The following is a 70,307-nucleotide window of genomic DNA, read 5'->3' on the forward strand; positions in this document are numbered from 1 at the left end:
TGCTTGTTAGTTGAAACTGGAATGAGAAAACAAAGAAAAAAGAAAATAAAGATTACACATAGATTAGAAAAAAAATTGGTTGTAGGTATACGTTTGTAAATAGAAACAGATAAAAGTAGGCTTTGGATAGTTTATGAGTATGAAGCCAATGAATGATTGAATACTTTGTACTCCAAATTAGGTAGATATTCATTAATAATTAATAATATGTCTATATAGAGGCTTTGGATATGCCAAGGCTACAAACAACAGTATATTGAACCTCAAACTTCTTATGGACTTCATTTAGAAATAAGTACACTTTAGGCAGCATTTAAAGGCATAGTAAGGTTCCTTGTGTGGTAAAAAAAATTACCTTATTGGCACAAGAACTGTGGTTTATGTAGAGGAAGTAGAATGAAGATTCAATCAGGGGCCAGAGATTATTGCAACCATCTTTGTAGGAATGGCAACTTGGGCAACTGATTCCAGGCTACAAAACCAACTTATTCAATGCAACATCATCTACAATTTTGTGGGTCTGTAGACAATGAAATTAGCACATTCCTTGCAAAGTGAATTGTCAAGAACTGACAATGAAATCCTGACCTAATCAAAGCCCCTTCCTCAGCTCACAAAGCTAGGTACCTTAAAGCACAAATTGGTTGGATGCAACACAAGATAATTGACTTGAAAAATTCCTTGCAAAGTGAAAAATTTACTAACACTCAATACAACGATTTTGATTGTAAACAACAACTAGTTATTGAATATATGCAAATTGTAACCATCAAATCCTCAATGTTATGCTCCTGGCAATGGAATTTAATAACAAGTACAAAGTACAAACACTCAATTTGTGATCTTTGTTAGTTAAACATTCTGCATCTGAAAAAGAAATTGCCTTAGCCCAACTGCACATTAGAATCCCACCATCCCTAAAACAAAAAAAAAAACAAATTAATAAACCTAGAACCCAGACTGTTACACCTAACATGGGCAAACTAAAGTACCTTATTAGAGGTCTCATGTAGTTCTATAAGATATTGTCAAAGCAATACAACACAATGTACAATTTTCATCCTATCAATGATAGTCTGACAGGAAAATTGAATTAGGCTCTAGCAAAGATTTTTAAAAAATTGTTGAACTATATGTTAAACAGGATGGAGGAGAGCGACTAAGTGCATGCAGATGGAGGAGTTGGCCGAATATAGGAACCGGGTGTTAATGGATGCCGTGTCGGCCAAAAAAGATAATGATAAGCCCAACTCTAACAAATCTTGCAATGACGGGATGAGGGAACGACCACCCCGAGAACAACGATATGCTCATTACACTCTTTTTACCACCAGTAGATCTCATATCATGGATCAGTCCTTTTACCGCCAAAAAGAGCCAACACACCGCCAAAAGTTGACTACTCAAAACATTGACAGTATCACTGCAATCGCGATCACTCGACGAAGGAATGATTGGCCATCTAAAGGAGTTCGTCCACAAGCCACAGTCATACAGGCCTAACAATTTGTACAAACTAGAATCAAGCCGAGGGAAGGGCTAAGAACATATAGGACGTTCATAAAGGCGGAGGAGCCACAGTAGCGAGGGAAAGAAAGGAAAGACCCCTCGACCAATCGAGGCGGGTCATAAACACCATTGTTAGAGGTTTTGTTGGAGGAAGGGCCACCCATCACAAAAAATGCAACTACTGCAAGTTCGATCTGTCAATAGTGTCTCCCGGCACCGAGTACCTAACATGTCTCCCATAACCTTCACATCAGATCACTTCAAGGTGATTGACCTAGTGCAGGATGACCCCTATGGTTATAGTGTAGAGATAGCCAACTGCATAATCAAGAAGACCCTTGCAGACCAAGGAAGCTCAATTTACATCTTACTTTGGAACACTTTCAATCAGATGGATATACATGAATTTGAAATCCTTCCACATGATGACCCATTGTTCGATTTTTTTGGAGAACAGGTAGGGACGAAGGGGTGTATTTGGCTTTACACTGTGTTCGAGCATGAGGGGTCACTACAAAAAAGGCTAAAAATATGATACGTGATAGTGCTTGCTCACACGTCGCACAATATACTCCCTGGTTGTCCCTTACTCAATGCCCTGGGCGAAATTGTTTCAACCCTTCACCTCACGATGAAATTTTCTTCGGACATCGAGACTATCGTGCACGCCGACCAGAGGACGGCCAGAGAATGCTATATGGTCAGCCTTAGGTTATGTCCTCATACAAAGGAGGAAGCCCCAAAAGTCGTCCACCACGTCGAGGCCAAGGCGGAGACCAAAGAGTTGGAGGAACTAGAACTCAATCTGAGAACTAACAATGAAAAGCAGTGAAGATGATAGAGGAGACATTCATTTTTCATCTCAGACGTAAGGAGGGACAAGTCACTTAAATGTGAAAACAACTTTCCAATGACGACCGAAACCGAATACAATAGGTTATCCAGGGGCACGCTGACTTATTTGCATGGTCCGCGGCAAACATGCCCAAGATCGATCCAAACTTTCATTATCATAAGCTAGCTATATATAAAGTAGCAAAGCTCATTGCCCAAATTAAAAGAAAGATGGGGGAAGAGAGGTGTCGAGCAATACGGCAGGAAGTGGCCAAGATGATGGTCGCCCAGTTCATGAGACAGATTGACTATTCCACTTAGCTTCCCTACTTGGTCATGGTCAAGAAGTCAAACAGAAAGTGGAGGATGTGTACAGACTACATGAATTTGAATTAAGCATGCTCGAAATATGCTTACCTACTCCCAAACATCGACAGCCTGGTCAATGGAACAGCCAGACATAGATTGTTGAGTTTTTTGGATGCATATCCTGGTTGCAATCTGATAAAGATGGACCCAATGAATGAGAGGATGACATTTATCACCGAGTTCGTAAACTTCTACTACAAAGTTATGTCGTTCAGACTCAAAAATGTTAGAGCAACGTATCAGCGTTTGATGGACAAGGAGTTCAAACTTGGAAAAAACCTAGAAGTTTACGTAGATGACATAGTGGTCAAGTATGATGATTTAGCAACCCACATTGCATATTTAGAAGAAGTCTTCGACCAACTCAAAATGTATAACATGAGGCTAAACCCCGAAAAGTGCATCATTTGGGGTACTGTTAGTCGTCATTTATGACTAACTTTTGTATAGAAAAGTTTTATAAAATGTTTATATTATACCCAATTTATGGTTCTTTTTGTAGGTTTGTACATATTTTTAGGTTTAGTTTAATTTTGTTCAGTAGAAATGCCCAACATTGTGAATTTAATGTGTTTCAACTTCAATTTCAAGTAAAAAGGATGAAGATTGTGAAGGCTAGCAACTGGTGTCTTGCTAAGCGAGGCTTGTGCGCTTAGCGAGAATCATGCGCTAAGCGAGGCACTCAGCCCACTTAGCGAGTTGGGAGAATCTGGAGGAGAATCTGGGAAGCATTTGCGTGCTCAGCGTGTCATCATCTCGCTCAGTGAGGCGTTTGTCTCTTCTCGCGCTAAGCACACCCAGCTCGCTCAATGGATTTTCACTAACTCATGCTAAGCGCGAAAATGGCACTAAGTGAGCCTTTGAGGACAGAAAGCCCTTTTTAAGGCTGAAGTTGGAAAAATCAAGCGATCGTCTAGGATTAGGCTAATTCAGAGTGTAGAGAGCATAACAGAGGCACAAAACAGAGCAAGGAAACCAAAAACCTCAGCTTTCAAGAGGATCTTAGGTTTAGGAGTAATTTCTAGGTTCCTAGAGGTGGAGGAGACATCCCCACCACTGTGTAATCTGTTATTTTCTTCTTAAACCCTCATCTTGTAGTTGAAAGGTGCTGCCTTGCGATGGAAGGCTAAGTATCTCTATTGGGAAATTCTGCTGAAACTTGATGAAAATTCATAACTATTTATTTAAAGTTGTTTTATGTGTTCATTGCTTCTATCTGCACTTAATTATTGCATGCTTTTGGTCTGATCACCCATTGGTGTGTAAAGTTAGGATTTTTAGCATTGGAAAATGTATTAATCCTTAGAATTGGATAGAGCAGGGCAAGATAACTGCATTGCTAGACATAGAGTGCAGGGTTTTAGTTTTTGATATGTTGTGATTGTAATGTTGTTCGGTTAGGCTAAGTTCAACGAGACATCCAAGAATGAGGTTTAATTTGAATTAGCCCATTCACGCGAGGAATCGGTGTTTGGTATTTTAGTCCTCAGCATAGAACACAGAAATAACATTAAATAGAGAAAAATCTTTTAATTACATCAAGAGTTCAGTAGAAGGACCCAACGTTTTAATCATCTGTTTTCTCTCCCGTTTTGATAAGTGTATTTGTAATTATTTTAGATTTACAGCATATACATCTTTGGTTTAATTCTGTTTACATGGCTTTATCTCAATGTCGGCTTGCTGAATGAAACTTCACCGAATGAAACAATTTCCCTGAGTTCGATACTCGATTTCTTACCGTTTTATTATTACCTTAACGAATCGGTACACTTTCCGATAAAGTTCGGGACTGTCCTAGAGTTCAAACAGGTACAAGGAGGGAAGTTTTTGGGTTTCATGTTAACTCATCAAGGAATATGTGCTAACTCGGACAAGTGCCAAGACATTTTGGAGATTAAAAGTCCCCAAAATGTGAAAAAAGCTCAAAGGCTAGCCGGCTGGATAGCCTCTTAGTCAAGATTTTTGCCAAGAATTGCTAACAGGGTCATACCAATCATGAACCTCCTTAAGAAAACCAATAACTTTGTTTGGGACGATGAGTGTGAAAAAAATTTTCGGCACCTGAAAGTAACATTGGCAACACCGCCCGTCTTGTCGAAGCCTAACACCAACAAAAAAAATGATTATCTACCTTTCAATCTAGGGTGAGGACACTAGCACAATACCAGTATAGGAAGAAAGGAGTGAGTTGACGCCAATATATTTTGTGAGCCGAGTGCTACAATATCCAGAAACAAGGTACTAGATGATAGAAAAGGTAACCCTCGTACTTGTAAATGTTGCTCATCGTCTCCTGAGCTAACAGGTCATATGATGACATGGTCTATTGAACTCTCAGAATATGAGATTGTTTACAAGCCAAGAGGGACTATCCGGGCCTAGGTACTGGCCGACTTCGTCAACAAACTTCACCTTCCATAATCACATTTGGAACAAGAATGGTGGACGGTGCACGTGGACAGTTCCTCCAACCGGCATAGAACTGGAGCTGGGGTGATCTTATAAGGACTCAATGGCATAGCCCTAGCCCAATCTTTATGTTTCAACTTCAAGGCCACGTCCAATCAGATCGAATATGAGTCCTTCTTGCTAGGACTAAAACTTGCCAAAGAGGTTGATGCTCAAAGAGTTTGATGTTGAAGCAATTCCAAAGTTGCCGCCGAACAGATAAAAAGGTGTTTCAAATTCGAAACCCCAACTCCTGAAGTACTACCACATGTTTGAAAGACTCAAGGAAGAGTTTCAGGTAGTTCAAGTGATTCTTGTAAGTTAAAAAGTAAATGACAAGGCTAATGAGTTTGCCCGACTGGAAACTTCACCTAAACATGGACAATTGAAAACTTTCACACTCCATTCAATTCCCAAACCCATCATCTCGAGAAAAAAGTGTCTGCAAGTGGAAGAAGGCCCTTTGGGATGGAAAAATGAGATAGTCATGTACTTGAAACATGAGACACTCGCAACAGATAAGGGAAAAGCCAGAAAATTAAGAATGCAAGTTGTCAAGTATACCTTAGTGGCCAACGAATTATATAGGAGAGGATTCTCCTCACCTCTGCTCAAATATCTTGACCAAGACCAAACTAACTACGTGCTTCGAGAACTACATGAAGGAGTTTGCAATATGCATTCTAGAAAGAGAATAATGGCCACAAGAGTTATGAGGATTGGGCACTATTGGCCAACGTTGAGGACAGATTGTTCAAGCTTTGTGAAGAAATGCCTCCAATGCAAAAAACATGGGAATTTGATACATCGGTCAATCGAAGAACTACATCTTATTGTTTTCCCTTAGTCATTCCCTATTTTTGGAATGGATATCCTCGGACCCTTCCCCATGGCTCCAAGGCAAAGGAAATTTCTACTAGTGATGATTGATTATTTCACAAAATGGTTTGAGATCGAACCACTAGCAAACATCATAACTCAGTCTATCCAAAAATTCTTTTGGAATAATTTCATCACATATTTCAGAATTCTGAATACACTGGTCACAAACAATGGCCAACAATTCACAGATTGAAAGCTTAATAAGTTCTTGAGCGGTCTTGGTATTAGGAATAGGGTGAAATCAATGGAACACCCCCAGACCAATGGGCAAGCCAAAACAACTAACAAGATAATCCCGGGTGAGCTAAGGAAGCAGTTGGATGAAGCAAGAGAAAGATGGGTTGAAGAGCTTGCGGAGGTCCTATGGGTATATATATGCACCCCACATTCTACAACCCAAGAGACTCCTTTTTGGCTAACCTATAGGACAGACGTCATGTTGTTGGTCGAGGTAGAAGAAGTCTCTCTCTGATGGCACTACTTCGCTGAGGTTGAAAACAACGAAGACTACTAATAGAGTTGGACCTCATAGAAAAAACACGAGAAGATGTGGTTATCATGAATGAAGCATACAAGCAGCGCATGACCCAACACTTCAACTCTAAGTTATCCCTTTTGCAGTTCGAACAAGGGGACCTAGTATGGAGAGCATGCGGAGAAGCCCGAAAGGTCCTGACAGATGGAAATTTGGCAACCATATGGGAAGGGGCCTTCAGAGTTTAGCATAATTTGAAGAATGAAGCTTACAAGTTAGAAGAGCTATCTGGAAAAGTCATCCCAAGGACTTGGAACTCCACACATTTAAAATTCTACTATAGTTAAGTGCTTTATTGTAATAGCAGTCATACTCTTTTTTTTACCTCAGTTTTTTATTCTTATAAAAAATATGAAAAGGTTTTTACCTAGGAGGTTTTAACGAGACACACTTCGGCGACCAACTATTAATCAAAATCTTTTAATCATTATCTTTGATTGTAGGTTAGTGTATCCAGACTTACTAATAGTTCCCTCCCAAGTACCCTCCTCGACTAAGGTTGAACTTGAAAACTTACTAATCTTTCTCTCTTGAGTACCCTCCTTGGCTAAGGTTGAACTTGAAGACTTATTGATTGTTCCCTCCTGAGTACCCTCCTCGGCTAAGGTTGAACTTGAAGACTTACTAACAGTTGCTTCCCAAATACCCTCTTTGGCTAAGGTTGAACTTCGACGATTTGTTAACATTTCTCTCCAGCTTCATTAACAAATTATAAGGCTTATGTTAAAATTTCTTATGTCTCAATTAAAAAGTAAACTTACACTTGCACAATTTAGTTTTATCATTTTGCCACCGAATACCGTGTCGATCGAATACAAAAACAAATAAGTCACTCGACTAAATAAAAAAACATAACAAGCAAACCAATTCTTTGGGAGGAAACTTCATTAACATTAAGCGAAAGACCAACAACAGTGTCATACAAAAAACAAAAAGAAAGCTAACACAAAAAGTTGTACATATAAATCTAAAAACTTAGTCCATGGGTCCTACATTGTCTTCATCCTCGGCCCCAACATTGTCAGCATGAAAGTCCTCCACCGGGGTCATCGCCCTCACAGGATTAGGGGCTGCATCCTCTAGAATGTCTTCTATCAACATCAGCCCCCATGATATACGTCTTTATTAATATCAAAGACACCTGGGTCGGAGACTTCGCACAGGTGCAACACATGTCAAAGGCAGTGGTTGAAGCCCGCCTCATGTGCACTATACACATCATCAAAAGCCTTCTGCTGGATCTTCTCTTTACCAGTAGTAGCCTCCTCCTTCTCCTTCTTGGCAATGGTTAAGGCTGACCGAAGCCTGGAAATCTCGCCATCCGGAGACTTAACCAAGGCTTCATCATTAATGGTCGCGTTGTAACATCCCATTTTTCGTAAGCCAATTTAAAAAGAATTTTTATTTTTTTAAATAAATAGAGTTTTAGAAAAATGATCAGGTTTTTATAAATAAATAAATAATGAAAAATAATGATTTGAAGGAAAAAAAAAAGACATTTGATTTATTCATTTGATAGGGAATAAAATAGAGTTTCTTTTTTTATAAAATAATAAAAATAAATAAATAGAGTAAATAATAGTTCGTGAATACCCTAGCTATAAATAGCAACATGCTAGGTCAGTTTTCAGACTGACTCCTCAGCCTCATCTGCCTCTCAATTTCGTTTTTTCTCTCTTCTTTTCCCAAAACTCTTTCTTTTTCCCGCAGCCCATCAAATCTCTCAGAACAATGACGATCTCGGACTCATTCACCGTTGGATCATCGTGAAATTTGAGCACCAGGTTCGCAACCCAATTCCTAGCATTCTCACCATTGGGAATTTTGATATAATGTTTGAGCTGAGAGAAGTACCTTTCGCATTGTAGCCTTTTTCTTTCCCATAGAAACCCAGAGCTGTCTTGATAAAACTACGATCCTGGTTTCGTTAACCGTTGGATTGTAGTGAAAATTGGATGTGTTGTTTGAAATTTCGCACGCTTTCACCGTTGGGATTTGCGAGATAATGTTCGTGGAGGGAGAAAAAGGAATTGTATGAAGATAATACAAATGGAGGCTTCAATCCCTTCTCCGTCTCTCTGATGTTTGGGAACTCTATCGAAGCAGTCGAATGAAAAAACCGGATGAATCTCAAGGAACCGCTAGAGATGCTACTATCGCTGGCTGAAGACACGTGAGCCCGCTTAGAGGTAAGGGATGAGTTATTCACAATTTGGGGTTAGTAAGAACATGTGTAGGGATCCTTAGAGATATCAATTGAAATGGGTTTTGGGGTGTTTTTGCAATTTTCATTTTATCCTTATAATTATTATAGTGAATTATATTTGTTTGATGAATCAATTGATGTCCCAATGAGAAATGGTTGTGAGATTGATGTGTTCTTGTGTTGAGTGTGAACCCCTTAGAAAAATTAAGTTATTTTTATTAACGTAAATTATATTTTAAATAATATTATTTAATGACTTATTTTATACAAATTATTATCTTGTTCTAATTTTTCTACGATGATGATCAACATGTTATGTGTATATAATTATTGTAATACTAGAATAATAAATTAAAGAAAATTGTAAGGTTAATGCCTAGTGGTAATTTCTTTTGATGTAATATTAAATTGTTATAGAAATCCTTTGATTAAAAACAATGTAGTTTAATTCACTATATACATATACATATATATGTTTTGTATCATGCAAATATTATTATTGTGTGATGTGTATATGAGTTATAAGGTGTAATAAGTTATTATAATGGTATTATAATATTATTGTGAAGATTGAGTAGTACAAAGTTGAATGTGTCAATTTGCGAGATACATGTAAAAATGAGATGGTTGATGTGATATTATGAGATGTTAAATTGTGGGCATGATATTTGATTGTGAATAAGTGTGTGTGTTTGACACTTGATGTAACAATAATTATATTGTGAGCTATGAATTATATAATAATCCGACCAGTGTTATCTTGAGAAAAGCGTTGATGCACAATGTTTAAGAGAAAATGTAGGTTTCATATTCAGGAACCAGTGTTAAATTGTAGCGCAATGTGTTAAACGTGTTTGAAACACGAGTGTGAGGTAGTGGATATTGTATAATTCATGAGTAATGCTTATAAATGAAATATGTGATGAATTGTGTAATAATATGTTGCCTTGAGATTATAATATTGTTATTGAGATTGAGTAAAAGTATAAAGTAGAACAAGTGTTGAATTGTGAGATACATGAAAACATGTGATGGTGGATTGTGACATTATGAGATGTGAAATTGTGAATGAGTTTTGGTTGTGAATAAGTGTGTGATTAACTCTTGATGTGACATTATTTGTGTTGTAAGCTGTGAATTGTACAATAACCCGACTAGTGTTATCTTGAAAAAAGTTTAAATGTGCAGCGTTAAAAATAAAGTGTAGGTTTCCTATTTAGGAACCAGTGTTAAAGAGAAAGTGTAGGTTTCCTATTTAGGAACCAATGTTAAATTGTAGCGCAATATGTTGTACGTGTTTAAAACACGAGTGTGAGGTCGTGGGTATTGTATAATTCACGAGCAGTTTCTGTGTGCTAAAATGATTTTAGGGGTTGGACCTAAATCAGGAGGGAGAGACCCTGACAGACTCTTCAGAGTGTAGGCCTTGGGGGTCACCGGGTTTGAGTGCTCCTTTAAGCCTATGCTGATCCCATATGGTTGGAGCATTCTCGCAAAACATCGTGACCCTGACTGGTCTCCCTATGATCTTACTTAGTGAGAGTGACCTGACAAACCCATTGTGTGGTGTGTCTTGTTATGTACTCCTAAGCGCCCCAGGGTGGTTTTTCACTGACATGGTACCACATTGCATATAGGCTTGAGTCTTAGCATATCTGTCTCATGCGCTTGCTAATTGTTTATTATGAAATTGATGTGTTATTATGTCTTGATCAGAGCATATGATTCTTGTGTAATGTGATTGATGATTGAAAAGTGTGATTGATGGATGAAAAATGAACTTTGAATGACAAAGTGGTGGAATTACGGGAATTACGTGTAAGTAAATTTTATTTGGTTTATATGATATGTATATCTAGCTGCCTTGTTTCTCTATTAGTTAGGAATGTGATAGCTCACTCCCCGTGTGTTGTTTGTGTTTGGATCTTGTGATGATCTTGAACTTTGTGTTCGGGGAAGCAGATGACTAGGTGAATTGATTTAAGGAACCTTGTGCTGAAGGACGTCGAGACACAACGCTCTGATAGGATGTGGCATTAGGGTATAGGGTTTTATATTAATTGTATGAAGTCTTTGACGGTCTTCCTTAAACCGAGATAACTTTATTATTTATTTGGACAAGTTTGAATATGATGTAGAAGAAAGTGAATGTGAGCCTTTTATCCCTTTGAAAGACTTGTATTTAAAAATGTAAAAAAAAAATACTTTTAATTAATATTTGGATTTTTATTCCTTTGTTTGTATATATGTGAGGGGTAGAGGGTGTCACGCGCGTCTCCATCCCCTTGGCTTCGGTAGTCAACACAAGAACTCAATCCTCCAAGTTCTTGTTGTCCCCAACCAACTTGGTGTTAGCCTGCAACGCTGAGTTCAGAGACTCTCCGGCCTTCAATAGCTTATCCTTCAAGGCATCAGCATTCGAGGACCCCTGGAGATGTTGGGGCAAAGCTAAGGCCCTAGTAAGAAAGGTCTAGCAGTTGGCCCAGTTGGCGGCGTCATCGCTCTTGCTCAACACTTGCCTCCCGTGGTCAAAGATCATTGCCGGAGGGATGAGACGGTCCAACTAAAAGACCTTAACGGAAAAAAACCTTGGTTGGTCAAGGCCGACAAGTTGGCCAAGGTCACGACAGTGGAAGGCTAAAACTCAAGCATTTTTTGCTTGAGTATTTTCTCTCGAGAGCTCCCCTCCTTATGATCAGAAGCCTCCCCTGAGCCACTCCGGTGATCGCAGTGACTCCTCTTCTTGTGCTTGTGCTTCCCCTTTGGGTCTTTACAGGGAGGAGGCACCACATCAGCCAGTGCATCACGTGGCCCCGGTGTTTGGTTCAGAGGAGGATTCAGAGAAGGACCTCCACTGACAGCAATCCGATTTGTACGGGCCAGGCGGAAGGCGCTCATGTCAGCACCAGCTTGCGTCATGATTCCTGCAAAATAACACAAGTGATAAATGCACAAGTTAAAGTAAGAAATTGGCACACACCCAAAAAGAAACATAACTAACCTTCAAAATCCCGGATAGGATTCGGAGATTAAAGAAGTGACACTAGAGGTCAAGCAGGCAGTTGTCAAGGGAGCGTTTCAAGGAACTCAAGGTCTCACCATTCGTTGGCTCTCAGAAGCTCCTTCGGGTACTTGTCATATCGACGAGGGCATTGTTGGTAGTAGAAAGGAAACAATGGGTTTCCCGCCGAGTCAGAGAAAAAATTCTTCCCGATAACCGGTCTTATTATTACTTTAAAATAACCCGTTTTAAAATTTTTGTAAAGAGAAGTGAAAGGGTAAAAGAGAGGACATTTCAATATTCGAATCAACGATATCCATTGAGCCTTGTCTTGTGGATGATTGCAAAAATAATGCAAAAAAATAATAATAAAGCCTAGGCATTGTAGGTACAGAACTATACAAGAAAAGTGCACGGAACGCTCGCATGGTTGTCCACCCATTCGGATGAAGTTGCGTCAGAGCCTCGTTTAAGATACGAAGCACACCCATTTTGAAATCATCAAATGGGATCCTTACATGCAAATCTTGAAACACTACTCTTTCGGACTCGCAAGCATAAAAGATATCAGCAAGAAATCATCAGAGAGACCCTTTGGCACAATAAAAAACTCTTCAATATAATAATAAGTGTTCAATCCATTTGTGACAAAACATAACTAAATTTAGAGACATGCAACATGATCTAACATTTTGGTATCAATCGAATTTTCAAAGACTTCCAATAGAGTAGGTAAAGCTAGATTAGTTAATCGACAACCTTGTTAAGTTGTATGATATGAATAATATTTATCTGTTGATATTAGTCTTAGATGCGTGGTATGGACGCAGAGGAAGTAGCTAGTAGACATAATATTGTGTGATGATTAGTTCGGGTTTTTTATTATATGATATTTTATTCCATCTTAATATATGTGCAGCTAGCAAAATGAACAAAGACATGAGGCTACAGTTCAGTCACATTCCTTTTCCATGTTAAAGACAATGGTTCAATGATGCAGCCCCATGTTTACACCAATTCATTGATTCAACCTACACTATATAAAGAGGTTTGACCATTGATTGGAGAAGACAAAATAAATCCGTTGTTATTGAAAAACGTTTAATTCATTAAACGCCACAATTTTGAATTTTCTAATGCAAAACATTCAATTATTCCTAAAGATTTCGTTCCTTTTTTCCTTCCTTTGTTTTTTTTTCCTTCCTTTGCTCTTATTATCATAAGGAGAATGACAATATAAATTGAGGGACCTGACAGCCTGCCTTTTGACCAAGAGACCATTATTAACTATACAATTTAATGCTCGTGTTAAAAATGTTAACTAATAATGAATGAATTATTTCTTTGACATTTTTCTTAGTTTGCACAATTTTTAAGAAATGGAACATGTCTTGCCTTGTTATAATTCAATCGATCATGATTCACCTGAATAAAAAAAATGGATTATGATTCACTAGGATGGCCTAATGGTAAAAGTTGAAATAGATGCAAGATGGTTTAAGGGACAGGTTATTAGCATTTATATTAACCATTGTTTCAATATGTGTTCACTATTATTATTGGTTAGATGAAATAATATACATAATTAAATAAGTGTTTTAAAAATTGGATTAGTCATCAACTCAATTGAGATAATGAATTGATGTAAGTAACATAAAATATAAGTATAAATAAATGTTCTGTTTTTAAAAGAACCTATATATGTTAAATTGTGTAAAGAAAAAAAAAGTTTATAAAGAAATACTTTATCGAATAGAACGTGATACTGATGTGAGGTTAAACAATTCATATTGTGTAAATTTTTAGAAGGAACCTTGTGTGATTCTCGATTTGCCAGCTCTACCGAAATGTACTTCCGGAAGTGGGTTTCATTTTAAACTCTTAACTAATCTGCTTGTAACTGTTGCCACGTATTTATATTACATAAAGTTGTTACTAATAATTTAAAATGAGATACGACAAGGAGGAAAATCTTTGGCAAGTTCCATATGTGTAATTTTTTTAAATACAGGTGTAGTGTAGCATTCTTCAATCTTGATTTCAGAGATTCTAATTGAAGATTCGATATCCTAACGACTTGAACATGAGATATTCTTCTATGGGAAAAGGGCCAAGGACGAGAAGAAATTTCTAGGTATTAATTTTGAATTTAAGATGGAAAAAGTAAGGAAAAGAAAGATAATATTTTAAATTTTCTCATATTGTTCCTATTTATAATTTATAAATAAGGAAGATTGGGCTTAGCAGCACGGAACAATAAAAATAAAATGAAGGAGCTGAAGAGAAAGGACAAGATCTAGGCTAGAGGGACATAACGATCGAGGAAAAGGAGAAATGATGGTGGCATGAGAAATTGGAAATAAGGAGACAAATTAAAATTATGTGGATTCACGCAAAAATAATGATTTGGTTCCCTATTAATCATATTAATTTAATATTAGCAATTAAAAAAATATTTTTAAGTTTTTCTTTGAATAATCACACTAAAATTCAAACTTAGAATCTCATAAATACTATCCGAACCTCTTATCACTAAGTCAATTCTAAGAGTTTATTTTCAAGTTTAATTAAAACAACTTTTTATTCTTATAAAAGGGATACTTTTGTTTGAGTTTCTTTATATTTTATCCTACTTAATTTTAGAGTCACAACAATTTCTACTATAAGTACATATGTTGTATGAAGATTTTGATGATACCAAAAGATTAAAGTTATTCAACATTGATTCAAGTCAAGATCAAGAAATCAAGATAAATGAATTACAATAAACCTTTATATGTTAAAAGAGTCTCTTAAAAATGTTGCAAAGGTTTGACCTTAAAAGACTTAAGCTTTCAAATATTTTATAAAGTTTTTAAGTAAATATTACATTTTAAAAAATATGTATTTCTCTCTGGTAATCGATTACCAGAAGCAAAAATAGTTTTAAACAGCTTTCAGAAAAGTTTGAATTTGAGATTTAAAAGCTGTAATCGATTACCATTAACAGAAAATTTTTAAATTCAAACTAAAAAGGCATACCTTCTCAAAATTAACTATGTAATTGATTACCACATATATGTAATCGATTACCACTAAGGAAATTTCAAAAATAACTCTGAAAAGTCACAACTCTTCACAAGTTTTTTTAAAGGTCACCAAAAGCCTATAAGTATGTGACTTGTATTTGAAATTCTTCAGAGTTCTTTTAGAACATTCATTGTCCTATCCTCTCACAAGAAAACCTTTGGCCAAACACTTGCAAAATCATTAAGAATTCTTATAAGTTCTTCAAATTGTATCATTCTTCTCTAAAAGAGAGAAAATCAATCTTCTATACTTCAAAGCAATCAATTGTTAATCAAGAGGCAGTGGGTCTCTTGATTAGTAAATTTTTCTTAACATAAGGGAAGGGTATCCCTGAATGGTTCAGAAGTTGTAAAGGGATTTACAAGTTAGTGAAAATCTCAAGTGAATTACTTGAGAACTAGACGTAGGCACAAGGCATGGTTGAACCAGTATAAAACTGAGTTTACAATTCTCTCTTCCCTAAACTCTTTTACTTTATTGCAGTTTAATTTTACTTTGCATATCTAAAAAAACATCAAGTAAATTTTTCATTACTTCTTTTTTGCATATTAAGTCTGCATATTCCTTTTAAAGAGAGAATTAAAATTTGTTAGGAGAAATTTTTTAAACTTAATTCACCCCCTCTCTTAAGTTATTGAGGTCACTTGTTTAACACCTACTAATTGTGATATTGAAATGGAGGGGGACAAAAATTGTCACAAAAGTTGTCTTAGATATCCCTACAATAAATTCATAAACATAAAGTATTTTAAATATTATGGAGGACTATTAGGAATAAAACTTATCATTTTACAAACTTGATGAATCAAAATGAAATCATTCAAAAAAACTTAAAGTATCAAAATAGAACCATTTAAAATATAAAGAACTAAAATAAAATCATTTTTTTGTGCAATGGAGGGGGGTAAACACACGAGAAATCTTCACCAATGGGTTTTAAGCACATCACACAAATGGACTTGACAGCACACTTTAACAAACAAAAAAAAACCTTAAGACTTAGTTTTATAGGTCTTTTCTTCACTTACATGTTGCTTAACTTTTTAATTTTTATCCAATGTGAAACTTGACCTCACACTTATACTCGAACAATCTCTCCCTTAAGTATGAGTTTTTCCCACATGATAATCTCTCTCTCAAGCAAAAGTCATTTTCAATCCATGAGTATCTAATGGTGACCCTTAAAGCTTAAGCATGGTTGCCCCAACCCGCCTAGCCATTATCATCAACATGCTTTAATACCTTGCACCAGTGCACTCCACCTCTTTGTGGTCACGGGACACATTGTTTGACCTTCATACATGAACTCATGAGTAACTACATAAGCTAATTTGACACTACACTTTAACCTAAAAACTTAATACTCAGGTTTATGGATTTTCTCTTTACTTATATGGTGTTCAACTTTCTCATTTTTACCTGATGTAGGATTTCAACTCACAATTGTATTCCAACACATTTTAAATGACATAATTTAAATTAACATGTCACAACATCATTTCAATCCATGTTAAGAGACTCGTCACACTTTTTTCTTAACATATTTGATGTTTCAATAAAAAAAATGACCAAAACGATATCCTTTAAAAATGAGAAAATGACCAAAATGAGACTTTTAAAACTTAATATATCAAAATAAAAAATCATTAAAATATAAAGGATCAAAAGTAACATCTAGCCTATTATAAAACATCTTTCAAATTTTATCAAATCTCATTATAAAATTTGATCTCTAAATAGTAAACATTTAACACTATGTCGTATTCTAAATCCACCGTAAACTCTCAAATATTCAAATAGAAAATAATCATGTGAGGATTTTAGGTAGAAAATTTGATAAAATGATAAAAAAAAAATAACATTAAGTTATAAATAACACAATAAAATATAATTACACATAATGTAATTTAGAAAGAACAAAACTGCATCAAGTTTTTATTTTCTCTTTGAAAGGCCTAACCTTGTTGGAGTCTCAGCAGATATCTACCTACTAATATATTCATATCTTTTTTTAGTGCATCTTGGATTGGGAAATAAAGATTAATTTTTCAAGAAAATCCATTTAAGAAAATGAAGTTGACAATTGGTGCTCAAATGAGTGCGATGGTGGGAGAGGAGCATAGGATAGACCGGATATAATAATATTTGTTGGTAGTCATAGAGTCTCATATTTCTTAAGAATTGTGGTCAAAATCGTTTATAAATATTTTTTTCTTAATTTATTGAGATATTTTTTAATAAAAATAATATCATGATAATTTATCAAATATTTAAATAAATAATATTTCGAAATACAAAATATTGGAATCCTATCAATGTTAGAGAACCCTCCGAACAACACCTACAATAAAAAAAAATGAAACAAAATTCATGTAAAGAATCAATTTTTTTTTATTTCAAGCACACATATTTTTGTAGTTTTCATCGTCAGCATTATCTTTAGTGTCCATTTTTGTTTTCCACCAAGGTGGATTGCATATTCTCTAAGGCAACATAACCAAATTTTGCAATTATTAGCATTTTGACCAAATCAGCACTTTGTTTTATGATTTGCATGGATGGACAAATCAAGCCTATCCACACTCCTTCAATCCGTGGCCTGCTCGTCATTTATGCTGACTCAGTGCCAGGTATGCATTATTTGTTCCGCATTCCCCGACGAAGCACACGAGAGCCAGAGAACTAGTGGATGTAATTGCAGGTCCAAAAACTCGATTTAAAATAAAATTTGAAAGGGTAAAGGAACTTAATTATTAATCTCCTATCAACTTCAACTACGTTAAATATAATATTAAAACTTGTGGCTTAAATATTTTTACATTTATAAAAGGGTTGTCAAATGAGAACGTTAAGCAATTTGCCGGGTTTAATTCCAGCAAAAAAAAAATGTCTGGTCTAAATTTTATGGGTAAAAAAAGTGTTTGAAAAGACAACTATATTAAAAGTGAGGTCTTATCTATGTTATTTACTATAAACAATTATTAAGTAATTAAAGTAAATAATGTTAATATATTCTGTGATTTCTTGAGATTCCGATCCACATATTTTCTTTTTCTTCTTTTTTTTAACGTTTGTAATATGATGTAATACTTTTTTAACAATTAAAGAAGTTAGTGTAATATATAAATGATATGATTGTAATTTTTTTAAAATAATTAAAGAGAATTAGTGTTAAGTAAAAAAAGGGAAATATAGGAAAATTTTTTGACGAAATTATATAGAATGCTGGTATAATTTACTTAAAATTATTTTAACAAAAAAGAAGATGACTTTCACTTTTTTTTAAAGGACTTTTTTGTTAAAGAAACAGTGAAAAATATTTTTTCTCATATAATTAGTAAAAGATACTAAATTACACGTAAATGTATAGAAGTTAATTAATAATCTTGTCTCTCTCTGTGTAACAGCAAGATGGGACCACCAATTAATTCTTTTATTTCAAGATACAAGTGGATCATGCCTATGCTTTTACGTTCAAACAATCGATGTGATGCCAATAAAAGAGCTTTGCATTGCATTGACACCTCTATATATATTATGTAAATAAATATATGTCTTAATTTGTTTGACGTACATGATAGACGTAACAACGAACAACAGTAATATGTTTCTTATGCCTGAAACCGAAAGTGGATAAGATCGTACACGGGCCACAACCACAAGTCTAGAATATAGGAACAATATTTTTTTCGAGAATATTCGGATGATTAATATAAAATGAAGAAGAAAAAAAAATATTTTTAATCTTAAAAAAATATGATCCCTCATAATTCTAAAAAAAAAATCACCATCGAATTTTGTTCTTCACTTAAGTCTTACCATTAAATGATAATATGAGAGTAATGTGACTTTCCACGCACACACCATGCACAAAGGCAAACAATAGGTGACGATAGTAGTAAGAGAGTGAGGAGACGATAGTAGGTTCTGATATCGTGGGAGCAAGAAGAGACCATACGAGAGAATGATATGATCTTTTAATTCACTAGAGATTATAGTGGGTCGAAAATGATGATGAAATCATCAATGAAAAGAGCAAATATAGATGAAGGTGAAGAAAATAGTTGCGCAAGTGGAGAGGAAAATGATAAATTGGTAATCAAATACTAGTTGATAAATTCTTAAAAAATAAAAAATAAAAAGCAAATAAAAAAAGTTAAGGTAGAATGAGCTGACTTAAAAAAAAGGTAGAATGAACTAATTTCTAATATAAAATAACAAAATATAATAGGTACGCATGCAATTGGTAATAACATAAAGTATTTTCTTTTCTGGTGTCATAACATAAAGGATTTTAAAAAAACTGAACACACGTCTAGAAATAATATAAAACAATTTGGACCTAATTAACTAGGTCATTAATTTCTGTTACTAAATGTATGAAAATACTAACAAGTATGACATTGAAACAATTTAGCAAATTTTGGGATAAAACTAGACGGAAAACTATGAAATACTTTAAACAAGTTAAATTAAAACTTGGGTTAAACTTTAAGCATGAAAATAAATTTTTTTCCCGCTGTAAAAGAAAAAAGTTTTTCCCCACAAACAAAGATGGTAAAACATAATAAAGAAAATAATATGCAATGGTAGCTAGCTCTAACAAATTAATAAAGTCTTCAGTTACTTCCTATTACACTCAACAATTTCATATAAATTTGATTTCCAAACAATTATATAATAAAAGATAAAATTCTTATCGACAGTAAATAAGTCGTACTCTTAACAATAAAAACCAATTATAAATTTAAAGAATTTACTTTAAAAAACATCCTCATCAATGTACAAAAACATAATTGCAAAAATAACTTGAAATCTAAGCTTCCATATGGAATATATACATCTATTTCTTGTATTTAAATTTAAAAGATGGTCTGTTATGAAAAATAATATATATATATATATATATATATATATATATATATATATATATTGATTTTATGTGAAACTAATTAGTGATTTTTTTACCGAATTTCCACTTCTCTCCGTGAGTGAGGTAAATATAAATATTTTTATAAGTATTTTTTTAACTGAGAGACTTTCTTATCTTAAACTGAGTCATCATCATTTCCTTCTTCTAAGTTTTCATATACGAAAATAAAGTTGAAATTAAATTGGTTTCTTTTATGTTGTCATAATTAATCAAATGATTTCTTTCAACATCGAAAAACATGTACAACATTTTCAAAAATAATTCATCTCCAAAATTAAAGCGTTGAAATGAACCTGCCACGTTGATACTACACCAACTCATTTAACCGTGATTTCTGATCTTACGATGTGACTTTCCTATTCGTAATGAATTCAATTCAATCCACTTTGGATAAGTCTCTCCCCATAAACTCTCGTTTCATTTTCAAATCTATCCCTATTAACAAGTGTGGGATTGTGGGGGCACAGTTTGCTACATGAACATCATCCAAAGTCGGTATATTTTCTTTTATTGAATTGTTCTAAAGTGCAAATTGAGAAACTTTTATTTATTTTTGGGATGACTTAAAGTACACACCCGTTTAGTATATATTTGAAAGCTGGTTAATTCGTTTAATTATTTGACTGAAGGTTTCCCAGAACATCCTTCTCAACCAATAAATTAAATTGGTTCATGAGCTCATTAATTAGAAAGTTATTTTTTTTAGATGAAAGTTCATTGTTGTATGGACTAAACAAAAAATAGCTACCTCCTCCAATAGTAAAAATTATATATTCTTTGTATTTATAGGTGGAGAACTGGTGATTCGGTAGAGAGCTTTTAAAATCATATTTTGTATTTTTTTTTTTCCCTTTTTTAATGGTCAAGGTTCACACTTATGCAGTTCAAAGCAAAACAAAAAAAAGTTTCACTTATAGCTTCTTTAATTTTATCAATTACATCATATATACTTGAATAGACTAAAAGAGTAGAATGATTCAACAAAGCACTGGCAATTTTTCTTTAGATTTTTTCTAATATCATATATATATATATATATATATATAGATCTAGAGGTAGTGGGGGCAAATTATTTTTCTAAATATTAATAATATCTATTATCATACTTATGAAAATAAATTTACAATAACATATATAAAATATATTTTTACTCCCTCTAAAATTCTTTACGTTTAGTTTTAGTATTTATAAAATTGTGTTATTTTTTTATCCTTATAGTTTTGAAATTCACTCCTGAAAGTGCCATCTAAATAATTTTTGGCCCCTCTCTAAAGTGTCGTTTAAACCATTGAGGAGCAAAAATGGTACATCTTAAAATTAGAGGGGGAAAAAACTTATACAAATTTTAGTGACACTAAAATCGAACTTTAAAAAATTTATGAAGACAAAATATATTATATACTATAAAATGAAATGTTTAACCGTTAAGTGTAAAAGGAACAAAAGATAACTAAGAAACTAGTCAATAGTAGACAAAAAAATGATGACAATTAAACAATTGAAGTAAGTGGGGTTAAATTAAATTAGGGAGGAAAAATAAATAACAACATTAATAATATTCTTATATTTTTCTAAAATTGAGGAGATGCAAGGGCTCCCCTAACCATAACATAGGTCTGCATCCTTCAAAAAAGAAATTTATTTTTCAATTGTTTACATTAAGTAAACTTTCTATACACACACATAAGAGACAATTTTATATCAACATATGTCAAAGACACTCTCAGAGTCTCATCCTTCTTTTAAATTGTTTTGATAAATATAATTTGTTTCTTCTAAAACTCACAGTTAGATAAAGTTTATAATCCAATGGATCTAACAAAGTTAGTAAATAATTAAATTCGTTAAGCATATTTTAATTTCATGAATTCAATTTTTGTCATATTTATAAAAAAAATTGTTGAAAGAAATAAAACTTACTTTAATTATCTTTACATCTTGAAATGAATTATTCTTCAACTATTGGTTGGGATATTCTTCGTGAAAAAAAAGCTTTTATATATATATATATATATATATCAAAACTAATGTATAATATATATTTTTTGGATATATAAATCTAACAATTATTATATTATATTGTTATTAACCATTTCTTTTACAAAATCTAATACAAGTAATCAAAGATAACATATATTTATGATTCAATGATTAAATCAATAAAAAAGCATATAATAAATTATTAAATAGCCTAAAAATATTATATATGCTTTAAATCAATGTAAATCGACCTTCTACAAAAACAAAAGCTTCCAACCTCTCGTTGCGTAGAAGTTAGAGCATTGAACGCTCAATTTTATTAGAAATGAGACGTTTTTTTTTAATAAGGAAATTTATAGGGATTATATTATTGTCATTCAATACCATGTTCTAATCCATATCGACAAGAACAAAAATAATATAAAGTTGAAGGAAAAAAAAATTAATACATCAGGTAGGAGGAAGAACAGTTGAATAGGCCACCCACAGTCTCCACACATAATGATCGAAAAATGATACAATTTTAATCAACGCCCCCACAAAGTACCCCATATGATATTGGTGCACACTCATGGACACGTCCACTTTTTTATTTAATTACCAATTATTTTTCATGTTCCAAAATTAGAACAAGAAATGGACCCAAAGAATTTCCACTTTTAATTATTATATACCTTTTGCTCAACTTCCCCCACCACAAGTGGTCTTTCTTATAAGCCAGAAATTCAATGTGCCAAAACACAACCCCTTCTCTTTCATCATCCAAAACTCACGAACACAATAAATAATGCAAACACCTTCATCAGTTTCCCCTTCTTTCTCTCTTATGCTCTATCACCTTCTCTTTTACCACTGAACCATCACACAACAACAACATCAACAACCCCTTTTCATCATACTCTTTAATCTCTTCCGTTCAAATTTCAATTCAACAAACCCAACACGTATCATTCTTTTGAGTCCTCAATTTTCATAAACTATATGGGGGCTGGTGTTTCTACAACTGCAACAGAAAATGATGATGGGGGCACTTTTTCTTTGTCATCAGAGACTAGCCTTGATGATATCCCTGAGAACTGCATCTCTTCAATGATGATGAATTTTGATCCACAAGAGATTTGCTCATTGGCAAGAGTCAACAAAACCTTTCACAGAGCTTCCTCTGCTAACTTTGTGTGGGAATCAAAACTGCCCCAAAACTATAAATTTCTTCTCAATAAAGTACTTGGTGAACAAAATCTTGGTTCCATGACCAAGAAAGAGATCTATGCCAAACTATGCCAACCCAATTTCTTTGATGGTGGTACCAAAGTAAGTTGCTCAATAATCTTCATAATTAATTTGAGATCAGTGGTGTGCTTTTTCCTTTCAATTTTACTTTTTGTGTTTTCAATTTTCTTTCTCTTCATTGCATTGACAACTTTGATGTGTTCCTTTGTTTAGGAAGTTTGGCTGGACAGAAGCAGTGGACAAGTTTGTATGTTCATTTCATCAAAATCCTTCAAGATTACAGGAATAGATGATAGAAGATATTGGAATTATATTCCAACTGAGGAATCCAGGTGAGAGAGGTGCAGATATTTTTTATTTTTATGAATTTCAATTTCTTAAATTGAAAATTTACCAAATATAGTTTTTTTAATCATAATTTATATATAAACAAAATACAAGAAACTAAGATCGTGGAACTGAAACTTCAATATATGCGCAATTAAGGTTGTAAAATGCTTCTGATCAACGTCGAAAAATAGGTTTGCCTGTGTTCACATAAATTGGAAGGAAAAAAAAGATATTTTTTAAGGTATATCATGAAGAGAAAAGTCAGAAAATAGATCATTACGAACCTTTTCTTTGATTATATAATTTACTTTCTTGTGGTTCAATATATGCGCAAGAGTATTTCTTTGGTTTTATAATTTATTTTCTTGTGGTTCATTTGCAATCAACAATAAGTTTGTTTTCTTCATCGATGACGTAAATATATAAATAGAACTTTTTCAGTAAAACTCATTTTCGAACAAATCCAACGCCAACACATGGAAAGGAAAGTCATTTTCTTGTTGTTTATATGCATTTGGCGCGTCCTTTCTATAGTACAATCAATCACATATATAGTAAATTTATTTTTTGCAAAATATTAGTTATTTTAGTTATTTGAAGAATAAAACAATAATAATAGTTATTTATTTAAAAGAAGTTAAACCATACATCCACTATAATTCAATTACAAACACATTATCCTCTGTGATTTAAGTACATGTACTGTAATGTAAACGGCAATTTCTTTTCTGAAATACTTTCATCATAAAAAATTTGCAATTATTTTGATTTTTTATCAAACAAATTATTATTCCCTTTCAGTTATACACATCATTTCTTAAGGTAATCAAATCGTCTTTGACTTATTTTACTTTCTCATATTTTTAATTCATGTTTTTGTTTATCTGAGTGCATTGCACTTTATGCGTATTAAAAAATTTCTCATTTTCAACCTTATTAATACAAGCAAAAAAGTTTTGTTTTAGAGTCTACTGACCGTGATTTAGGGACAAGAAAGAATTACTGCATTTAAGTATACAACCATTATTTTAATAAAAATAATTGACCTTATTATAATTTCCCCCCTTTCTTAACCTAGAAAGAATTCAAAGTATTTGGTTGTGGGAAACATTGGTATTTTTATTTATTACGATGGCAACAACACTTCTAAAATGTTTATGACTCTGGATGATAGAAAATCCATTATAAGTGCCTTCTTTTGGTATATTTTTCTCAAAGAGCCTTTTGGCAATTTGCTTTACCATATTCAGGAAAGCAATTCGTCCTAGTCAGCCATTCACATCTTATAGGTAATTAAAGAACAAAGGACAAAAGTGCAAGCAAATTGCACTTAGAATTCTTTAAAAATAAGTTGAGAAGGGCTTTTATAGAAAAGTAATCAAGCAATTATTAAAGTTCAGACTATTGTCAACTAATTCTTCCTAGTCAGCATCTTGTAGATAAATTAAGAACCAAGAACAAGAGTGCAAGCAAGTTGCATTTATAAAATGTTGTGAAATAGCTAAAAGGGACTTCTATTCAAGGAAAAGTAATACTAATTAATTAACATTGTATATTTGTATATTTAAGGCATGGTAGTTGAAGATCACATATCCAAACACAACGAAAGCATCTCTGCTCTGTTGTTTCTCTTTTACTAATAAAACGTCATATATCATAAATTATTAATAGTAAAATTGTTCATAAAATTGAAAACATGCAATGAAATTGGCTTAGTTTTTTTTCCAATAAAATATTATCGCATACTTGTACTGTGTTATGCAAAATTAGTATTACATTCAAATTTGGAAACATGCAATCTCAATTAATTTTCAAGTTACGAACTTTCCTAAGAGAGTTCTTTCTGTGTCTTAACCCCAACTTTCATTTTAAAATGGTATCTATATATGGAGATGCTCAATCTAATGACCCGAAAGCAAAAATGTTCTCTTTTTCCACTGGTAGAAAAGGATTCCAACTCTACTAATCATTAAGATTATTTTGTTTTTCCTTAGAAGTTTGGAATAAAAAATTTAGATTTAATATGATAAATTATATAATAGCTCATTTAAAAAAAAAGTCAATTTTAAAGATCAAAATCATACATACCATTTTATTTATAAGATGAAATTATCTTATTATAATAAATAAAAAAATAAAAAACAGAAATACTTATGTGCAAAATTGGTGAAACTTTATATAAATAGTAGTGACATTCTGCACAACAATTATCTTTCCCTTAATATGACACTAATGAAGCTCTTAATTAGAACAAGGGATCCAAATCTCAATTTTATGCACCATTACTTATTAATATTGCAAGTATTTGATTTAAATCTCTTCGACTAAAAAAAAAAAAGAAGCTTAATTTAACATTTGTTTACAATCATGCAGGTTCAAGAGTGTTGCATATCTTCAACAAATGTGGTGGGTTGAAGTAATAGGGGAGCTAGAGTTTGAGTTTCCAAAAGGGAACTATAGTGTATTTTTTAAGCTTCAATTGGGAAAGCCCTCAAAGAGATTGGGCCGGCGAGTGTGCAACCTTGATCAAGTGCACGGCTGGGACATCAAGCCCGTTAGATTTCAACTATCTACATCGGACGGCCAGCGTTCACTCTCCCAGTGCTACTTGCGTGGGTCCAGAGAATGGGCCTACTACCATGTTGGAGACTTTGCAATCGATAAGCCCAATGGACCAACCAACATTAACTTTTCCTTGGCCCAAATTGATTGCACTCACACCAAAGGTGGTCTTTGCATAGATGGGGTAGTGATTTGCCCAAAGGAGTTCACACAAGGATTGAAACAATTTTAGCAAAGTATGCTTTACTTTGTGTTTTTAATCAATGACTTTTGTGAGAGCAAATTAGGTCTAGGTCTCTCCCTCCCTCTCTCTCTTGTGTATTTTTTATTTATTTTAGATTTTTCCAATTATTGGCTCTTTTAGGAAGAATTACTTAGGGGCACTCTATTTTTGTTACAAAGGAAGTCTTAAATGATGTGGGAAGAGAAAAAAAAAGTGGAAAGGAATAATGGATTTTGAGACCAAACAATTTAGGGATAAAGATTTGTGTTACTTAAACCACTCTTAGACTGGGTGTCCTAATTTTTGTACAGTTGTGTTTTTTTGCTGTCATGTTTGTAAAGAAATTGAAATGTGTGAAATAGTTTTGATCGTTGTATTTATTATTATATAATTTCATAGACTTATGTGACATTTTATTAAAATGGGTAATTTTTTTAAAAAAATTATTAAAGGAAGATATTTTTTTAATTAATTTTAATTTAGGGATAAATTGTAAAGGTGTTCACAACTTCATATATGAAAGATAGTAAACATTTATCTGACTTTTTGATTTTTGATTTTTCTTATTTATTCTTATTGAAGTCATAAAGTAATGGTATAACTTTTTTCTATTGATTTACAACTTTTTTATTTTTATTGGCCTCGAGAGTCGAGAGGTTATAAATGAATGTCACTCATTATGGGACAAAACTGCACTTAACTTCTCAAATTGCACATGATTATCACAACTACACGTTGCTTATGAAAGTGTACATGAAATCATGATTTCTAATTCATATGACCAATAACGAATTTAAAGGTGATAAAACTCATATTTTTTCTAAACTCGTATATGATTTCACAATTTTAATGAAAATAAATTAAAAAATAAAAAATTAGAAGTTGAATAAATATTTATAATTTTTTTATGAAGTTGTGGATACTTTTACTTTTATGACTTATCCTTAAATAAAAATTAATTCAAAAAGTACAATCATTTGGTAAATTAGAAAAAATATTATCCCATTTTGGGCAAAAAGCCGACTTATGGAGTAACTTGTGGGCAAATTTATTGTAGGGGGTTACATTTAGAAACTATTTACGGATTAGGGTCTGTTTTAAAACTATTAACGGAGAGGGTTTGTTTTTGCATGGAATCCGCCATAGCCACTGGCGAGAAAGCTTAACCCGCCATAGCCACTGGCGAGAAAGCTTAACCTGTCACTGGCATTGGCGTTACAGGACCTGACACGGGCCACGTAGGAGAAGGTCTCGCCTTCTCCATGGGCGAGACAAGTGACAAGAAGGTCTCGCCTTCTGCACTGGCGACACAGGCCATGTAGGAGAGACGAGAAGGTCTCGCCTTCTGCATTGGCGAGACAACCACGTAGGAGAGACGAGAAGGTCTTGCCTTCTGCATTGGCGAGACAGCCACGTAGGATCTTGCCTTCTCCATTGGCGAGACAGGCTAGCCCAAGTTGTAGCTCACGTGAAGATTCTCAGCCCATCAGGGTCACAGGGTTGCAGTCTTAGGGCTTCAGCTTTGCAGTGTTAGGGTTCAGGTTTGCAGTGTTTAGGGATGCAGCATATGCAGAGTAGGATTGGAGTAGCTTTTGACCTTTGCTTGTACACGTTTTCTTCAATAAAAAAACCTCCAACATAAACTTTTATGTACACTTCTCTTCTCCAAGCTGAGCTTTTCTCCTTTGTTGAGTTTCACTGAGTGTCTGCGTGCTGCTAGTGTTGTGGTTCCTTTGTTTTTGCTGAGTTTTTCTCTTCCATAATTCCATAATTCCTGGTAAGTGATTTTCTTAAATAAGATTTATATATTATGATTTATATATTCTGTTGTTAATATTATAAAAATAATAGGTTAGCTAGTATTAATAGGTATTGTAAGTTTAGGTTAATTAGGATTAATAGGTATTGTAAGGTTAGGTTAGTTAGTATGAAAATATTATTTAGTTTGTAGTATATATTTTTAGATATTATATATATATATATATATATATATATATATATATATATATATATATATATGATACTTTAGTTAGCCACAGCCAAAGGTATTATTAGGTTTAAAAATATTAGACACACTTAATATTAGCTTTAGAAATATTAGGCCCAGGTAATATTAGGTAGCTGTAGAAATATTAGGCATAAATTAATATTAGCTTTAGGTATATATTTGTAAATTTTAGGTAGACGTAAATTTTTAGTTTTTGTAATATTAAGCATTTCACACATAAATAAATAATTGTAATATTAGAGATGCGTAAATTTGCCTTATTAGTGTTATATTTTTGTATGTTATATATAGATAATATAGTATTAAATAAATGAATTGATAAGTTAATATTGTTTGAGTTAATTATTTTTAGTTTTTAATTATATATATATATATATATATATATATGATAAGATAGTGTTAGTTTTAGTTTGTAGGTTAATATAATTTGTTTTAGGAAATTTACGTTATTAAATATATGATACATTGTACATTATTATTATTTTTGTATATATATTGTTTAAATAATTTTTTCATTTCAATATTTGTTTGTATTATAAATAATTTGTTAGTCCATATTTTATTTAATTATTTTTTTGTTGATTGTAGAAAAAAAAATTATTTATTTAAATTTTTCTTCACATGTATTTTAATTTATCTATAGAATATATTCAAAATTGTCCAGTTTTATTTATTACAAATTTATTGTTATATATTTAATAATGCTTTTATAAATGTGCATAGTTTAATTTATATTATCTACAAATAATGTATAAATTGATTAGTGAATTTATTGTATTATATTTTATTTTGCAGTAACAATGACATCTTCATCGTCATGTTCATCACATATTAGCATTAAGTCTGGCCCCATCGATGCTGATGTATTATAGATGCAACCTAAGCATGTTTCAGAACATGTTTGAAATGGGGAAGAGGATCGGAATACATATCAGACGAGCTGTCCCCACGTATCAAGGGGAAGAAGAAATTCCAGAGCAAATTTTTCCTTTTCTTCGACAATCTGGTTTCACCTGGATTATGAAGATGGGATACTTAAAAATAAATGTCTCATTAATTAGTGCTCTGATAGAAAGATGGAGGCCGGAAACACATACGTTTCACATGAGATGCGGAGAGTGTACTATTACTCTCCAAGACGTCTCTGTATTGTTAGGTATGAGTGTGAATGGTTTACCATTAATCGGTCCAACTAATCTTGATTGGGCTGATTTATGTGAGGAATTATTGGGAGTCAGACCACAAGAAGGTGAAATTAAAGGTAGTGTGGTTAAATTAAGTTGGCTGGCTCACCATTTTGCACAAATAAATAACGACGATGATGAAGAACAAGTATAAAGGTTTGCCCGTGCATGGATACTGAGATTCATTGGAGGTGTCTTTTTCGTTGAAAAAAACAGTAACAAAGTTTCGCTAAGGTATCTTCAATTTTTACGTGACTTTGAAGATTGTGGCACATATGCATGGGGAGCTGCCGTACTTGGTTTTCTATACAGAGAGATGTGCAGTGCCACCGATTATAAAACTAAATCAATCGGAGGTATGTGCATCTTACTACAAATGTGGGCATGGGAACGATGTCCAACCTTGGCTCCAAAGAGGACTCCTTCCCAGGTAGAAAATAAACCACTGGGGCACAGATTAGTCATTTTTAACAGCGTCTTTTATTTCAATAGAATAAATGGTTTTAGGGTATATTAAATTTTAATCTTTGTAGGTGGCTGCGACGTGGAAACCAACATATCGGCAATGATGATGTGAGAGTTTTTCGTCGCAAGTTGGATATTATGAAACGTCATGAGGTAAGAACATGGTATTGTATTTGTAAAATAAAAAATTATATGTGTTATTTTACTAAAATGTTGACAACTATGTTGTTATATGCAGTTTGTGTGGGAGCCTTACACAACAACCGTTATATCATTGTTGCCTCCCATTTGTGTAGTCGGAAGTCTCGTGTGGTACGCGGTGGTGCCACTAATTTGTTTCCAAGTTATTGAGTGGCACCAACTGGACAGAGTATTGAGACAATTTGGGATGCAACAACCAATTCCAGAGTCTCCTTCGTAACCCTTAAACATTCATGGCATAACATTAAAAGGGAAACATGACGAAAATTGGGGGTAATTATTCGCCCCAATGATTCATCAGTGGAATAATCGCCATGCATTTAGGGTCGACGCTTATCCTTGACAAAAAGGCCTATTGAGCTTTAACTCGGACTACATGGTTTGGTATAGGCGAAAGACAAAGATGTTTGTTGACCCACAAAATGCAAACACGGCTACATTGGTATTTTTTAATTTTTTTGAATATTTAACTTGAACATTTTTTTAATGATGGCCATTAATTTTCTGACCCTAATAATTGCAGGCTGAAGTTGCGGAGACATTACAATACATGGTGTCTCCTCAAGGGAGGAATACATGGACAGTTGATGATCTCGTGCCTTATGTGGAAAAAATTACAATTTTATCCGAAGAGCAAGAGAGAGTCACCGAGCCAGTGTCACATGGTCCTGCATCAGAGCGTCAATTTCCCGCACAACAGTTTCACATGCTTCAGTCAAGTGTTGAAACTCAGGGCATAGACAAACGAAGGGAGGCTGTTGAAGCGGAAGAATATTCCCAACAAATGGCGGAGCGTGGCCATGGAATGTATTACACGCCACAAACATTTGCTCAGTATCCGGCACAGATGTATCAATATCCTTCTCAGGGTCATCACACTGATACTTCTGCAAGTCAGCATTCGGTCGGTGGTGTTGCGAAAATACAAGCTCATTTTTCATGGCCCACTATGACCCCTTCACAGCAACATCATGGCCCAATTCCAACACCTAATGCCCCATTAGGAACACAATGAAATGTACCGGGACAAATACCTAATACGGGTGACTTATTCGGTGTTGATTTGCGTCACGCATTTTCTGCGGAGGCTGACGAAGAAGAAGCGGGGAGGCATCGGGGCAGAAGAAATCTTGATCGCCAAGCACGAAGATGGGATCGACCATGTGGCACATCCTCACGGCATCACAGACACCAAAATGAATGATTTTCTTGTCTCTGTTTAATAAGGCTTTGTTGTATATTTCTCATTTGAATTTCACACGTAATGTATGGTATTCAGTTTATTAAGGCTTACTTATGGATACAGTTTATGTCACGTATCAAACTATAATAATCAATGAAGTTAAAAAATAACTAAGGTAGAGAAAAGGAAAAAACTAATGTTTCTAAGTAACGATGAACATCAATGTTATATATGCACTAAGGTAGACAAAAGAAAATAACTAATGTCACTCAACCTAGCTTGATGCACTCCATTTATTTCAACTTCGAAATGTTATTTTATTGCATTAGATGCATACGAGTCTAGAGTAATTTTATTTCAACCCTAAATCCTAAACGCTAAGACTTGACAGTAAACCCTACGACTTAGACCCTAAACCCTTAACTCTAAATTGTAAACCATAACCCCTACACCCTAAATCCTTAACCCTAAGGATTAGACCGTACACAGTAAACCCTAGGACTTGACACTAAACCATAAACCCTTACCTCCAAATTCTAAAAACTAAACCCTAAACTCTAACGCTTCGACACCAAACCCTAAACCTAAAAACCCTTAACCCTAAGTTCTAACCCCTAAAACCATAAACCCTTAACACTAAAATATAAAAACTAAACCCTAAGTTCTAAACACTAGCCCCTAAACCCTAAACCCTATAATATACCAAATAACCCCTAAATAATAAATTCTAAACCACAAACCCTAAACACTAAATTCTAAACCTTAACCACTAAACATTTAATCGTACCTTTTAAACCCTTAACCCTAATCCCTTAAGCCTACCTTTTAAACCCTTAACCCTAAAATATAAAAACTAAATCCTAAACCCTAATACCTTAACACTACCTTTTAAACCCTAAACCCTAAAATATTAAAAATAAACACTAAACCCTAATCCCTTAACCCTACCTTTTGAACCCTTAAAACTAAAATATAAAATCTAAACCCTAAACACTAAAATATAAAAACTAAACCCTAATCCCTTACCCCTGCCTTTGAAACCCTTAACCCTAAAATATAAAATCTAAACCCTAAACCCTAAAATATAAAAACTAAACCCTAAACCCTAATCCATTAACCCTGCATTTTAAACCCTTAACCCTAAAATATAAAATCTAAACCCTAAACCCTAAAATATAAAAACTAAACCCTAAACCCGAATACATTAACACTACCTTTTAAACCCTAAACCCTAAAATATTAAAAATAAACCTAAACCCTAATCCATTAACCCTACCTTTTGAACCTTTAAACCAAAAATATAAAATCTAAACCCTAAAATATAAAAACTAAACTCTAAACCCTAATCCCTTACCCCTACCATTTAAACCATTAACCCTAAAATATAAAATCTAAACCCTAAACCCTAAAACATACAAACTAAACCCTAAACCCTAATACCTTAACCCTACCTTTTAAACCCTAAACCCTAAAATATTAAAAATAAACCCTAAACCTTAATCCCTTAACCCTACCTTTTGAACCCTTAAACCTAAAATATAAAATCTAAACCCTAAACCCTAAAATATAAAAACTAAACCATAAACCCTTATCCCTACCTTTTAAACCATTAACCCTAAAATATAAAATCTAAACCCTAAACCCTAAAATATAAAAACTAAACCCTAAACCCTAATCCCTTACCCCTACCTTTTTTAAACCCTTAACCCTAAAATATAAAATCTAAACCCTGAACCCTACAAACTAAACCCTAATACGTTAACCCTACCTTTTAAACCCTTAACCCTAAAATATAAAATCTAAACCCTAAACCCAAAAATATACAAACTAAACCCTAAGGCTTAGACCCTAAACACTAAACCAGAATACTTAGACACTAAACCATAATGACTAAGTCCATAGTTTGTCATTGTAGATAGTTAAAAAAAAAACTAAGGTAGAGAAAAGAAAATAACTAACGTTTCTAACTAACGATCAACACCAATGTCACTCAACCTCGATTGATCCACTCCATTTATTTCAACTTCTAAATGTAATTTTATTTCATTAGAAGTACACATTCAAAAATAAGTAACTGACGATTTCATTGAAGACCACAAAGTAAATACATTGAACAAAACCTAAAGCAATACAAGTCACTCATCTAACATACATAAATAAATTAAATGAATTACTCCCACGGTCAGATTGCATTGGACATCGGCGCCTATTGTGTCCTTCTGCTCCACATCTACTACATTTTTGTCGGTGGTCAGATGGTTCGACCCAATCCATCTCATTCCTTATCCTTATTGATTTTGGTCGACCTTTCACACGAATTGTAGTTGGGTCAGGGATTAGTGTCCATGCCTCATCAGAAGGAGGAATTGCCGCTTCATTCCCAAGAGGCCACCACTATGCGGAGTATGCTTTTAAGATGTGCTCATTGGTGTAAACAACATCTATATATTGGTAGTAGTTCATGCTCACGTAACCACAAGCTGCAATAATGTGTGAACATGGATAGTGAAGCGCAGAATACCTTCTGCATTGACAATAATGACCATTCAAGTTAACTGCCCACTTTTGTCCGCCACGTTGCATTATAGGATTGAAGGTCTCCTCTACTTCAAACCTTGTCGAGTGGATATCATACACGTGAACGATGTGCGAACAAGCTTGTTCTTGATTTTTCCTGAGTTCTGTAACAAGCTTAGAACAATAAACTTGGCCTTCTCTTATTTGTCTTTGGGCTTGGCGACCACGATCAACAAAGTACTTTCGGCACCTACTATATGTTGACTTGACCAACGGTGTTATTGGAATGTTGTGACAATCTTTCAACACCTTATTCACACATTCTGATAGGTTGGTTGTCATGTGACCATATCTTCGTCCAGATGTATCGTAAGCCATGCTCCATTTTTCCTTTGAAATGCGATCAATCCATCTTGCTATGGTTGGACTCAATTGACAAAATTTTTCTAAGTTTTGATCAAACACATGCTTGCAAGGAGTGTACGCTGCATCAAATTTGTTATCATCAAAACTTGTATGTAGATATGAAACTCAAATTAAATTAATGTATAAAATAAACCTTACCCAATTTCTTGAACATCTCTTTTTGTTTTGCGTTGTTGAATTTGCGATTAAAATTGTTGGCTATGTGTCGGACGCAGTACACATGATAACCGTGGGGAGGTTGCCAACCAAGTGCTTCGTTAGCGACAACAAACTTTATACTCACGTGACGATCAAATATTAGACAAATTTCATTCATATCTGTGACGTGTTCACGCAAGTGGGCCAAAAACCATGACCATGCTGTTAGTGTCTCGCCTTCGACTACGGCGAATGCTAGAGGAAGAACACCACCATTTCCATCTTGCGATGTGGCCATTAACAGGGTCCCACGGTATTTCCCGTATAGATGTGTGTCGTCAACTTGTATGATTGGCTTACAGTACTTAAAAGCCTCTTTGCATTGACCAAATGTCCAGAATACTCTATGAAACTGACGATGTTCGCGACTCACCCTATTACCAACAATAAAATCGTCATGTAGTATTTGAAAGTAAAAGCCAGGAGAATGATTTTGCATGTATGTTAGCCATTGTCGCAACCTACCCTTCGGCGGGAGGGCGACGCGAGACTCGCGGGATGCGTGTTCCACGAAAGGAATACGCGCGGAGTCGCCACCAACGTTTATTTGAGGAAAACGTCGGAAAAACCAGAAAAGACGCGATCTACGAACTTTAAGTGAAAGGTTCGGGAGTTGTATTTACGCACGGGGAAGGTATTAGCACCCCACACGTCCGTCCTAAGGGACGACAGCCTTTGATCGAATGTACAAACGTGACTTTGATTTTTATGTTCCCTTTTTATGTCTTTATATCTTTTATACCCTTTTTATATTTTTCTCTTTTTGTGGTCGACAAGGGTGTTTCCCTTTGCTCCTACGTATTCCTCAATTGCGATGAGGAAATCAGACCTACGTAGTTCTTTCAGAACAAAGTGTTTGGTTAAGTTGTTTTTGTCTTTTTTGCAAAATATGTTTTTATTGAACAAAAGGTCATTTAAGGTGTTGGACCATTAAACGGTCTTTTGATTTTGAAAGGAGAGAAACGTTAAGGCGTTGGACCATTAACGATCTCTTGTTTTTGAAAGGAGAGAAACGTTAAGGCATTGGACCATTAACGATCTCTTGGGGTGGTCGACAAAAGCGGGGCTTTTGCTCCTACGTATCCTCAATTGCGATGAGGAAATCAGACCTACGTAGTTCTTTCTTATCAAGTGATTCTTTTTTTTACTTAAGAGGTGATCATTTTAAGGCGTTGGACCTTGAAAATGATCCATTTTACTTAGTAAGAAATTGAAATGACAAACTTCAAAAACCTATTTTTGTGGACGAGCTTGACTAGGCGAGTTGATTTTAGCCTTAGTTTCACTTTAGTTATTGGTCAATTCAATTAAGAATGAGAAATCCCAAAGAGAAAATGTCCAATTGATTTTCCACTTTATTTTACTAAAAGGTATATTTTGATTATATTATTATTTTATCTCTTTTTTTGATTTCCAACGTGGTTACGGCACGACCGAACGGTCGGAATTTATTTTAACCAAAGTTTACGGATCATACAATTCAAACGTTCGGTGGAAATTTATTTTTATTTTTAAGTTAAGCGAAAAATGACTTAAGGAAAATGGCTTAAGCACGTCAACAGGGGTATAAAAAGTAAATGAAATGAGAATAAAAATACACGAAACACAATGTGGACCACCATGGGTACATAGAATGAATCGAAAAGCTTGGTTCGAGGTACTTACCCGTTGAAGATCGAAGAACGATGAAGAACGAATGAAGAACGTCGAAGAACAGTCAAAACCTTTGCGAAGTTCCTCACGGAAAACGTTACGGAAACGTTTCGGAAGCGCCTCGGCTTAGATTTTCTTCACGGAAACAATTTTTCCAAGCAAATTCGAAAGAGAGAGAAGTGCCTAAGGGGCTGAACCCTTTTCTTCTTCACTTCCTCCCCTATTTATAGCAAAATAGGGGAGATGCATGCCGCCCAGCTCGCCCAGGCGAGCCAGGTTGCTTCCTCCAGAAGCAACAGCCTTCTGGAGGAATATTCTGGAGGGCCCAAGTGGGCCTGGGTGCTATTTGCACTCCCATTTTTACTAAGTACACCCCCTTGCCCTTTTTTGGTGATTCTTTTTTCGTAAAGTCACAGAAACTTACGAATTTCGTAACGATACTTGTTTTCTTTCCGTAATGTTACGGAACCTTGCGGATTACATAATCATCCCCTTTTTGACTTACGGAATATTACGGAACCTCACTTAATTTATGCAACGATGCTTCCATTTGATTTCCGGTGTGTCACGGAAACTTACGGATTGTGCATCAATATTTTTTTGGTTTTCCGGCATGTCCTGGAATTTCACAAATTGCCTAATGATGGGTGCCAAGCACCTCACAAGGACCAAAGAAAAGTCGTATGTCATCAAGCAAAGGTCCCCGGACGAAATTAGGGTATGACAGCCATGACGAGAGTTTCGCATACGAATCTTCCCAATCGCCATATTCAATTGCAATCGCCTTTTGTTTGGCCATCCATGCTTTTCTGTATGAAACCTTATAGGAAAATTCACTATTTATCCTTTCTTGAATCAAAGAAATTTTTATTGATGGATCTTCTCTGATCATGCTTGTAATTCAAATAATAAAATAAAATTACAAATTAAAAAAACAAATAACACAAAAGTGAGATAATATGAACATAAAAAACGTACCTACTACGCAAGTCGCAATTAAATTTGAATCAAGCTTCTCATGGTCTTGTGTCATAGTCATATTTAGACATGTGTGCGGTCCACCCCATTGTGTCACTTTCCATACATCAGTTTTTTTGGATAAAATTGCCCTCATATAAAATTGTGTGATTTCGTTTCAACAACCTTAAAACTTTGATGCACCTTCATCACATATTGTTTCAGTGCATTTTTGACCGCATCTTTATTGTCAAAATTCATGCCAACATATAATTCTTGTCTAACATTAAAAGTCGTTGGCATGTCCAAACCACAAATGTCCTCCTCGTCCGGATGACTCCAATTGATATTATTATAATGCAAAGCATCATTCTAAAATGGATTTTGAATTTCTGGTACACCTAATAATTAAAAAAAATCACGCCAACAAACTACTCCTATTTAGTTACCATTAAATACAATTCTCATCAAAAGATAGATGTATTCAACTAATTTTGTATTTCACAAACATTTACCTTCGGTTGGGTGAACAATTGAAACTGGTTCAACGATGTCGGTGACTTCATCATCTGTATCAGATATTCCATCGACACTATCATCTTCATCGAAAGACTCTTCAACGTATGAGTTAGATGCAAAATAATCATCATCATCATCTTCATCGTCATGTAAATTGCTTATATTTCTTGGCAGTTTCGACTCATGATGAGGTACATTATGTCCACATGACGTAACAGAATTTGTAGCATGAAACATAGAACCACCAGCAACATCCTTTTCTACGTATAATTCTAGAACTGACATTTGTTGTTGTTGTTGAAAACTTTCGATCATAGTTTCAACATCTTCGTCATCACAAATTTGCAACGCAACATATTTTCCTGAAACTAAAAATCTACAACTTTTAGTAGAAATAATTTCATTATTTTCTAACTTTACCTTATCTCCAATTTTTTTTTCAAAGCATTGAAACTAATTCCGCGTTTAATCTGAATGGCCTTTTTACTGTCTTCAAATATTACACCATCATTGTCTTCATATACTCTTCCGTTGAAATACAACACTATAATAATTGAATTCATGATATACCTACATGAACAAAATTAAAAATAATTAATTATAACAACAGTAGTTTTAAAATAAATAAGTGTATTTGCTTGCTTCATCTACTAACTTAAACTTAAACTTAAACTACTACAGATTAAAATTTCATTCTAACTTCAAAAAACTAGAAGGGAATCGGGTAATTATTTGTAAGGTATGTCCACCCATGAACAAAGGCTTGTAAATAATTAAGCATTATTAAAATAACTTCAAAGTAAAAAACCTAATTACAAAAATTAATAAGCTTAAACTTCACGTTAAAATTTGTTTCTAAATAAAATAATTATTACTTCAATTAAATATTTTGAGAATGATAAAAATAAAAAAATCTATTTGCTTCATCTATTAAACTTAAACTAGACATTGATACGTCATTCTAACAAAAAAATTATTACTCAAATTAAATAATTCAAAAAAAATTCCTTAACTTCAAAAACTTCAAGAGTCACCTCTAAATAGTTTTAACTCACAAATACCATCAACAAAAGTTTATAACCGAAACGGTCACATATCAAATTTCTAAGCCACAAAAACCATGAACAAAGAGGATTACAAATAATTACTCATAATAATTTTAAAATAAAAATTCTAATTCAAAAAATTAATACACTTAAACTTTACCTTCAAATTTTAGTCTAACAAAAAAAATTATTACTTCAATTAAATATTTTGTCAATGATACAAATAAAAAATATTTATTTGCTTGCTCTATTAAACTTAAACTACACATTCATACTTTATTCTAAAAAAATTACTCTAATTAAATAATTTATGAAAAATTCCTCAACTTCTAAAAAATTTCAAACACAAAATGGAAGGGTTATAAATGAAAGGGTTACACTTAAAAAAATTTCAAACACAAAAATCATAAAAAAAAGGCTTACAAATAATTACTGCTAATAATTTTTAAATAAAAAATCTAATTCACAAAATTAGTACGCTTAAACTATAAATGGATCAGGTAAATATTTCTAAGGCCTAATTACAATAATTAATACGCTTAAACTTCACGTTCAAATTTTTTTCTAAAAAAACCATTATTACTTCAATTAAATATTTTGTCAATCATAAAAATAAAAAAATCTATTTGCTTGCTCTATGAAAAATTCCTCAACTTCAAAAATATTTCAGACACAAAATGGAAGGCTTATAAATGGAAGGGTTACACTTAAAAAAATTTCAAACACAAAAACCATAAAAAAAATAGGCTTACAAATAATTATTACTAATAATTTTTAAATAAAAAATCTAATTCACAAAATTAATACGCTTAAACTATAAGGGAATCAGGTAAATATTTGTAACGCCTAATTACAATAATTAATACGCTTAAACTTCACGTTCAATTTTGTTTCTAAAAAAACAATTATTACTTCAACTAAATATTTTGTCAATCATAAAATTACAAAAATCTATTTGCTTGCTCTATGAAAAATTCCTCAACTTCAAAAAAATTTCAGACACAACATGGAAGGCTTATAAATGGAAGGGTTACACTTAAAAAAAATTTCAAACACAAAAACCATAAAAGATAGGCTTACAAATAATTACTGCAAATCATTTTTAAATAAAAAATCTAATTCACAAAATTACTACACTTCAAACAAAATGAAAGAAGGCTTTAAAAAATTGACTCAATAAAAAATCATTCCTTTAAATAAATACAAAATATCCTTACTTTAAATAAATAAATAACTTTGAACAAAATCAGCAAACTTCACGAAACTGCCTTTCTTTCTCTCCTCTTCGGACTGCTTTGTTTCTCTCTTAAGACTACCTTTGCTTTGAGTGTGAAATTTTGTTCTTACAAATGCTCTTATTTAAAGCCAATTTACACCATGTAGCATGTGATCTTCTCTACAATAATTACAGGCGCATGTGAATATGAAACTGTATCCATGTGAACCCTCAGCATGCCATGCCCTAGCCTGCAAATCAGCAGAACCCTAGCTTGCTGCATGTCGCCCTTACCTGCAAACAGTGCCCTAAGCTATTGTGTGAAGCCAAAACCTAGTTGTAGCTGTGTCAAGGCGTGAAGAAGGTGTAAAGAACCAGGTCACGTTGGTCTCGCTGGTGCTACTGGTGGGTTGCCCTGTAACACTGTTGGTGCTGGCGGCATCCAGTCACGTCAGCACCATTCTCGCCAGAGCTAGTGGCGGCATCCATGGAGTCGCTGATGCAGCTGGCGACATCAAATGAAAAACAGACCCCCCCAACAATTTCTTTCAAAAGGGACCCTAATCCATAAATAGTTTATAAATGTGCCCCTCTGCCGTAAATTTGACGTAACTTGTGAATATTTATTTATTTACCTTTCCATTTCTATTCTTACCCCTTCCCTTCATTTTTGCTATTCTCACCTCCTACCTTTAAAGAAAAAGACAAAAAGAAATTATTGCTCTCCCCTATTTTTTTTGCACCCCTTCCCCTACCTCTCCAGGTTTCCAACACCCCGCTTTTCCCTCTTTTCCTCTCTACTGCCTACACACTTTTTTTTAGCTTTAAGATTCATCCAAATCATGATTTTATTGTGATGTATCTGGATTCATATATAATGAAATAGTTATTATATATATATATATATATATATTATTTAATTACAATATAAGTTACATTTTTAATAATAATAAAATTAAGTATGATACAAATCACATATATTACTTTTTTAAACAGTAACAGAAGTAATTATCATCTAAATTACTTTTTGATTGAAATTTTAATTAATAATGACACAAGTTATCCTTTTCAATTATAATTGAATTAATTATGATACAAAATAATATCATAATTAATTTGATTATTATTAATAAAGGTAATTCATACAAAAATTAATTTTATGACTTTTATAAATGATAATTTCTATTTTATTTTATTTAATTTTAATTAAAAACAATAATTTATACAATAATGAGTACTATTGAAAAGGTAAATTTTATCTTAGTTAATTTAATTTAAATTTTAAAAATAATTTGTATCACCATTAATTTGATTACATTAAAAAATTAACTTATATATAGAATTAATTACAATATTTTTTTAAAAAAATTAACACAATCAAAACACATTTCCATTAAACAAAATACACAATGGAATGTTTTTATTGTGTTGAGGTAAAAAAAAATACACAATAAAAATATAATTTTTTTATCCAAATATATAATAAAATTACATTTTCATTATTTTTAATTTTTTTTATTCCTCTTACACAATAAAAACACTATTTCGTTGTATTTTGATCATTGGGATCATATTTCCAAGAAAATAGTATTTTTGGAATAAGAAAGATACAATAAAGCTTGGGATGGGAATAACAAAACAGACGTGAGAATAGAAACTCTCTTTACCTTCATACGATGAACCATACATTAACTAATTTACTAATGTTTTTCTTTTGTACATAAAAGAAAATATATATTAAGAATACATTTTATAACACAATTTCTATTATTATTTAAAATTTAAGTAAAACTACTAAATAATGTAATTTTTATTATCTTTAATTAATCTCATTTATAATTCAATAAATTTTAATTAAGAATAAACAATATGTTAAAAAGAATGTATTAAAAATTGTGTTATTAGTATTTTAAGCCTATATAAAATAAAGAATACTTGTGTAAATTACACAAATAATTGATTTTTTGCACGGTAGGGAAATAATATTTCACTTTTACGTTACTGTAGGCATTAAACATACTGATATTGTACTTACTGTTTAAGATAAGTTAGCCAAGTCAAATCACTTTATTATTTTTGTAATCAACTAATCATTCAATCACATGGCCTGTGATCCAACAAACTCAGTAGTTGGAAGAAAAAAAAACGGTTAAATTAATTTCTAGATCTCTGAATTGTCTAATAATTTTTAATTAAGACCTTGAATTTATATTTATTTTTTAATTAAACTTAGTCAAAATTGTATTTTTGGTCTCGCAGTTTATCTTTATTCTCAGGTTTGATTTTTCAGTAATTTAATTCACAGATTGGGTCCACCTATTTTATTCTTGTAATACAATTGGACGTTATTGATGCTGACGGTCATGAGTCACATTGAATGATAATTGTCACGTGTCATGTGTCAACTCCACCATGAAAGATGAAATACATTGTTGTTTTCATTGATCAATATATGACCGTGAGAGTCATCATCATCATCATCTAACAAGAACGTGACACGTGACAGACGACAACATCACTTGCGATCAACGTCCAAATGTTGTTCACGGGATCAACATTGTATGATTTTATAAAATAGAAGAACTCAATTCGTAAATTAAATAACTGAAGGACCAAATTCGAAACTGAAGATAAACTGAGGGACTAAAAATATAATTTTGCCAAATAATTATTATCCAAACTTATTTTTGACACACCCAAAAAAAGTATTACATAAATGAGTTAAAGTGTATCTCTTATTTATTCATAAAATAATCATACAGTAAACAATTAATTAAAATAGCATACAATAATTTGTTCCATCCTATCTTATCCTCTACGAATCTGCCTTCAAATTAATTGATTGTTCTCATCATTCACGCTAAAATTGATCTACTTGATTGTTCTATTCAACAATATGTACGCTAAATTCGTCATCATGGTGATAATGTTTCTGTTTCTTCTGAAAAAGGTTACATAAATCTAGACAAGTGTTGACTCATTCTGATCTGTAACTACAATTACAAAGACTCTCTGTCCTTCACAGACAGCGGTTCCAAACCCAACACCATTCACCTGCTTCCATTCCATTTCCTCTTTCTTTCTCCCACATCTCTCATTTCTTCAGATCCACCACCCTCTTTGCAGAAAAAAGGTTACTCCTTTTTCCATATTTTACCTCTCTCTCTCTGTATTTATGTATATATAAAGTCTTTTTCTCATGTTTCCTTATTTGGGTATAGCTTTATTTGGTCATCAATTTAATTGTCTGACCAAAGTAACAATCTTGTTCCCTTTTTCTGATTTGTTGAAATGCCATGTCAATTCTGATTTGTAGGAAGTTTATGGGAAGAAAAACAGTAAGTTAGAAATAGACATGTTTAGATATTTTCATTTTTTTCTTAAAAAAAAGTTTTTTTGGTTCATAATTTAGTCAATCAATTTTCAAGTGACACAATTTGGTAAAGTTGAACAATTTTTCTCTTAGGCTTTTTGGATAGCCAATTTTGTAAAGTCAATTTTTCTGCTTGCCAAACTTTGAGGTAGCCAAAATATTCAACTTTTTAATGTCCAGTGCTTTAATTGCGATAGGGTCTAATGTGGAATTTTAATGAAGGAAATAGTTTCAACTCGTTATGTGGATTTTCCTTAAATTCCTCCACAATTAATTGATTTTTGGGGAAATGCTAGTTGCTTGAAGAATTTTTCTTCCATATCACCAAGTTTGCGAAATTTTTCAGTTTGTGTTTAGGTATCAGTATGCGTGGCATTGATGATTGATCTTTGGCTGTTCTGTTTGCTATCAGACTTTGATATTTGGAAATGTCTGAAGTGAAGAACAAAGTGGATTTCATCCAGTTGCTTGGACCTGACATGTCAATCAAGATTCTCACCCATTTGGATGACCCTTGTGATCTTATTCGGGTTTCGGCTGTTTCCAGTTCTTGGCACCGATTTGGTAAGTAATTTGAGTTTAATCACTTGTAGTGGTAGGCTGGTAGCATTTTAGTGTTATGGACTTTTTGTCCAAAAAGTGCATATTTGATTTGCTTGAATGTTTATTTCTTTGGAAAGGTTTTGTTTATGCTATATTAAATTTGCTATAGCTTCTAAATTTATAACTTCGGTAATGCTATATTGTCCTGTATATTTTATTTTGGATAAGATCTGGTTTTTCCTTTGAAGTTTGAAATACAAGGCATTGAGTACTCATTGTTCTTTGGCTTTATTATGCTATTTATATGGTATTAATATTCACTCTAAATATTCTGCAGTTATTGAACAAGGCCTCTGCAAGCAACTTTGCTTGAAAATGTTTCCTGAAATATCTGGTGTTGCTCATATCGTTGAACTTGACAACATTATTGAACCACTAATCAACACTCTTGGCAGTTATGTAAATTGGGAGTCTCTTAAGAGAATTCATAGAGTCTATGCATTCTTGGCTTCTGGTCTTACTCCTATGAGGAAAAATTGCATCTCAAAATCTATTAGTGCATCTAGCACTGATAACTACCCAGAAGAAAGCATTCTACATACATTGGAGCCTGGGGATAGAACTCAATATAGAGCATCATACTGGTCAAGCAAAGGGGAAAGTCATCCTTCTGTTCCTGAGACTTTAGTTTATAAGCTTGCTTCAAAATTATGTCTTGTTACGGAAATCTATGTCCATCCTTTCCAAGGTTAGCCTGGTAGCTAAATTAAACTCTCTTGTGTGTATCAAGTTAATCTGAAAAATAGGTATATTGAGGATCATGAACTTTTGTTTAATCCTCTGACAAAGAAACTATGTTTACTTGTCAGCATATTTTCAGCATGGCTTCCCTATATACTCGGCTAAGGCTGTCCGATTCAGAATGGGCCATCCGAGACACCCAATGGAATTAGAGAGTGCTGTGGATAAAATGGCTACTAATGACGTCTTGGGCGATAATCAATTTATATGGACATATACTTCACCTGAATTTCCAATGTTTCAAGTGAGTTGCACTATCAAAATGCAGGTTTTGCATATTCTTTTTTATCCATTCAATTTATTAATCAAAGAGGAAGCTTGAAATCCATCCACTGATTTTTTTATGGGAATCGTTCACTTATTTATTAAATTCTCATTCTTGGTTTACTGGTAGTTGGTAGTTGCAGCTAAATTAGTTACTGGGTAGTAATGTTAGTTTGTGAAGTATGTTTTAGAGGTGTAAACCTATATGTATCATTCAGCTGAATATTAAACCACAGATCATTTTTTTCTAGCATTCGTGTCCTCTCACCCTGAATACTGGATGTTTGTGGTAAAGATTGGAAAGAATTGTTTAGTTAGAGGAGGAAATAGAGCATTACCCAATGCGCAAACCTCCACAATTTGACTAGTTCATGGCTGACAAAGGAGAAAGCTAACATGACGGCATTTCAATTCCATCTTTGATGGGTCCCCAATATCTGCAAGAAAATTCGAGGTTTCCAATTTAGATGGCATCAACCTCTGATGTGGTGGATTGCTTGGATGAAGAAGCTTTTCAAAATGTTGGTGGTGCAAATGTCTGGACACATGGTGGTGCTAGCAATATTATGAAAGCCCTAAATCCGGCCTTTGATAGCAAAGAGGAATTGCTTGTACCCTCTTGGGACCTCAGTCCTATGCTCTGGGGCACACTTCAGTTATCATCCAGATGGAGTATTTATGCCAGGAACAGGGTCAGTCGGGAGCAACTATAGTGGATGTACCCTTTCTGGTTCAGGGAACACTGTTGTTGGTCTTATTCAAGAATAACACTGATTCAAACAATGATTCAGAAAAAAAGTGTGCAAAAGGGAAGTAGAGCTACAATGTGCTCCACCACTAAGCCCAGTGGTCATAGGGCATACACACAACAAAGCGGCGAGCTAGGCAGCTGTCATATCATGAATTTGGCAGAAGGGAAAAGGGTAGATGTTTTCAGTGTGGCCAACTATTTGGTCTTCATGCCTAGGTGCCTCAAAGAAAGTATGATAATCGTGATTTTGACGTGAAAAGGGGAGATTGTTATTTGTTAAAAATGGTAATCCTAGGAGGAAGGACAGTGGGAAGGATATGGCTACTATCAGATCTTGGTTCCCCAATTTCACCATTGTGGACAAGGTTGAAGGAACGGTATTGATAGAGCCTGATGAGTTGTTAGGTAGATTAGAATAGGTAAGTGGTTTGGCAGTTAAAGTTGTTGAGCATAGGGATTTGGCTTATATACATTAGAAGAGGGGCATTCAGGTTTGTTAGTTTTGGAAACAGATCAGAGACTGCTGTCAAAGGAGAAACTCTTGAAACTCAGAAGCAGGATTCTCTCCCATTTCTGTTGAGATTCAACAATCCTTCACAGTTTTGTTCTCTTTCTCTCTCTTTAGCTTTCTCAGTTCTTTCTATTGTGGGTTTGTCACAGTCTTAACAATTAGCAGTTCTTCAGCTTGATTAATTGGTAGGTTGGGATGAAAGAAGTGACTGTTAATATTTTAATGAAATGAACTGGATTATTGCTCAAAATATGTTTTTTTTTTCTTTTTGGGTGGAGTGACCTCATTTTTATTTTTTTACAATACAGTATTTTATGCTTGTGTTTGACACTTGAAATAAGTTAGTGACATACTGACTTTACAGGAAAACCGCTTGCAAAAATTCAAGCTACCTGAACCTGTTCTGTGCATTGGAGGTGTACTGCTAGTTGAGCTGTTGGGTAGAGTTCAAAAACAAGAAATGGATGAATTATTCTACATATGGTTTGTTTCTCAAACCTACTCTTTTTCTCTCACATTTACCCGCTGAATTGAAATAGAGAACTTGCTCTCTTTCCCTTCCATCACTCCACTCTTAAATTTGACATCTGTTCTTTCGTGACATCTATGCCACTCGTGGGTTTTGATGGAAATTCAGAATACTATTCCTTGCATTTATCTTCGAAACATGAAAACTAATATAACAAATATCACATTTTATTAAAATACCATACTTATGTATACACTGGATGCTGAATTATTTCACCATGTTGTTCTCCTAATGGGATGAAAAACTGTAACTTCTTTCTTTTTGTTAGTTCATTGCCTAATAATGCCTACATCTTAATTAGCTTTTCAGTTGTTTCCAACTTGATCGAGATTTCTGAGTCCACGAGTTATTTGTCTTGATTTCCTAATGTAGAATGATTTTTTATTTTAAGAGAGAATTGCCGTAGCTTTGCATATCTGTTTTCCATCATTGATAAATTGGATTACTATGTGCACTTGTGCAGCATCTCCCATGTTCAAGCCATGGGACGATCAATTTCGCCAGAATTTGACGTCAAAATTCATCATCCGTCAGGGAAGTGTACCTTGAAATACTGCCCTCAAATAGATTGTTATGTGTCTTCTTCAACATCATCACAGAGAAGTGACTCAAGCAATCCGTCGCGCTTGCGAACAATAACCTCAAACATAATGCAGAGGGGTGTGAGACGTTGGGAGCAATTTCTCTTGAGTGCGCTGCTTGGTACTGCTACTGATCCTGTTGTAGTTGATAATGATGATCAATGAAAAATAAATGTAAGTAATTAAGTACCTCAATTCTCAAATGAAAGACATTGGTCCAAAAATCTGTATAGCATGGAATATGTTGAGCACAATAATAAGTAGGGGGCAGAGGCAAAGTTTCATCTTTATTTCTTTGTTACATAAGTCTTGCCTTCTTGGCTAGTTGTTAAGGATAGGTTGTACACAAATTTTCTGGCGGCTTGAACTAATAACGAAATTTGTATTGATGATAAGAATGATGATGGAACACTTCTTCCACATATTCTAATCAATCATGTGTTCCAACCTGGTGGCATCTGATGCAGGCAATCATTTGTTTGAACCTTTAAAATATGCCATATTAGGTGCGAGTATATTTTGGAGAATAAAATGTGTATATGCAAAATAATCGGTTGAGATCGTGATAAAATAAATTGTGAAGTTAAAAGTATAAGTGTTTGATTTTACTCTTATTTTTTTATGTTTACTCATATTTTAAGAGTTTCATTTATTTTATTCTTTACTGGAATTGGAGGGGACTTACTAGTGACAAAGTTTGAGTTCTTTTGATAAAGATTGGTACAGTTGGTAATGTTTTTTTATGCTTAAGGTTGTGTTACCCATGATTTTTTTTTTATAAGTGTTCTTAAGACATTAGTTAAGAAACTTAAAGTAGAAATTATTTTATTGAAGGACTATTCCTAGCAGGAGCCAAAAAAAAAAATTGTTACTGGTTGTGTGTAAGTGAACTTTTGCTTTGACGGTTGATAGGTTTGTCATGGCAATTAAGCAAGCGCATGAATTCAAGAGCAAACATAACTGGAATTTCCTTTTAATGGGCAATTAAGATTAAGATATGCGTTTGGTTGGATATGAGTTTAGGTTTCCCATGAGTTACTGCTTTAGCTAGTAAGAAGCTGAAGCGGCTATCCACACTTTGTTGAGTGGACCATGCATAAGCAAAAAGCTTATAAATTCCATTCATTTGTATTCTTCATCTAAACTTTGTTTCTTTGTCACATTCTCTCGTTTCTCCCAACGAGAAATGCTGTTGCAGAGTTGAACTTGAACATATCAAAATTGACCAATGTAGATATTCCTTGTTGCCTTCAGCGGTATTTTGCTGCAAATAGCTTGTCGTTCTCAGTTTACGAGCGAAATTTGGTTGCAAAGAAAATAAGTTTTTAACTGTTATTTTACTCTAATTTTTTTTTTCTATACATAAAATGAAGGTTTATGAATGAGATTTACTCATGCATTACTATTATTATTCAACTACTCCTCAGTGCTTGGTGATTTTTATAAAATTAATTTTATAATATTTTTTACATTAATTATATTTAGACTCAAATACTCCTAATTAAAATAGAGATTGTAACGGCAAACAAATAGAAGAGATGGGAGAGAAAGAGAAAGGAGTCTTTAATTATATATTATGAATTTTTAACTAAGAGAACACTTAATATGATTACTATCATTCAACTATATATTTAGAATTTTTAACTGAACATTTATTTGATATATTTTTGCTATTAGCTTAAATTATGTAATAGTATATGTCGTGGAAAAAGATAAAATAAACTCCTAAATAATTATTATTTTAAGTTTACAATGTAACATTATTTACTTTTCTCATTTGAATACCCTATTTTCTATCGTTACACACTAAACAATTCCCTTCACTATCCTCCACTCCCTTCAATTAAAATTCTTGGCTGTCCAAATTTTAGCTTTGGGTGCACCACATTAACTATTAATGTTTTTTTATGTATATATATCATAGCTTTTTATGTATATATTGCAATAGACCACTTGTTTTCAATTTTTTCTGTAACCCGTCCCACAAGTACGCACACGGTGATGGCACATTTTTCTTCCTCGGATCTGTTTGAAATAATTAAATTGAATTGCTACGCTGAGCTTTTCAGTTGGCCAGTTTGATAATTTTGGCAGGAGATCCTGATTTTTATACAGCAGGTTAATGCTGCTGTCAGTGGCAATGATTAAACTTATTTGACACAAAATACAAGTGCCGTACAAAAAGCTAATTGTTCATTTAATTGTCCAGTAGATTACACTTGCAGGACAAAAACCCTCAAATAAAATCTCTAAACACCTACTCGAGTCCGAGTCCAAACAAATTCCATCAAGAAAATGACAGGGAAAACCATGGGAGAAAAAAAAAACATCTATTTAAAGTGTCCTGTACAAAGATAATAAGATAACACTTCAACAAGATATGCGAATTACATCGCCAAGTTGTGTTAGTCATGCCTTCCAGCTGAAACCCATGTTGTCATCAAGATCACTGTTAAAGAAGGGGTTATCCGAGAACTCATTACCAATATCCTGAACCACATCTTGCAAATGTAGATTTTGTGGCATATCAGATGTTCTCTGATTGAATCCATTGTTGCCACCTGCTGCAGAAGAATCACTATTTGAAGCTGTTTTGAAGCTATTATTCCTTGACATAGGTCCATTGTTTCCAGGAACATTGGCAGAACCTCCACTTAAGGATGGAGTATGGCCCCCAAAACCCATTGCATTCTTTGCAATATTCCCATTTGCAGTGAGTCCACCAAGAGACTGTGGTTGCATTCCCCCATTGTTATTTGACATCTCCTGCAGCAGTTGCTGGATCATCTGCTGCTGCTGTAGAGTTTGATTTCCTTGGGAACCCGGTGAATGATTTTGTTGAAGTAAACCATTTGCACTTAATGTGCGCTGTTGAAGGACTTCTTGTTGTTGCTGCTGCTGCTGTGGGGGTAGATGGGGACTTGGGAAACTGCCTACAGGCGAGTTCTGCATTGAGCCTGGAATTAAAGCAGGACCAGCTCCTTGCAAAGCAGAAGAGGGACTCAGGTTTGAATTATTGAACAAGGACCCTTCTCGATGAAGTGAGCCAGGGCTAGAATTCATTGAATTTTGCCTCATCAGAAGATTTGGGTAGTTGTTCAGTGCTAAAGCAGCTTGGGGTGACCCACTCAAAGCACCACGATTAACCATATTATGAGTGTTGTTCATATGGTTGTTCATTCCAGGATTCAGTGCCATTAGCTTATTGAGTGTGTTTCGATCAGTTGGCAGACCTTGTACATTTGCCAGCTGTTCCATTTCCTGCATCTTTTGCATCTGGACCTTTGAGGCTGTTGCTAGTAGAGGATAATTTTTCAAACTCTCTGCAGTAAATGTTGGATCAATATAAAAAGACCATTGACAATATAAAAATATATTTCCAAAAAAAAAAACTAAAATTGAAACAGCTTCATACAACTAAAGATTAGGAGTCCAATGAGAGAAAAAAATAACAAAATTAGAACTCAATCGGGTAATATAGTCATAAAAACCATGAGCAAATTACCAATTGCACCAATTTTGTGCTCTGCACAGATATCTATTAGGTCTTTCATGCTATTGACAACCTCTGAAATCTGTCAACCATTGTAGCAGGCAATTATAAGGATTGAGTAAACATATAGAATTAAAAATGAATAGTTTTCTCTATAGTATATACCAATCAACACTCAACAGAAACTTTGAACAAGAATTTAACAGCATACCTGCAAACATCTCACATATCTTTTAGAAAAGCCTAAGTCATTAAGTGATTGCTGTGATATCCTCTACCCCTCACATATATACTAATAAGGAATAAAAAAAATTAAACTTAATTCAAGTTTTTAAAACATATTTAAATACAAGCCTTTCAAGAGGGTAGCAGACTCACATTCACCTTTCTAACATTATCATAAAACTTTTCTAAATAAATAATAAATTCACTTCGACTCAAACAAGGCCGTCTATAAATCCCTATACCCCAATGCCACATCCTATCAGAGCGTTGTGTCCCGACGTCCTTCAGCACATGGTTCCTTAAAGCAATTCACCTAGTCATCTGCTCCCCCGAACACAAAGTTCAAGATCATCACAGGATCCAAACACAAACAACACACGGGAGTGAGTTATTCCATTCCTAACTAATAGAGAAACAAAACAACTAGATATACATATCATATAAACCAAATAAAACTTAGTTACACGAAATTCATGTAATTCCACCACTTTGTCATTCAAAGTTCACTTTTCAATCATCAATCACATTACACAAGAATCACACGCTCTGATCAAGACATAATAACACATCAATTTCATAATAAACAATTAGCAAGCGCATGAGACAGTTATGCTAAGACTCAAGCCTATATGCAATGTGGTACCATGTCAGTGAAAAACTACCCTAGGGCGCTTAGGAGTACATAACAAGACACACCACACAATGTGTTTGTCAGGTCACTCTCACTAAGTAAGATCATAGGGAGACCAGTCAGGGTCACGATGTTTTGCAAGAATACTCCAACCATATGGGATCAACATAGGCTTAAAGGAGTACTCAAACCCGGTGACCCCCAAGGCCTACACTTCGAAGAGTCCGTCAGGGCCTCTCCCTCCTGATTCAGGTCCAACCACTAAAACAATTTTGCATGCAGACACTGCTCATAAATTATACAATACCCACGACCTCACGCTCGTGTTTTAAACACGTTCAACACAATTGCACTACGATTTAACACTGGTTCCTAAATAGGAAACCTACACTTTCTCTTTAACACTGGTTCCTAATTAGGAACTTACACTTTCTCTTTAACACTGCGCATCAACGCTTTTCTCAAGATAACACTGGTCGGGTTATTGTACAATTCATAGCTTACAACACAAGTAATGTCACATCAAGTGTTAACTACACACTTATCCACAACCAAAACTCATTCACAATTTCACACCTCATAATGTCAAAATCCACCATCACATGTTTACACGTATCTCACAAATTAACACATGTTCAACTTTACACTTATACTCAATCTCAATAACAATATTATAATCTCAACGTAACATGTTATTTCACAATTTATCACATATTCCATTTATAAACACTGCTAGTGAATTACACAATACCACGACCTCACACTCATGTTTCAACACATTTAACATATTGCGCTACAATTTAACACTGCGCATAAACAATTTTCTCAATTTCAAATATAATATCAATTTTAAACTATAACAAAAACTAAACAGCATGAAAAGGGGAAAATACAAACTCAATATCTTCTTACTTAATTTCATCAATTCATACTACGGTTCACACTCAATACAAGAGCACATTAATTTCACAAAAATTTCTCATTGGGACATCAAATGATTCATCAAACATATATAATTTATATATAACTCATAGTTATAATTATAAGGATAAAGTAAAAATTGTAGAAACACTTCAAAACTCATTCCAATTGATACTCTAAGGATCCCTGCACATGTTCTCACTAATATCCAATCGTGAATAACTCATCCCTTACCTCTGAGCGGACTCACGTGTCTTCAGCCAGCGATAGCAGCTTCTCTAGCAGTTCCCTGAGATTCCTTCAGTTATTCCTCCGATTATTCCGATAGAATTTCCAAACGTCAGAGAGACGGAGAAGAGATTGAAACCTCCACTTGTACTGTCTTCATGCGATTCCTTTTTCTCCCTCCACAAATATTATCTCGCAAATCCCAACGGTGGAAGTGTGCGCAAATTAATTTCAAACAACATATCCAAATTTCATGAAAATCCAACGGCTAACGAAACCGGGATCGTAGTTTTACCGAGACAGTTTTGGGTTTCTGCGGGAAATTAAAATACTACAATGCGAAGGGTTTTTCTCTAAGCTCAGATATGATTTTGAAATTCCCAACGCTGAGAATGTTAGGAATTGGGTTGCGAACATGATAATCAAATTTCATGACGATCCAACGGTGAACGGGTTCGAGATCGTCGTTTTTCTGAGACAGGTTTGGTGGGCTGCGGGAAAAAGAAAGGGTTTTGAGAGGAGAAGGGGAAAAACGAAAATAAGGCCAAAAGGAGGCAACTGACTTAACATAACTATTTATACCTAGGGTACTCAGCCTATTATTTGCTCTATATTTATTTATTTATTTATTTTTACTAAAAAGCTTTTTAAATTTATTTATGAAAAAAAATGGGATGTTACAATTGCAACTCCAAAATCTTTGCAAGCTGGCGCCCTGCTGTCAATACCCTGGTGCAAAATAAACATCTCACATATCTTGAACTACGCTCATCCCACCAAACAAATCAATAAATATATGTAACATAATTATTATACTTCTCTTATTAATTGAACAAGTAAATGTAACACAGACTGTTTTAACCATATAATATTTTACCAAACAACTTATAAAAGACCCAACTAGAGAGTATGGTTAACAAAAGGGAAGCAGCATCTCAAAAAATCTAATCTATATTTAAGATGACTTGAGACGCTCATAGTCTTGAATAACCTCCTTGTCAAAATTTGTCTGCATAACTTAAAACATCTCTATTAAAAAGAAGAAGAAAAAAATCTACAGTTTATAAGCATATATGCCAACAGAGGAAAATCTTGTACTACAATAAGATCTCTGTTTCTGTTTTTTGGTTATTACAATAAGGTTCTAAGTTTGGACTACCATATTGTGTTTAGCAAAGCTAATAATAAAAATGCTCAATAACTTTTGATTGAAGTAGTTTTTTGTGTTAAAAACAATAACAACACAAAACATGCTCAAGCCCAAATGAGCCACTATCACCTTATCACTAACAGCTTTTGCAACCTCCCTCCAATGAAAGAAAAAGAAAACATACACAGAATCCAATAAATATGAAGAAATATAATTTGCATCATATCCTTCTGGAGTTGTTTCTCCATCTATCTAGCCAAAATACAGTGTGCATCATTCCAAGATAACAGCATCATGTAAGGTGTGCAGTAAGAATAAATATATCAGCTAAGGAGGATTTACTAAATACACCAATCATTAAGGAACAACAATGCATTAACTTACATGTTGCTGTTTGTTTGCAAATCTTGCTGAGAAACCCAATCCGCCCCACTTTCAGCAATTGTACTCTGACATTTTTGAGCTACCTGAATTAATTGGTTGACCTGAAAATTTGTGAATCATATGAATTAGCTTCCAAATCAATACTTCTATATTGCCATAACAATCAACCTTACTTCAGAGAGGTAAGCATTTTTCATGCTTTGCCTCTGCCGATTTCAAACCCCCCTAGTGCCTGATTGGTACCATTCACCTTCAATTTCCTTGATATTCAGTTCTATACTTTATAAAATAAGAAAGGAAGTTTCACTAGTGCCTACAAATTTCTGTACCCAAATGTTCATATTACTACTGTTTCCTTCACCAATTTTCATTTGTGCATACAGTAACGAGAAATATGATAGAAGAATACAAGGAGTTAATTATACAATCATGTACAGATGCAAAAAAAAAAATTCTACAGAAATATTTGGAACATGCAAAGTAGACCACTCCAGGGTAATCCCAACTTCGATTAAAACCAGGCAATAAATGAAGATCTACTTCACAGAAATATTGTACTAAATAGCACCATCATCTATTCAAAACAAAGAGTGGCTGCAAAAGTGAAAAGCATTCTAAAGAATGCAGAATCATACCTGTGGTGCAACCAACCTTCGAGGAAGAAGTTCTTCATGGCGTCTTGCACAGAACTCCCATGATAAGATCTGTGCATAATAACAAGAATTTCAGGAAGTGAATATAAAAAGATTCAAATAGACAATATATTTAACTATAATAACAATTTTGTAACCTTCAAGTCTTGAGTGAATATGATGCGAAGTTGACCTTCACGAACAACACGAAGCGACTCATATACACTCTCTTGAACTGCTTTTGCATATTCCAACATCATCGCACCAGAAGGAAATCTTGTTTCACGTGGCAAGTCCAGAAACAAAAGTTCATCAATTACTCCACTGCCAAATTTTATTTCATTAAGCCTAGGTAACACTTCATAAGTTGCCTCTGTAAACAAAATGTAGAATGGACATAGTATTAGATTACAAGATTTACATCGGAAATTTAAAGAAATAACATGCTAATTATCTAGCTTACAGGTACATCCAATGCAAAAATTGTGCATCTTCCACTATAGCACGATAAAAAAACACTCAGTTATTTGACTTGCTTATTATTGATCGCATTTAAGCTCAGTTTGTTGAATTTGCTCTGTCTAACTTTCAAGTTTAAAACTAAGTTACAATTAAGAATGTGGTCATTGGTCAGCACTGACTTCACTGGGTACTTATCAGCCAGAAAGTTAAACAAAATGAAATACATATTGGAATTTTACAATGAAACTAAATTCCCACAATAACATATTATAGAATAACAACACAATGGCCGCTTTGGTTTGGTTTGATAAAGCAATTTCTGTTTTCATTTCTTGATTTCAAAATATTTACAAATGTCATTTTTTTTTTCACTCTGTTTCCTATTTTTAGAAATTTGAAAAGGAAATAGTGAAAACAAAAAATCTTCAATTTATAGTTTCTTACACAAATCTTTGAGAACAGGAAACAAAGTGACATTTCTGTAATTATTTATGAGAACAGGAAATGAAGATAAAAAAGGTTTTCTCAAACCATATAGGACTCAATATTTTAATTTCCAATATACTTACCAAATCCCCTTCCAGATTTAGAACCACATATGTCACACTGCCATGCATCCTGAACAAAGAAATATCAATGTCAATGTATGTACTCATCAAAGATTCAATAGCACTAAGAGATTAAAAAAGCAAACTGGTGTAGACCTAAAATATAAAAGAAAATAAATGCAATAATTTTAGACATAACTCTAGTATAAAGGCAATTTTAAGAGTTGTCAACAATTACATGATAAGCTAATAAAATCAATTAACATTTTGAATGCATGATTGAATATTTGATTATTAGCAAAGATTAAGGCATCCTATTTATGAAGCAAGAAAAACAAGGATAAATGACAAATGCAAAAACTTACCATAGCTGCTTGGGGGAAAACACCAAGTGCATGATGCCCAACATTGCTATATAATGACAAGCACCACCGTTTCTTTGCACGAGGAGAGTAATATTCAGCCACAAATTTTATCCAATAGGCAATACTATTATCCTGAGGCAAACAAAACATTCAACAACAGAGTTGTAACTAATCTAGAACTTCAGAAATACCCAACACATAAACAAATGTGTTCAGATATAACTAAGTTCCTGAAACCAAAGCAGTAACCTTGAAAAAGAAAACAAAAATAAACTTATGATACAGTGAATCTCAAATAGATTTAACACTAAGCACATGTAGCAAATAAACAAAACTCACATTTGGCCTTTGCCTTTGATGATAGAGATACTGCATCAATCGACGGGCACATACCCCACTAACACCACTGTCATATGGACGCTTGCCAGCAGAAGAGGGCTGCATCACTTGTTGTTGTAATTGCTGCCTCAATTGCATTTGTTGTTGTTGCTGCTGCTGCTACCGCTGTTGTTGCAAGTGCGCTCGCTGCAATTGTGGCATTGACTGAAAGATTTGTTGTTGTCTTAGTCTCTGTTGCTGCTGAAGAAAAGCCTGTAACTGTGGATTACGACCCTGGAATTGCATGGAATCTTGTCTCTGAAGAATCTGTTGTATAACCTGCTGCTGCATTATATCTTCCTGTTTGATATCCATTCTAGGTTTCTTTGACAGATGAGACATATTATTTGGATCTTGAATGAAAGATCTTGGGACTTGTGCGCCCATTTGGAGTAGAGATGGTCTAGTTTGTGATGCAGGCAAAGATGTAGCACTTGAAGCACCCTGCGGCTGCTGCTGATTCTGCTGCAATTGTTGAACATTCTGATCTTGATGAGAGCTCTACTGTACTACAGAGGAACCATCCATCACTGATGAGCCAGAAATACTAATATTATTCAATGTAAATGACATAGGTGAGGCAGGTAATCGTAAGTAAGAGTCTGTGTTAACACTGGCGCTTCTCTGCAAATGGGGGCCACTAGAGAGAGCAGAATTTGCATCCGTGACTAAAGAACTGGCTCCAACACTTGGTGCTGAGTTTGTCACAGTGTTCAAAACTGCATTATTAATATCCCCAGAAACTGGACCGAGGTTTGAACAACCAGCTCCTGGAACCGTGCTAGACGAGTTAACAAAAGATGAGCTTAAGTGAGAGTTAACTATATTCTGTGACTGCCCATCTCCTTGAAAGAAAATTCCAGAATGTGAAGATGATCGAGTTAAACTTCCGGACACCCGAGAAGGTGTCATGGGGGGCATCCCCCCTTGGTTGGAATCTAAGTAGCTCTCCAGAGCCAAACCTAACTGGCACTTTAAATATTCTCAAATAGCTCATGAACTCTAGGTAACAGACAGATTGCGTGTCAACCCCTGGTCATATTTTTTATATCTTTTCTTAAATCTCCAAGCTTCAATCTATCGCACAACCTTCTACCAAATCCACAAACTCCTGTTCCATCAAATGCACCCAAAAATTGTTATTTCCTTCTCAACACTGGACAATTACTGATATGACTCTAACAATGACAACAACAAAGAATAAAACATATATACATATTCATCAGCACAAGGAAAACACCAGCTAAAACTAATAAAAATTAAATTAGCAAACAAACCCGTCTGCAAATTGACCAAGACCTCAATACCCTTATCCAGGAAGCAAAACCACAACCCAACAATTTCACACACCAAATCCTAATTCTAACAGTTTTTACCTACTCTTAGAGAGAAATTCACTTCAAAGAGAAAAGTAAGGTAACAGTTAACACTGTAATAAAATGCATGCCAGTGACAAAACATTAAAATGTCTAAATCCACTCCCTTTATTGTCTCATCAGAGCTATAACTACTCAATTTTCCATCTAAAGTAAATCAGAACCCAAATCCAATTCTTATTAACACTACGACAATGGTCGCCACGAAAAATATCAACATCAAAGTGATAAAAAAAAATCCGAAGCTCTGAATTGACACATTCAAACCCAAAATCAAACGGCAAAACCTAACAAAGAATTGAAAAGAAAAAACAAGTATCCCCAATTCCACTCCCAGCATGCACAACAACAATTCAGAATCATAAGAAACTACGAAGTAATACGAGAATGTCCCAAACTCGCATCACCAAACAACGGAAAAACGCAAACCTTAAACATAACACCGCGAAAATTGAAAAAACAAAAAATGAAAGGAAAAAAAAAGTAAATTATGTATAATTCTCTAAACATAAATTAAAATACAAAAACAAAAAAGGATTGGAGATCGATCAGTAGAGAAAAATTTAAAAGCTCCCAATGAAGCTCGCAAAACAAGTTCAAAGCCAAAACGAATCGTTTAGAGCTACTCACACACAGCGAAACCGCGAGCTGCAAAAAAACGAAGCGTGTAATGAAATTGAAATTGCGGAGAAGAAAAAAAGAAAAAAAAAGAAGAAAATGAGAGAGAAGAGAGTAGTGTTTTATAACAGTGTGTGGTGACCGCTTTTACCTGCCACGCGCCATCGTGTTAGCAGCAGTGGCCGGTCACGATTGGGACACGCGCCGTGAAAGTGATTGTGGAGCTTAGTCGGTGATAGATCCGCAGACGCTTGGAGACCACATTGCTGACGTGGCGGGTTTTCAATGGGAGAGAGTTTTAAGCACGAGAGGAACTGTGTGTAGGTAATGTTCGCTCCGTCCCGCAACATCCATAAATATCTGATGTATAATTTTCGAGTGTAAAAGTCGATCAGTGTCTTATCTTACAATTTTTTTTTGGGGTAGTTAAAATTTTTCAGGGAGAAATCAAATGTTAACAAGAGGACTTATAGTATAAATATTTTAAACTAATCAACATTTTTTTATCAGTTAAAAGTAATCAACATTGAATGATAAAATAAAATTTTACCAGAAATATTTATATTTAAAATATAAGTTTGATAGTAGTGTAAAATAATTTTATACCGTTATTTAATCATAAATTATTATTGATATAACTTTTAAAATAATTATCATAAAAATTAACAATTTTATCATATATGATGAGTTATGATTAAATGACAATGTAAAATATATTCTGATATTTTGGACTTATCACATTTTTTTATGTTGTTCTTTCACGGTTAAATCATTTTAGGAAAAGTAGAAAAAAAAATTAGAAGTTTAAAGGATGAAAGGAAAGGGCTTTGCAAGATAATTCATGACATTAGATAGGGGTGAGAGGTGATATTAAATTAAAGGCTTAATTGTAAAAGTAGTCTTTTTATTTATCTCAACTCACTACCTTCTATAATTTAATTCACCAAATGGAGTCTTTTTTTTTTTTCAATCTAGATATTTGAGTTTTCAATCCAAAATTGGGCGTTGACTATTAATGGATAACGCTGATGACCACATGTCATAATATGATTAAGACACGTGACAATCAACATGTAATAGGATTATGACATGTTATAGTCAATGTTATTCATTAACACTCAACTCCAATTTCGAGAATGAAAACTCAAATAGTGAGATTGAAAAAAAAAACGGGAGACTCAATTGGTAAATTAAATTATAGGAGAACTAATTTAGTGAGTTGAAATAAATAGGAAAACTATTTTTGCAATTAAGCTTAAATTAAATTATGTATTTTTGGGTATTTTTGTGTATCACTATATTAAATTATAAAAAAAAACATTACACAATAGTTAATTGCATAATAGAAATTAAGGACATGTCAATCTATAAATACACAATGAAAACTAGTTTTGTATTATTTATTTTTTACCAAAACACCAAAAAAGGCAACATGATAAAAAAAAGTGTCAAAACCATAGGCCTTTAATAAAACTATCCATGCCAAAAATCTTTGGAGTGTTGCTAGGTGCACCCAGCATGCTAACAAAATGGCAAAATTGTCCCTGCTTGTTTTTCTTCTTACGGATCAAGGTGATCCGTACGTTGATCCGTAAGACACTTACGGATGAAGTTGATCCGTAAGTCTCTTACGGATCAACGTACGGATCACCTTAATCCGTAAGAGACTTCCCGGATCAACTTGATCCGTAACTTCTGGATCAAGTTGATCCGTAAGTGTCTTACGAATCAACGTACGAATCACCTTGATCCGTAAGAGGAAAAACAATAATTTATCAATTAATTTGTTATATACAATAATCTATTTTTTTGGTTGAGATTCTTGTAATTGAAAACGATTATGCAATACATGAATTCAAACAGTACATTAACTTCAACATAGTCGAACGAAATTAAATTTCCATTAAATACTACAACTAACTCATGCTAATTTTGCGACAAGGACAACTCGTCTTCCATTTGCGGTATAGGTTTACTGAAAACAGCTAAAATTTCTATTGGCCCAATCTTTTTCCAGTAGTTAGACTCAATGAGCACCTTCATCACGTCCTCGTTGGTTTTGAGTTCAATTATTTCAAATTTTATAACTTTTTCTGAATACTCATGGTGACTTGGTTTCCGAAAAAACAATCGTCTTACCATTTGTGTTTCATCAACACCATATGGGGGAATCCCACGAGGCGCAACTTGTTTGATCAAATCCTTCAGTTCATCCATGGTACATCCGGTGGGAATGTCAAAGTTTTTGGGATTTTTTCCTGTGAACGAGTAACCAACAAACTCATTTTGGCATGACATGTTCCACCTCACATTGTAATATAGCAGGGCATCATGAGTAGGGGTCATAGTAGTTTCAAGTAAGTTTAAAATATCATCTGGGGTTCTAGCAATGCTACATAATAACTCAATCGGACCAACAAACGAAAATTCATGATTACACATTAACATTATGTTAACATCAGCATCATCTTTCAGTTGCATACATTGAAACCGAAATTGATTACCTGCATACGTGAAACGCTGCCGGTAGTAAATTTCATCCAAAAGTTGCTTGTCGGTTAACTTAAGGGTATTGTGTATTCTGGTTTTTAACGTTTGAAAATCACACCCGTTAGGTACTCGAATGGGAATTGAAGTGGAAGCTTGGAAGGAAACACCACTGTCGTTGTGAACAATGGATCCATTTGGAAAAATAAAACCTAATGTGGAGTTCACAACTGTCTTACTGCTTGTCTCTCCCAAGAATGCCATAGTTTTTTGTAAGATTTGGGTTGATACTGAAACTTGTGCTTTCTTACAAGGTTAGGTTGTGCCATATATATAGATGAGTTTTAATATCAGTGCTGCATTTTTTAAAGATTGAAAATACGTATGCACATGCTTTCTGTATGTGTTGTCAACTACACGAATGACATGACATGCTTTAGCTTACATCATATTTGCATGGGTAGTCATGCTGTGTAGGGTCCTTTCACGCGCTTTATGTTAATACAGACAACAATTTATCATACACGATTTTCCACAATGTGTAGTCAATTCAGGCAACGATATATCATACATGCTTTTTTAGAATTAAGTAATAATTTTGTTGTGGACGTAACAAATAAATTACATGTTCAAAACGATTAGGCATTTTTAAATTACATGTTCAATCATCATTTATGTCAACATAGTCTCTCTTGAACATCACGAAGCTCTTGTAATGCTGCATTCTGCTAATATATGGATTTGGCCACGACTTCGCTTGCGGATGACAATTGCTAGACCATAACAATGATACAGGCGGTAAGGGACAACGTTCTTTTAAATAAACCTTTTGTGTATGCGAAAAAAATGTTAACTCAATCCTACAAAACTCATTGCATAATCATAAAAAAAAACACTTCATACTACAATGTACCTCAACAAAATGATTATCATACACATGACCGATACAAATTATACGATACAATGAAGAATTTGTCATCGGTTGACTTCTAAGGGGAAAGAATGTCATGCTTTGTTGTTTAGACAAGGATACAACGATTACGTTATACCTTGATGCAATGACATGTCTCATGTCCGTTATATCCATCCACTTATCCGTTGTCACCTGAATAAAACAAATATGCACGTCAAACTTAATTTCAAACTAAAGTCTTAAAAATCAAATTCATAAATTACATACCTTGGTTAACCCATCAACAAGTAGTGACATTCTTAATTCCTCAAATCTCTCCGTGCCACCAAAGAGCTTGATACAGTCTTCTGAGAAATTGGCAAGTTCTTTAAGTAGATGGTTGCGGACCACCGACCAAGAGTCTTGACCCATACCTAATAAACTGGCAGCCAACCGATATCCACAGTTACCATCACCTTTGACATCAACAATCTTATCAATGAAGTCGTGCATAAATGGCTGAAACTGGTCCAACATGGGCATCATCGTTCTTCGATTCGGTTGCTCAGAGGATGATGCAGTACGCCTCACCGACGAATTGCTATTTTGTTGTAATTCAAAGGCATCTACATACTCCCAGTAAGATGGATCGTGCTTTGTTGACCTTGGGTTCCTACTCGTAGTTTTCTTCGGTGCCCCCTTTGTGTTAACCTTTGCTGGAGGAGGACACATCGAATTCTGATCAGGGTGTGTAATTTCCCAAAGTTTACTTCTTAGAGTAAACTTGCCACAAACATCAAATTCTTCGAATTTTTGGTATATTGTTTCCATTAAGTCCTTGATGCCCACCTTGGGCTCAGATAATCCTTGATCTGAAAAACTGAGTCTCATCCAGAACATATGGATTGAATCAAGTGGGATGCAACCACCAACATATTTGGATAACTCACAAGCACAAGGAAGACCAAGCGTGGTTCTCACCACGCAACCACAACTTGAGGGATTCTTGCCAGCATAGTGAACACGCTCTAATTCAGCAGCAATCTGATTTAAAGCATACCTTGAAATCATTCCAAGCAGCCTCCTGTATAAGGTATTTTGGAACACATGTCCAACGACATGTGTACTTGTTCAAATGATGCTTTAATATGTGTGTGCTGCAACGTAATCATGTTGTTCACGGCATCCCACACACTGCATAAGTCTCCAATGCTATTTTGTAACAGTCTTTTTAAAGACGAGTGAGCAGATTCAACCCTATATTTCAAATACACAAATAAAAATAAACATATACAATAATACAATTCCATAAATTTTTCAATGTTAATAGAAATAGTTGAACAATTTCATACCTGTTTGTTGTTGTGTTTCCTAAGTGCATCACCTTATTAGTCTAGGCGGAAACAAATTTTTCCTTGTGTGGTATTATCCATGTTTCCTTGACATAGTCAACAAACATTGGCCAAGGTGCGCAAGCTATTTCGAGCTTCTTCAGACATTCATCAAACTGTTGTTCTGAAGGACAATCGGTCAAAGATCCCCAGCAATCCATGACATAATCCCAAGCATTTTTTTGCGCAATTAGTGATTTACATTTAGCCTTCACATTCTTGTTTATGTGAAAGATGCACAACAAATTTGTGCATTCAGGGAATACATCTTTCGCTGCATTCATCAATGCTTGGTCTCTGTCAGTGACAATAACTCCAGGGAGGGCATCACGCTTTAAAAAAAGGCCTCGGAAGCGTTGTAAAGCCCATACCAACTTATTAACGCGTTCACCCTCCATATATGCAAAACCGACAAAGAATTTCATCCCAGTCGGTGCCACCCCAACAAAATCGAGCAATAAGAGTCTATACCGGTTTGTTTTGTAGGTGTTGTCTATCAAAAACACCAAATTACATGCGTTGACTAACTTCACTGAATCAGGGTGACACCAAAAGATATCACGAACCACGTCTTCATCCTTTATTCTGTGCCAATAAATATATTGATAACGTTCAAGAAACTTCATCAGATGTTGCATTTCAAGATCGCTTCCTCTTATGGAAGAACGGAATGCACTTCTTGCATTGTATATCTGTTTAATGGTCGTACAACTATTGGCATTGTGTTCCTTCAGAGTTAGCAGAATGTTTCTTGGCTTCACCATGGACTTCGTCATATCAGCAATAAATGTTTTTTCAGCTTTAGTCAATCGCCCCGCATATGGATGTCCAACTAATGACTTGGCCAATTCATGATTATGCACTCCACAAATCAACTTCACCATCCAGCCTTCTCCTCCAACCACTGGCTTGCAACGAAGCTTGAAGGGACACCCACATTTCCTAGTCCCAGTGTCTCTTCTGATAAATTCTTTTTTCCCACACTTATACTCGCCACTCCTTTCACAGCCAATTAACACAAACGTACTCCTTCCTCTACTACCTGTGTTTGTGTTCGACCTTAAAATCACCGCCACAAATCCGTTTTCATGAGCCACGGATCGAGCCCACCGCAAAACATCCTCTCGGCACTCAAACACCTACAAAATCCACATAATTTAAGTTTTCTACCAGTATTCATTTTATTAAATATGTGACAAACATTAACATTATAACCTGAGAAGTCTTGAACGCATCCGAACAATCAACACGTGGTTCATTCGCACCACATGATTCTGCATTTTCATAATTCATATCTCCTCGTTCAGACATTATTTCATACATTCACTCATCTTCATCCATCTAACCAAATCAAACAAAAAATGGCCATACAAAAAAATTAGTAATTTAAAAGAAAAAAGGAAAATAATGCAAAAACAGATGCAAAAACAGCAAATACAAAAAATAATACACTTACGGATCAAGTTGATCCGGAACTCATCCGTACGTCCGCGACGAACAAACCACCATCTGCGTACCTCGTTTGCCGCCACCGACCACCTCAAAGCTCGACGCCGGAACCTTCACCTTCACCGCTGCGTTCAACGTTGCTACCCCCACGAACCAGAGGCAATGCCGCACGAAAACGAGAAGCAAAACTTTTTGAAAATGGAGGTAAGAAGCTTTTCCGGAAAAAAAAATTGCATTTTTAAGGAAGAAAGGTGGTAGGGGCAATTTTGACATTTAATAGCTTTGCTGGGTGCACCAGCAAAAATGCTGGGTGCACCTAGCAACACTCAAATCTTTGACTTGCTCTAACGGTGTTATGATAGTTGTTAAAGTTGAACATCTTGAAAATGCCATTGTGCAAATTTGTTGTAATAGAGTTTAGATAAATAACCCAAATTAAGTTCTCAATTTTGGCATTTAATAGTTTTGCTGGGTGCATCAGCAAAAATGTTGGGTGCACCTGGCAACACTCAAATCTTTGACTTGCTCTAAGGGTGTTATGATAGTTGTTAAAGTTGAACATCTTGAAAATGCCATTGTGCAAATTTATTGTATAGAGTTTAGATAAATAGCCCAAATTAAGTTCTCAAGTTATGTACGCGAATTCTAATACCATAACCAATACGAGGCAAATATTCTTAGTATTTGTCTATATGGAACGCTGCTCTGAGCTTTTTAGGTGGTAACCGTAACATTACTGTCAATGGTATTGATTAATCTTGACACGAAAATTTGAGTGCCGTATAGTAAACTAACTGTTCATTAAATTGTCCAATAGATTACACTTGCAGGACAAAAACCCTCAAACAAAATCTCTAAAGACCTACTCGAGTCCGAGTCCAAACAAATTCCATCAAGAAAATAACAGGGAAACCCAAGTAAAAAAAACAGCATCTATTTAAAGTGTCCTGTACAAAGATAATAGGATAAACACTACATCAAGACATGATTCCAATATCATGGCCAAGTTGTGTTAGTCATGCCTTCCAGCCAAAACCCATGTTATCATCAAGATCACTGTTTAAGAAGGGATTATCCGTGAATTCATTGCCAATATCCTGAACCACATTTTGCAAATGTTGTGGCATGTCAGATGTTCTCTGGTTGAATCGATTGTTGCCACCAACTGCAGAAGAATCACTATTTGAAGCTGTTTTGAAGCTATTAATCCTTGACATAGGTCCATTGTTTCCTGGAACATTGGCAGAACCTCCGCTTAAGGATGGAGGAACATTGGCAGAACCTCCGCTTAAGGATGGAGTATGGCCTCCAAAACCCATTGCATTCTTTGCATTGGGTCCACCAAGAGACAGTGGTTGCATTCCCCCATTGTTATTTGACATCTCCTGCAGCAGTTGATGGATCATCTGCTGCTGCTGTAGAGCTTGATTTCCTTGGGAACCATGATGATTTTGTTGCAGTAAAGCATTTGAACTTAATGAGCGCTGTTGTAGGTGGTGTTGCTGCTGCTGTGGGGGTAGATGGGGACTTGGGAAACCACTAACAGATGAATTCTGCATTGAGCCTGAAATTAAAGCAGGACTAGCTCCTTGCAAAGCTGAAGAGGGACTCTGGTTTGAATTATTGAAAGAGGACCCTTCCCGCTGAAGTGAGCCAGGGCTAGAATTCGTTGAATTTTGCCTCATGAGAAGATTTTGGTAGTTGTTCAGTGCTAAAGCTGCTTGGGCTGACCCACTCAAAGCACCACGATTTACCATATTATGAGAGTTGTTTATATGGTTGTTCAATCCAGGATTCAGAGCCATTAGCTTATTGAGTGTGTTTTGATCAGTTGGCAGACATTGAACATTTCCTAGCTGTTCCATTTCCTGCATCTTTTGCATCTGGTGCTTTGAGGCTGTCGCAAGTCGAGGATAATTTTTTAAGCTCTCTGCAGGAAAATATTGCATCAATATATATAGAAAGACCATTGAGAGTATGAAAATACTTCCAAAAACCTAAAATTATACAACTAAACATTAGGAGTCCAGTGAGAGAAAAAGATGACTAAGAAAACACCCAATCAACTATTATAGTCACAAAAACAAGCAAATTACCAATTGCCCCAATTTTGTGCTCAGCACAGATATCTATTAGGTCTTTCATGCTATTGACAACTTCCGAAATCTGTAAACCATTGTAGCAGGCAACTATTAGAAGCCTTGATAAAAATAGAATAAGAAATGTATAGTTTTCTCTATACTACTAAACACTCAACAGAAACTTTGAAAGTTTGAACTAGAATAACATACTTGCAAACATCTCACATATCTTTTAGAAAAGCCCAACTCATTTAGTGATTGCATCTCCAAAATCTTCGCAAGCTGACCCCCAGCTGTCAACAACCTGATGCAAAATAAACATTAGTTGAAGCCCGAGTCTCACCTCACCAAACAAATAGATAAATACATTTAACACAATAAATATACTTTTACTTATTAATTGAACTAGTAAATGTAACATAGACTGTCTTAATCAGATATTTTTAAACCAAAGGAAGCCTATAGAATGCCCAACTAGAGGATATTTTTATAAAGTTTAGACAAAAGGGAAGAATCTCAAAAATTATAATCCATATTTAAAATGCAGTGAGATGCTCTAATCTTGAATAACCTCCTTGTCAAAATTTGATAGCATGACTTAAACATCTCTGTATATGCTAAAAAATATTAATTCAGTGGAGCACCAGAATGCAAGCAAATGTGCCAACAAAGGAAAATCTTATACTACTACAAGATCCTTTTGTTTCCATTTTTTGTTATTGACTTGCAATAACTTTGATTTTATCTCATTTTTAGTATGGTTCCATTTCTCCTTTTCTGTGTTATAATTACCATATTGTGTTACAAAATCTAATGATAAAATTGTTCAACATTTGACTGAAGTTGTCTTTTGCATAAAAAGTAAAACAAAACATGTAAAGCCCAAAAGAGCCAGCATCACCTTATCTCTAACAGCTTTTGCACCAACACCATACCCCAACAAAAAGAAAAAGGAAAGAAAACACAGAGAATCCAATAAATATGTAGAAACTACATAGTTTGTTCATCATATTATCCTTCTGGAGTTGTTTCTCCATCTATCTAGCCAAAAAACATGATGCACCATTCCAAGATTACAACATCACAAAGCATCCAATCAAGAGAAATATATCATCTGAGAAGGAGGATTTAGTAAACACACAGTTGTTCAGGAATAACTATCTTACATGTTGCCGTTTGTTTGAATGTCTTGTTGAGAAACCCCATCAGACCCACTTTCAGCAATTGTACTTTGACATTTTTTAGCTACCTGAACTAACTGGTTGACCTGCAAAAGTGTGAATTATGATTTAGCTTCCAAAACAATATCTCTATAATGCAATAAGAATTAAGTAAATATAAATTTGGAATTGCACCATCTGAAATGAGACACAATTCACTTCATAATCCTTTCTGGTTTAGGAGAGGTGCCCTTTCTATCCTTTTAGTTCACTACCAAGACTACCATTGCAGGCTTACAAGTTTAAATACCTCAAAAACCTACCCATCTAATTTCTAACTCTGATGATATCAGGTATAATAGTTAGAATAGTCAAAGAATGATTAGTTTTGAATCTTGTCATTCAGGGTTTGTAACGAGGATAGTGATTTAATCACAGAGGAAATGAAGCAGTAACAGTGACAGAACTGAATCTGACTAAGGATGCAATTTAGGGATGATTTCTATTTCACAATTCACGAGTTATAGACTTACACTGTTAAACAAGGTTGTCCATTACGAGATTTAATTTTTAGGGCTTCTCCATATTTTTTGTGGGTGAACTTCAACCATTAGAGCTTATTATAATTTTATTACCAATTTTATCATGATGTATCACTTGGTAGTCTAGTCTAGTCTAAAACATTTTAGTTATTTAATTCAATATAAATGTTATGATTGAGGTCATCATTTACATAGCAAATTATACTAAAATAGACACATTTTACAGTCTTCTTTTTATCTTTCAACTCTTAACTTCAGACAGGTAAGCATTTTTTTATGCCTTCCCTATTCAAACACCCTAGTGCCTTATGGATACCTTTCACTTTTACTTGATCTCCACCTTATGAAATAAGAAAGGAAGTTTCACTTATGCCTACCAATTTCCACACCCAAATGTACATATTACTACTTGCCACCAGTCAGCAGTATCCAATTGTGCATACAATCACAAGAAATACAATGGGAAGAATACAAGCATGCAAGGAGTCAATTATACAACAATGTGCACATGCAGAATTTTCTATAGAAATATACTGAATATGCAAAGTAGACCACTCCAGGGTAGTCCCAACTGTTGATTAAAACCAGGCAATAAATGAGGATCTATTTCACAGAAATATTCTACCAAATAGCACCATCATCTATTCAAAACAAAGTGGCTGCAGGAGTGAAAAGCATTCAAGAATGCAGAATCATACCTGTGGTGCAACCAACCTTCGAGGAAGAAGTTCTTCATGGCGCCTTGCACAGAACTCCCAAGATAATATCTGTGCAAATTAACAGGAATTTAAGGTCATTATATAGAAAATATTCAATTAGAAAATATATTTAACTACAATAACAATTTTGTAACCTTCAAGTCTTGAGTGAATATGATACGAAGTTGACCTTCACGAACAACACGAAGCTGCTCATATACACTCTCTTGAACTGCTTTTCCATATTCTAACATCATTGCACCAGAAGCGAATCTCATTTCACGTGGCATGTCCAGAAACAATAGTTCATCAATTACGCCACTGCCAAATTTGATTTCATTAAGCCTAGGTAACACTTCATAAGTTGCCTCTGCAAACGAAATCCAGAACAGACACATTATTAGATTACAAGATTTACATCCACAAACCATATGGGCAGATAGACCTCAATATTTTCATATACTTACCAAATCCCCTTCCAGATTTAGAACCACATATGTCACAGTGCCATGCATCCTGAACAAAGTAATATCCATGTCAGAGTATGTATTCATCAAATATTCATATGCACTAACAAATTAGAAGGGAAAAATAGTGTATTCCTAAAATAGAAAACAAAACAAATGCAATAGCTTCAGACATAACTATTGTATAGAGGCATTATTAGGAGTTGTCAACAAGCACATGATAAGCTAATGCAATCTAGTAACATTTTGAATGCATGATTGGTCATTAGAAATTACTAAGGCATCATCCTATTTATTAAGCAAGAAATGCAATGATAAATAACAAGTGCAAAAACTTACCATAGATGCTTGGGGAAAAACACCAAGTGCATGATGCCCAACATTACTATATAATGACAAGCACCATCGTTTCTTTGCACGAAGAGAGTAATATTCAGCCACAAATTTTCTCCAATAGGCAATACTATATCCTGAAGCAAACAGAAATTTGAATAACTGGCATAACTAATCGAGAACTTCAAAAATAGCCAAAACATAAAACAAGTGTGTTCAGATATAACATAATAAACTATTTTCCTGAAATAAAAGGACTACTCTTGAAACAAAACAAAATAAAATAAACAGATGATATACTGAATCTCAAAAGGCAGATGCAGCAATTAAACCGAACTCACATTTGGTCGTTGCCT

General features: G+C 34.2%; 3 protein-coding genes and 1 pseudogene across 5 annotated transcripts in view; 2 read left to right on the forward strand and 2 right to left on the reverse strand.

Annotated features, from left to right (window-relative positions):
- The first annotated feature begins 22,463 nt into the window (after positions 1–22,463).
- Positions 22,464–26,492, forward strand: LOC114425827 (F-box protein PP2-A13-like). The gene is made up of 3 exons (XM_028392790.1): positions 22,464–23,080; positions 23,213–23,331; positions 25,703–26,492. The coding sequence occupies exons 1-3, from the start codon at positions 22,751–22,753 to the stop codon at positions 26,121–26,123; spliced, it is 870 nt and encodes a 289-aa protein (XP_028248591.1). The 5' UTR covers positions 22,464–22,750; the 3' UTR covers positions 26,124–26,492.
- Positions 26,493–42,495: 16,003 nt separating this feature from the next.
- On the forward strand, positions 42,496–47,487 carry LOC114368581 (F-box protein At4g00755-like). Of its 3 annotated transcripts, none has more exons than XM_028325789.1 (6): positions 42,496–42,820; positions 43,407–43,624; positions 43,941–44,351; positions 44,473–44,648; positions 46,295–46,413; positions 46,923–47,487. In XM_028325789.1, the coding sequence occupies exons 2-6, from the start codon at positions 43,489–43,491 to the stop codon at positions 47,203–47,205; spliced, it is 1,125 nt and encodes a 374-aa protein (XP_028181590.1). In that variant the 5' UTR covers positions 42,496–42,820; positions 43,407–43,488; the 3' UTR covers positions 47,206–47,487. The 3 variants fall into 3 exon arrangements, with proteins under 3 accessions (XP_028181590.1, XP_028181591.1, XP_028181589.1); XM_028325790.1 differs by having other exon boundaries at positions 43,418–43,624; XM_028325788.1 differs by having other exon boundaries at positions 43,473–43,624.
- A 1,732-nt stretch (positions 47,488–49,219) lies between these two features.
- LOC114368584 lies at positions 49,220–57,506 on the reverse strand (annotated as a pseudogene).
- Positions 57,507–65,440: 7,934 nt separating this feature from the next.
- The window catches only part of LOC114368582 (probable transcriptional regulator SLK2), a 7,652-nt gene continuing 2,785 nt past the window's right edge, over positions 65,441–70,307 (reverse strand). The window contains exons 3-10 of the mRNA XM_028325791.1: positions 69,958–70,088; positions 69,619–69,667; positions 69,307–69,521; positions 69,152–69,220; positions 67,918–68,018; positions 66,962–67,055; positions 66,767–66,836; positions 65,441–66,600 (exon numbers count right to left, since the gene is read on the reverse strand). Coding sequence (XP_028181592.1) covers positions 65,687–66,600; positions 66,767–66,836; positions 66,962–67,055; positions 67,918–68,018; positions 69,152–69,220; positions 69,307–69,521; positions 69,619–69,667; positions 69,958–70,088 — 1,643 coding nt within the window. The 3' untranslated portion in view covers positions 65,441–65,686. The remainder of the gene's footprint in view (positions 66,601–66,766; positions 66,837–66,961; positions 67,056–67,917; positions 68,019–69,151; positions 69,221–69,306; positions 69,522–69,618; positions 69,668–69,957; positions 70,089–70,307) is intronic.

This window comes from Glycine soja, chromosome 9, assembly GCF_004193775.1.
Source record: "Glycine soja cultivar W05 chromosome 9, ASM419377v2, whole genome shotgun sequence".
Classification (NCBI taxonomy): domain Eukaryota; kingdom Viridiplantae; phylum Streptophyta; class Magnoliopsida; order Fabales; family Fabaceae; genus Glycine; species Glycine soja.

Coding starts and splice junctions, on each gene's coding strand:
- LOC114368581 (XM_028325789.1), top strand. CDS start 43,489: ATGTCTGAAGTGAAGAACAAAGTGGATTTCATCCAGTTGCTTGGACCT. Junction 44,649..46,294: donor CTGAATTTCCAATGTTTCAA/GTGAGTTGCACT, acceptor CTGACTTTACAG/GAAAACCGCTTGCAAAAATT. Junction 46,414..46,922: donor GATGAATTATTCTACATATG/GTTTGTTTCTCA, acceptor GCACTTGTGCAG/CATCTCCCATGTTCAAGCCA.
- LOC114425827 (XM_028392790.1), top strand. CDS start 22,751: ATGGGGGCTGGTGTTTCTACAACTGCAACAGAAAATGATGATGGGGGC. Junction 23,081..23,212: donor TCTTTGATGGTGGTACCAAA/GTAAGTTGCTCA, acceptor TCCTTTGTTTAG/GAAGTTTGGCTGGACAGAAG. Junction 23,332..25,702: donor ATTCCAACTGAGGAATCCAG/GTGAGAGAGGTG, acceptor ACAATCATGCAG/GTTCAAGAGTGTTGCATATC.